Source organism: Saccopteryx leptura, chromosome 1, assembly GCF_036850995.1.
Source record: "Saccopteryx leptura isolate mSacLep1 chromosome 1, mSacLep1_pri_phased_curated, whole genome shotgun sequence".
In the NCBI taxonomy this organism is placed as follows: Eukaryota; Metazoa; Chordata; class Mammalia; order Chiroptera; family Emballonuridae; genus Saccopteryx; species Saccopteryx leptura.
This window is the reverse complement of record NC_089503.1, coordinates 304,116,172-304,187,082: the sequence shown is the minus strand read 5'-3', so window position 1 is coordinate 304,187,082 and position 70,911 is coordinate 304,116,172. Positions and strand designations below refer to the sequence as shown.

At 42.7% G+C, this 70,911-nt stretch overlaps 2 protein-coding genes, 2 non-coding genes and 3 pseudogenes across 4 annotated transcripts; 3 read left to right on the top strand and 4 right to left on the bottom strand.

Moving 5' to 3' along the window:
• Nucleotides 1–29,299: 29,299 nt before the first annotated feature.
• LOC136390088 (5S ribosomal RNA) lies at nt 29,300–29,417 on the bottom strand (annotated as a pseudogene).
• Nucleotides 29,418–32,324: 2,907 nt separating this feature from the next.
• Nucleotides 32,325–36,271, bottom strand: DPPA3 (developmental pluripotency associated 3). The gene is made up of 4 exons (XM_066361236.1): nt 36,199–36,271; nt 33,814–34,085; nt 33,186–33,218; nt 32,325–32,435 (listed from the first exon to the last, which is right to left on the bottom strand). Exons 1-4 carry the CDS (start codon nt 36,266–36,268, stop codon nt 32,325–32,327), a joined length of 486 nt encoding a protein of 161 aa, XP_066217333.1. The 5' UTR covers nt 36,269–36,271.
• Nucleotides 35,640–35,772, bottom strand: LOC136389816 (small nucleolar RNA SNORA5). The gene has a single exon (XR_010748384.1). It is a non-coding gene; the product is annotated as a small nucleolar RNA SNORA5 (small nucleolar RNA).
• Nucleotides 36,272–36,694: 423 nt separating the features above from the next.
• LOC136390266 (U6 spliceosomal RNA) lies at nt 36,695–36,801 on the top strand. Its single transcript, XR_010748693.1, has one exon. It is a non-coding gene; the product is annotated as a U6 spliceosomal RNA (small nuclear RNA).
• A 15,006-nt stretch (nt 36,802–51,807) lies between these two features.
• On the top strand, nt 51,808–63,810 carry GDF3 (growth differentiation factor 3). Its single transcript, XM_066361235.1, has 2 exons — nt 51,808–52,075; nt 62,931–63,810. The coding sequence occupies exons 1-2, from the start codon at nt 51,808–51,810 to the stop codon at nt 63,758–63,760; spliced, it is 1,098 nt and encodes a 365-aa protein (XP_066217332.1). The 3' UTR covers nt 63,761–63,810.
• On the bottom strand, nt 57,022–57,479 carry LOC136389426 (small ribosomal subunit protein eS12-like; annotated as a pseudogene).
• Nucleotides 61,760–61,872, top strand: LOC136390267 (U6 spliceosomal RNA; annotated as a pseudogene).
• Nucleotides 63,811–70,911: the final 7,101 nt, after the last annotated feature.

Below are 70,911 nucleotides of genomic sequence, written 5' to 3'. Positions count from 1 at the left end.
TCTATCCCTCTCTCTGACTCACTCTCCGTCTCTGTAAAAAAATAAATAAAAAAAAAAAACAAAACAAAACAAAAAAAAAACAGCCTGACCTGTGGTGGCACAATGGGATAAAGCCGTCGACCTGGAACACTGAGGTTGCCGGTTCGAAACCTTGGGCTTGCCTGGTCAAGGCACATATGGGAGTCGATGCTTCCTGCTCCTCCCCCTTCTCTCTCTCTCCCCTCTAAAAATCAATAAATAAAATATTAAAAATAAAAAATAAAAAATAAAACAAAAACAAACCAGCAAAAAAAAAAAAAATTAGGCCCTGGCCAAGTAGCTCCAGATAGGTCAAGATGTTGGGTTTGATCCCCTCTCAGGGCACATACATGAATCAACAAATGAATGCATAAATAAGTGGAAAACAAATGAATGTTTTTCTCTCTCGCTCCTTTCCTCTCTCTAAAGTCAATAAATAAGAATTAAAAAATTAAAATACATTAAAAATATTCATTTTTGATATTATTTAATCAATGGTAGCAAACATATTTAGCAAACAACCAATATTCTAGGTACATTTTATTTATTGGTAATTTAAAAAACTATTTTAAAATAGTTTAAGGTTTACAGAAAAATTGGAAAGATAATAAACAAAGTTCTTATATACTCCATACTAGCTCCCCCTATTATTAATATCTTGCATTAGTATGGTACAACTTTCACAATTAATGAACAAATATTGATATACTGCTATTAACTATTCATATTTTTTAAGTTTTTGTCATTTTAAAAAATTTTAAACTATTTTTATTATAAATATAATACAAAGAAACACTGAAACAGTGAAGAAGACAAAAACATCTATTCACTACCTTGAAAATGTTCCCCAGTACATCTCTTATAATACTCTAGCTGTGATATAACAAGGATGGTGGTAATACGAGTGAAGGAAGGCCCAGTACTCTCATAGGTAACAGTTTTCTGTTCCCTATTAACCTAGACATGTAAGTTCACACTGTGTATAAGCCTATTTTTTATACTATTTTTTATAATTTAGAAATTAAATTTAATGGGTAACATTGATCAATAAGAGTACATATGTTTCAGGTAAACATTTCTATAGTGTTTGAACTGTTATGTTGTGTGCCCATCACTCAAAGTCCAATCATTTTCTGTCACCATATATTTGTCTCTCTTTACTTCCCTCCCCCTGGTAACCAATTCACTTTTATCTATGTTCATGAGTTTCATTTTTATATCCCACCTATGTGTGAAATAATATAGTTCTTAGCCTTTTCTGGTTTACTTATTTCACTTAGCATAATGTTCTCAAGGTCCATCCATGTTGTCGTAAATGGCAACATCATAATTTCTTATGGCTGAGTAGTATCCCATTGTATATATGATATATGTGCACCACATCTTATTTAACCAGTCCTCTATTGAGGGACACATTGGTTGTTTCCATGTCTTGGCCACTGAGAATAATGTTGTGATGAACATGGTAGAGCATATGTCTTTGTATACCAATGTTTTTGAGGGTGGTTTTTTTTTGGTATATACGCAGTAGAGGAATTGCTGGTCATATGGTATTTCTATTTTTAATTTTTTGAGGAACCACTACACTTTCTTCCATAATGGCTGTACCAGTTTACATCCCCCACCAGCAGTGAATGAGGGTTCCTTCTTCTTTATAGTGTCTCCAACACTTGTTATTACCTATCTTGTTGATAACAGCCAATCTAACAGGTATGAGGTGGTATCTCAAAAAAAAAAAAAAGAAAAAGAAAAGAAAAAGCCTGACCAGGCGGTGGCGCAGTGGATAGAGCGTCGGACTGGGATGCAGAGGACTCAGGTTCGAGACCCCGAGGTCGCCAGCTTGAGTGCCGGCTCATCTGGTTTGAGCAAAAAGCCCACCAGCTTGAACCCAAGGTCCCTGGCTCCAGCAAAGGGTTACTTGGTCTGCTGAAGGCCCGCGGTAAAGGCACATATGAGAAAGCAATCAATGAACAACTAAGGTGTTGCAACGCACAATGAAAAACTAATGATTGATGCTTCTCATCTCTCTCCGTTCCTGTCTGTCCCTGTCTATCCCTCTCTCTGACTCTCTGTCTCTGTAAAATAAATAAATAAATATATATATATTTAAAAACTTATTTTATTTATTGATTTTAGAGAGAGAAAGGAGAGAATGAGAGAAACATTGATTTGTTGTTCCACTTATCTATGCCATCATTGGCTGACCTCTGTACGTACCCTGAGGATGAACCCACAACCCTAGCAAATTGGGAGGTTGCTCCAACCAACTGAGCCTACCTGGCCAGGGCCTGGATGACCAAAATTTTTAGTTTTGATTTAGAGTCAGCCAAAAAGAGATGAAACAGTAATTGCAACATGAAAACCAATAGAGAGAAAACCTTTAATTTTTACTGGGGATGAAACAGACTCAAACTCTACAAGTGTCAAAGTGTATAAGCCATTCCAGGGTAGTTCTAGTGGCAAAACCCCCCAAAGAGGGCTGAGTTTGGGGAAAGAGTTGGTGGTCTTAACAGTGAGCTAGCAGAGGCAGCAACGAACAAAGAGGCAGCTGTGAGTGTGGGTTGGTAGAAGAAACATATGCATTCCACCCCTCTGAATATATCCTAGGCATAAACTAGTACAAGACTGTAATTAAACTGTCTCCAGATGAAAACGTTCTAGATCAACTACCCAATATTTCTGAATAACAACAAAAATTCTATATGGGAAAGTTTTATTTTGCAGAAAGAAAACATGGAATAGGCTCTCTGAGATAAAAGATGAAGCTGTCTGATGGGTCTCAAATACAATTTTGTGTGAATAAAGTAAGCATCATTAAGTATAGGTGTCATTATCTAAGGGAAATGTTCTGTTGTACAGCTGAGGGAAGCTTTGTTGGGTGTGGGCACCTTCTTCTGTCTCAGTACTGACAAGGCAAATGAGCTGGAGTCCTGGTAATCCCACACAGTTTACTTCATGCCAGTTTATTCTCCAAAGGGTTCAGTTCAGGTAAACCAAGAATGCTATATAAACTTGGGTGGCATCTCCTACACCTAATTCTATCATTTCTAAAATACGTAGGGTGGTTGCCCCTCCTGGCATCCTCAGGGCCCAAGAATGAGCGCCACCATTTCGGCAAATTCCTCTTTCACACCGCAGCAGCCGAGCTAGACTCAGAAAGGAAAGATCCGCTACACCAGGAGGCGTGCCCCGCCAGTGGTGCGCCACGAACTATGCCCGTATTGGTGCACTGCGAATTGCGCCCGGCCAGAAGCAGGGTCAAGCGCGTGTTTGAGTTCCGCATCCTGCCGTCTGCCGCCGCTGGGTAGGAGGTCTCACAACTCTTATTTTCTTTTTTTCTGTTTCCAAATCCCATCAAGGATACCACCATACATTTAGTCATTGAGTTTCATAAGGCTCCCCTTGGCTGTGAAATTTGTCTATTTATTTTAAGAACTTCTATTTCACCATGTCCTCATCTGTTACAGCATTCTGTCTCCCATTTCCCAGCTCTTTTCTTCTACTTGTATTTATTGCCTACTTCCTGAACACATAATTTGTCTCATACTCACTGATTTAAAAGGTATTATTATTTTTCCTTAAGATTTTTATCCTCATTTGAATGGCGACTGTTCTCCAAAATGTCAAAGGCTAAAAAAGATTCTATGGTCACAGTAGCTATCTAGAATTTTTTTAAAATTTTATTTATTCATTTTAGAGAGGAGAGGGAGAGAGAGAAATGAGAGACAGAGAGAGAGAAGGGGGGAAGAGCTGGAAGCATCAACTCCCATATGTGCCTTGACCAGGGAAGTCCAGGGTTTTGAACCGGGGACTGCAGCATTTCCAGGTCGACGCTTTATCCACTGCGCCACCACAGGCCAGGCACTATCTAGATTTTTTTTTTTTCCTCTGAAGCTGGAAACGGGCAGGCAGTCAGACAGACTCCCGCGCCGGACGGGGATCCACCCGGCACGCCCACCAGGGGCGACGCTCTGCCCACCAGGGGGCGATGCTCTGCCCCTCCCGGGCGTCGCTCTGCCGCGACCAGAGCCACTCTAGCGCCTGGGGCAGAGGCCGAGGAGCCATCCCCAGCGCCCGGGCCATCTTTTTGCTCCAATGGAGCCTCTGCTGCTGGAGGGGCAGAGAGAGACAGAGAGGAAGGAGACAGAGAGGAAGGAGAGGGGTTGTGGAGAAGCAGATGGGCGCTTCTCCTGTGTGCCCTGGCCGGGAATCGAACCCGGGACTCCTGCATGCCAGGCCGACTCTCTACCACTGAGCCAACCGGCCAGGACCTATCTAGAATTTTTAAGATTCTGTTTTCCTCTTGCAAATTTTTTTCAGATTAATCTCATTCTTTCACCCTTACTCCTAAAAACTTAGGTAGTGTGGTATGGTTTTTGGTGACTTGGAAAAGCAGGTGTTAGCTTTGAAGCTAGTCAGACCTGGGTTTGTATTGGAAATCACTGTCTACAGTCATACCGCCCCAAAGGTGCCTGATCTCGTCTGATATCGGAAGCTAAGCAGGGTCGGGCCTGGTTAGTACAGTACTTAGATGAGAGATATACTATTATTTCAGCTATTTAGATTTTGGGTAAGTTAATTTGACCTGTCTGATTTTCTAGTTCCATTGTCTGTAAAACAGCTGCAGGAAAGGCAAAACTTGACTTTTACCCTTTTAGGGTCTCTGGCTGGACCTACAAGTTAGGTTGAGATAAAACAGATTAACAAGAGAAAAGCATGTTATTTTATTTAATATTTTTATACCTGGCATTCTTCACAAGAAAATGAAGACCCCCCAAAAGTGGTTAGTATACAGTGCTTATAAATGAGGTGGAAAAGGGAGTAGTAATTTTGAAAAAGTGACTAAAATATATGGGAGACTAAGGGATGACAAAGATTATTATTATTATTATTATTTGTATTTTTCTGAAGTGAGAAGCAGGGAGGCAGAGAGACAGACTCCTGCATGCTCCCGACCGGGATCCACCCGGTAAAGCCCACTTGGGGCGATGCTCTGCCCATTTGGGCCATTGTTCCCTTGCAACCAGAACCATTCTTGCACCTGAGGCAGAGGCCATGGAGCCATCCTCAGCGCCGGGGCCAACCTTGTTCTCATGGAGCCTTGGCTGCGGGAGAGGAAGAGAGAGACAGAGAGAAAGGAGAGGGGGAAGTGTGGAGAAGCAGATGGGTGCTTCTCCTGTGTGATCTGTCTGGGAATCAAACCCGAGACTTCCGAGACTTCCACATGCTGGGCCAATGTTCTACTGCTGAGCCAGCTGGCCAGGGCCTGACAAGGATTATCTTTTTTTTTTTTTTTTTTAAATAAACATTTTATTTTTAATTTATTTTTAATTTTTTAATTTTTATTTTATTTATTCATTTTTAGAGAGGAGAGAGACAGAGAGAGAGAAGGGGGGAGGAGCTGGAAGCATCAACTCCCATATGTGCCTTGACCAGGCAAGCCCAGGGTTTCGAACCGGCGACCTCAGCATTTCCAGGTCGACGCTTTATCCACTGTACCACCACAGGTCGACAAGGATTATCTTAACAAGGTTTACTTATACAGATTTCTTTGGGCCTCAACTTCCCATCTCTGGTGATACAAATAATATTCTTTTTCTCCAAGAATAAGGAGAACAACTTTCACATGGGAGCTTTATCTCTAATCTACAGGAAGAAAAGTGGAGGTCAAAGCACTTTTCTTGCATCTGCTGTTTTTCTTTTGTCTTCTTTCTTACTTTTCCTTCCTTCCTCCCTTCCTTCCTTCCTTCCTCCCTCCCTTCCTCCCTCCCTCCCTCCCTCCCTCCCTCCCTCCCTCCCTCCCTCCCTCCCTCCCTCCCTCCCTCCCTTCCTTCCTTCCTTCTTCCTGCCTTCCTGCCTTCTTTTCCACTTTACTTATTGAGAAGCAGGGAGGCAGAGAAACTCCTTCATGAGCCTGACTAGGATCCACCCGGCATGCCCACTAGGGGGCGATGCTCTGCCCATCTGGGACCTTTGCTCAATTGCAACCGGAGTTATTTTAGTGCCTGAGATGGAGGCCATGGAGCCATCCTCAGTGCCTGGGCCAACTTTGCTCCAATGGAGCCTTGGCTGCAAGAGGGGAAGAGACAGAGAAAGGAGAGAGGGAAGGGTGGAGAAGCAGATGGGCACTTCTCTTGTTTGCCCTGGCCAGGAATTGAACTCAGATCATCCAAACGCTGGGCTGATGCTCTACCACTGAGCCAATCGGCCAGGGCCAAGCTCAGGGTTTTAAATGGGCAACCATAGCATTCCAGGTTAATGCTTTATCCACTGCTCTACCACAGGTCAAGCTTTTTTTTTTTTTTCCAAATGACTTTAACTTAATCCTATGTGAAAGTGGCATATTTTGGGGTGACATATTCTGCTACCCTTAACAGAGACATTAGTGCTTCACAGAGTTGATATAATGTTTAAATGAAATAATATATTATGGGCCCTGGTTGGTTGACTCAGTGGTTGAGCATCAGCCCGGCATATAGATGTCCTGGGTTTGATTCCCGGTCAAGGCACACAGGAGAAGTGCCCATCCGCTTCTCCACCCCTTCCCCTCTTTCTTCTCTCTCTCTCTCTCTCTCTCTCTCTCTCCCCTTCCTGCAGCCATGGCTTGATTAGAGTAAGTTGGCCCCAGGTGCTGAGGATAGCTCCATGGCCTCCACCTCAGGCACTAAGAAGAGCTTAGTTGCTGAGCAAAAAAGCAATGCCCCAAATGGGCAGAGCATTGCCCTCTAGTGGGCTTTCCAGGTGGATCCTGCTTGGAGGCACATGCAGGAGACTGTCTTTGCTTCCCCTACTCTCACTGAATTAAAAAAAAATAGGCTCAGGCCGGTTGGCTCAGTGGTAGAGCGTCGGCCTGGATTGCAGGAGTCCCAGGTTCAATTCCCAACCAGGGCACACAGGAGAAGCGCCCATCTGCTTCTCCACCCCTTTCCCTCTCCTTCCTCTCTGTCTCTCTCTTCCCCTCCCACAGCCAAGGCTTCATTGGAGCAAAGTTGGCCCAGGCACAGAGGATGGCTCCATGGTCCCTGCCTCAGACGCTAGAATGGCTCTGTTTGCAACAGAGCAACGCCCGGATGGGCAGAGCATCGCTCCCTGGTGGGCATGCCGGGTGGATCCCGGTTGGGTGCTTGCAGAAGTCTGTCTGACTGCCTCCCCGTTTCCAACTTCAGAAAAATACAAAAAAAAAAATATATAAATATATATATATATAGCGAAACTTTTAATATACTAACATTTATTTAGCATATTTAGCTTTTTTTCTCTCTGTCTCTTGTTATTACTCAACATTGAGCCTGGCCTGTGGTAGTGCAGTGAGTAGAGCATTTGACCTGGAATGCTGAGGTTGCTGGTTTGAAATCCTGGGCTTGCTAAGTCAAGGCACATACTACAAGCAATCAATGAACAACTAAAGTGAAGCAACTATGAGTTGATACTTCTTGCTTCCCTTCTCCCCCCTGTAAAATAAATAAATAAAATCTTTAAAAATGATCTCCCTCCAGAAATATCTAAAATGGAATGTTATCCACAGTGCCAAGTAAATTCCTAAAACATCAAATGTCCTGAGTTCTAAACTTATTTTTCAAGCACACATCCTAATTTTTATTGATTGATTGATTTTGCAGAGAGAGAAGAAGAAGAAGAAGAAGAAAGAGAGAGAGAGAGAGAGAGAGAGAGAGAGAGGAGAATCATCAATTTGTTGTTCCACACCTGACCGGGCGGTGGCGCAGTGGATAGAGCGTCGGACTGAGATGTGGAAGACCCAGGTTCGAGACCCCGAGGTTGCCAGCTTGAGCAAGGGCTCATCTGGTTTGGGCAAAAGCTCACCAGCTTGAGCCCAAGGTCGCTTGCTCAAGCAGGGGGTTATTCGGTCTGCCGAAGGCCCGTGGTCAAGGCACATATGAGAAGGCAATCAATGAACAATTAAGATGTTGCAATGCGCAACGAAAAACTAATGATTGATGCTTCTCATCTCTCCGTTCCTGTCTGTCTGTCCCTGTCTATCCCTCTCTCTGATTCTCTCTTTCTGTCTCTGTAAAAAAAAAAAAAAAAAAAAAATTTGTTGTTCCACTTATTTATGTATTCATTGGTTGATTCTTAATGCCCTGACCAGGGATCAAACCTTCAACTTTGGCACATAGGGATGATGCTCCAACCAATTAAGCTACCAGGCCAGGGCAAATGAATTCTAATCTTTGTTTATTCATATTACTGGGATTCGGAAGGTATTGAAGAGATTGATTTTTTTTTCTGTTTTAATATCCATATTAATATCCATTTTATTTGGGAAAGATATTTAATGATATTTTAATTTTCTTCTGGTAAAATGTTAGCAAGAGTAATAATACATACCTGCAAAACATACATTGTCATTTCAAAATATAGCTTTAAAATATGGCTTCTATTAAATTAACATAGGAAATATATATTAATCCCCCAATCATTACTATGAGCTAGGAAGAGAAAAAGGAGACAAATAAGTAAATTGATTTGGCCATACTAAAAATGAGCTTTGAAAACATAGATTGCTAATGCAATTATGGCATCTGATTATGACCAGAATGAAAGGATAAATAATAATAACCTAGAATAACTTGAGAAGAAACTCGCCAAATAATTGACATCAACTATTCCCTATAGCAGTGATTTTCAATCTTTTTTTGAGCCACGGCATATTTTTTACATTTACAAAATCCTGGGGCACACCACCTACCAAAATGACACAAAATGACACTCTAACACAGTACATATTGTACATATAGTTAATAATATAGTTTCTAAATGTATTTATACTCACTTAGTGTGAAACCTGGGCCTGTTTCAATGAACACAAAAGGGATATATTGGCAGGAATGGTAGAAAGACACACACGAAGCTCTTCCTCAACAGTTCTCAGTCTCTCTCTGTTTTTAGTTTTTATCACAGTCAAGCTTGAGAAGCTCAGCTCACATAGATATGTGGTTGAAAATGGGAGCAATGTCAAAATAGCTTTGTTGGCCAGAATGGGGAACTCCTTGGCCACAGATAACCAAAAACTGTCCAAAGGAAGATCAGCAAACTTTAGCTTTAAAGTTAGATAACATTTGATGCATTGTATATCACCCTCTGCGGGGGCCTCTTTTAAAAAGAAAAAGGTCGCCTGACCTGTGGTGGCACAGTGGATAAAGCGTCAACCTGGAAACACTGAGGTCGCTGGTTCAAAACCCTGGCTTGCCTGGTCAAGGCACATATGGGAGTTGATGCTTCCTGCTCCTCCCCCTTCTCTCTCTCTCTCTCTCTCTCTCTCTCTCTCTCTCTCTCCCTAAAATGAATAAATAAAAAATAAAAATAAGAAAAAGGTCAAATATCTATATACACCATCAGGATAGACATAACCAGCTGAGGATGAGGCTTCATCTAGTAGTGGCAACATTTACCTCCAGTCCTGACCAGGATTAGAAATCGGGACCATGAGGAGGAGTAGCAGCTTTAACTACTCGTCATGGCCACACAATGACAAGTGCGCGGCAGCCCGAGTGGGGACCTTCTTGGGTGTGGATGAGAGGTGGCCTACTATTGGTTCATCGCTAGTGGTTGGGATGAATCCTAGAAGGTGATTGGTCAGTGAGCTATCCCTGTGCCTCCACTCTTCCTGTCACTGATAGCTGGAGGGATTGTGAGGGGAATGTTTATGTTGGGATAGAGGCGGCTGGCGGTGGGATGGATAAATAGCCTCTGCAGGCTGTACCTGGCACGCAGGGCGTAGTTTGGGGACCCATGTTTAATTTCCCCACTGCAGACCATGTCTCATGGCACACTGGTTGAAAAACACTGCCCTACAGAATTTTCAGTTATGCCTGATGTGTGGTGGCGCAGTGGATAAAGCACTGACCTGGAATGCTGAGGTCGACAGTTCAAAAACCTGGACTTGCCTATTCAAGGTACATACAGGAAGCAACTACTACAAGTTGATGCTTCTGCTTCTCCATTCTTTTTTTCTCTCTCCCCTCTCTCTAGAAAGCAATAAATAAAATAAAAAAAATTAATATAAAAAAGAATTTTTGGTAATGAGTAATCCACAATAGGAAGATTTTTGTTTATTTTACTCATTAGCACTTAGAATTGTGACTATTGTATAGAAAGATGCTCAATAAATGTATTAATAAGTGGTAAATGAATAAAAAATATATTTTTTATTCAGTGAGAGGAGGGGAGGCAGAGAGAGAGAGAGACTCCCACAGTGCCCCTACCAGGATCCACCTGACAAGCCCACTAGGGTGTGAAGCTCTGTCCATGTGGGACATTGCTCTGTTGCTCAGCAGCCGAGCTCTTCTTAGAACTTGAGGCAGAGGCCATGGAGCCATCCTCAGTGCTCAAAGCCAACATGCTCCAATCAAGCCATGGCTGCAGGAGGGGGAGAGAGAGAGAAAGAGAGAGAGAGAGAGAGAGAGAGAGAAGGAAGAGGGGGAAGGGTGGAGAAGCAGATGGGCGCTTCTGTGTGCCCTGACCAGGGATCGAACCTGGGACATCCATGTGCTGGGGTGATGCTTTACCACTGAGCCAACTAGCCAGGTGAATAAAAATATTTTTAATGAACAATTGGACATGAGGAGCCATATACTACATAATATTGCAAGTTGAAAAGCATCAACTCGTAGCTGGGGCACTTTAATTGTACACTGATTGCTTTTCATACATGCCTTGATGGAGGTGGAGGTGGGGGTGGGGGCTCCAGCCAAACCAGTAACCTTGGGCTTTAAGCCAGGAATCTCTGAACTCAAGCTAGCAACCATGGGATCATGTTGATAATCCCGCACTCAAACTGGCAATCTCAGGCTGGCAACCTGGAATGCTGAGGTTCAAAGCCCTAAGCTTGCGCCTGACCAGGTGGTGGCGCAGTGGATAGAGCGTCGAACTGGGATGCAGAGGACCCAGGTTTGAGACCCTGAGGTCACCAGCTTGAGCATGGGCTCTTCTGGTTTGAGCAAAAGCTCACCAGCTTGGACCCAAGGTCACTGGCTCAAGCAAGGGATTACTTGGTCTGCTGAAGGCCTGCGGTCAAGTAACATGAGAAAGCAATCAATGAACAACTAAGGCGTCGCAATGAGCAATGAAAAACTAATGATTGATGCTTCTCATCTCTCCATTCCTGTCTGTCTGTCCCTCTCTCTGTAAAAAAAAAAAAAAGCCCTAGGCTTGCCCAATCAAGGCACATATGATGACAATCCATGGTCAATTAAAGTAAAACAACTATGAGTTAAATCTTCTTGCTCTCTCGCCCCTCCCTCTCCCCTCTCTGTAAAATCAATAGATTAAAGTCTTAAGGAGAAAAAAACAAAAACAGGGTGTCAGGAGCCAATGAGAAGGCCCTTCTGACACAACTTTGCCTCTTACTGTAGTAGAGCATGTGGTAAATGTGGGCTTTCACTTGCTTCTGTTCAAAGGAGCCAGACACCTTTGCTATCTGATCTTGTACCACAGAAAACTACATGTAATGTTGTGACTTATAATAAGACATATGTATTCAGTTTGTATTCCATTCCTGGCCTAGAGTTCCTAAAATCCCTGGAATTTCCAAAGTAATGAAAGTGTTAAAGGTAAGTTCTGTCCGTTTCTATCACAACAAGTTTCGACACATAAGCACATGTTTATTTGGTGCATATGTGCCTCTCTATTTTTATCACTTAATGTATACATAATGACATAGCAAATTAACTAAAACAAAGTTGATTCACGTTAGTCTTATGTGTGAAGTGATAGTGTACCCATGGCTACTGATAAAGTTCATTTACGCCACTGTAATTTTTACGAATTTCAACAAGGAAGAAATGCTACAGAAGCATGTCTGTCACATCCACCATATTCCCCGGACTTAGCACCCTCCGACCATCACTTGTTTTTGTCCTTACAAAATTTTTTGAAGGGCAAAAAATTAAAAAATGAAGAAGATATCAAACAAGCACTGATTCAATTTTTCGCATCAAAAGATAAAACATTTTTCAAAAATGGGATATACAAATTGCCCTCATGCTGGCAAGAAATCATTAATAATAATGGCAATCACATTACTTAATAAAGTTTATTGATGGTAAGAAAAATTTGTATTTTGTTTTATTCTAAAAATGGACAGAACTTTTTGGTAGACCATATCTATCTATCTATCTATCTATCTATCTATCTATCTATCTATCTATCTATCTATCTATTTTTTTTCAGAAGTGAGAAGTGAGGAGGCAGAGAGACAGACTTCTGCAAGTGTCCAACCGGGATCCACTCGGCATGCCCATCAGGGGGTGATGCTCTCCCCATCTGGGGTGTTGCTCCATTGCAACTGAAGCCATCCTAGCGCCTGAGGTGGAGGCCATGGAGCCATCTTCAGTGCCTGGGCCAACTTTACTCTAATGGAGCCTTGGCTGCAGGAGAGGAAGAGAGAGACAAAGAGAAAGGAGAGGGGGAAGGGTGGAGAAGCAGATGGGTGCTTCTGCTGTGCGCCCTGGCCAGGAATCAAATCCGGGATTTCAAACCCAAAGGCATAATTTTTTAAAATTTTTTAAATTTTTTATTTTTTTGCATAATTTTTATGTGAATGGGGGGACTGGAATGTCCCTAGGTAATCTGAAGGTGGGCTGGTTGCCAAGGAAACCAACCATGTGATTAGAGGGTTGGAACTTTCCATCCCTCCCCCTGACTGACTTCTGAAAGGGGAAAGGGCCTGAAGATGAAGTTCATCTCCTGACCTGTGAATAGAGCATTGACCTGGAATGCTGACATCTCCAATTCAAAACCCCGGGCTTGGCCCTGGCTGGTTGGCTCAGTGGTAGAGTGTCGGCCTGGTGTGCAGGAGTCCTGGGTTCAATTCCCGGCTGGGGCACACAGAAGAAGCGCCCATCTGCTTCTCCACCCCTCCCCCTCTCCTTCCTCTCTGTCTCTCTCTTCCCCTCCCACAGCCAAGGCTCCATTGGAGCAAAGTTGGCCCGGGCGCTGAGGATGGCTCTGTGGCCTCTGCCTCAGGCGCTAGAATGGCCCTGGTTGCAACAGAGCAACGCCCCGGATGGGCAGAGCATTGCCCCTTGGTGGGCATGCCGGGTGGATCCCAGTCGGGTGCACATGGGAGTCTGCTGTCTGACTGCCTCCCCGTTTCCAACTTCAGAAAAATACAAAAAAAAAAAAAAAAAAAAAAAAGAAGAAAGCAAAACCCCGGGCTTGCCTAGTTAAGGCAATATGAGAAGCAACTATGAGATTATGCTCTCTGCTCCTTTCCCCCTTTCTCTCTCTCTCCTCTCTCTAAAAATTAATAAGTTCAATCACTAATAGCCAGTGATTTAATCAATTGATGTGATTGATGCCTCCATAAAAATGCAAAAATCCCAGGTTAGGGAACCAGAATGTATCCATGTGCCACTGTGCAGGGCTTAAACTCCACAGGAACAGAAACTCCTTTATTCTGGGCCTACCCCTCTGTATTTCATCGGCTGTTGACTCATATTCTTTAATATCTTTGTAATAAATTAGTAACCTAGTAAGAAAACTGATCTCCTGAGTTCTGTGAGCCACTCTTAGCAAAATTTTTGAGCCTAAGAAGGGAGTGAAGAGGACCTCTGATTTGTATCTGGTTCATCAGAAGCACATGTAACAACCTGGATTTTATTGGTACCTGAATGGTCAGTGTTGTAGAAACTGGCCCTTACCTTGTGGAATCTGATGTTATTTCTGGGTTGAGAGTGTTAGAATTGAGTTGAATTTTAGGACACTCAGCTGATGTCAGAGAATTTTGATGAGGGGGGAAAAACCACATGTTGGAATTGGTGTCAGAATTGTTCTATGTATGCATTTTTAACATTTAATGTTAATTCTATTTACTCATTTGTACACATGTAATTAGAGGGAATTCAAACCTGTAGAATGTGGAGCAAATTTTGTGAGAACATTTTCAGGTGGCAAGTTTAAAGGTGTAATCCTAAATATGTTGTAATCAAATGCAAATTTAACTTTTATATTTGTTTTGGAGTTTTTTCAGAGGCCTTCAAAACTCTGAACAGGAGGGGATTGATGCTCTTTGGAAGGACATGTCAAGAGATTATGAAACAGGTTTTGTTATTATTAGCTTGTCACCGACCTGAAGTGTCTATAAAAGGCAAGGAGTGTAATCAAGAAAGGTAATAGAATTTGTTTAAAGAGAGGTTGGTGGTGGGCTCTGTTCTTTTTCCCTGTTGCGCACACCAGCCTCACTCTGGTGGAGGGAAGGGTTCTCACTTTGTCAATCTCAGCCAAGTGCAGAGTTTCTCAGAATCACTCATAGAGTGTGACCTTAGCGTTTGGGAATACTCAGAGACTGGCACCTGTCTCAAGCTTGACGATAGCGAACGAGGGAGACAACTGGGAGCTGTCCATGGTAGTCACGTGTTGCCAGAAGGTCTTACTGATAGTGGCTTCACTAGCAAGTTGATCAGGGTAGGTAAACCAGATGCATCATCATTTAAGAGGAGCTGGATTTGATCTATCATGACAGGATTGCCACTTATGGTTTTCCAGATTATCCATTTTAAAAGTTTTTCTTGAAAGAGACACTGACTACCAGAAGACTGGAACTGAGGAAGAAGTCCCACAGGGCGGGTGCAAGAGGTATAGATCTTATAAAGAAAATTCATAGAAAAGGCACCTATGGGGGAGATATCTTAACAACCAACAGAAAATGCCATGGGAACCCTGACCAGTTAGCTCAGTTGGTTATAACATTGTCCCACAACAACAAAGTTGTGGGTTCCATCCCAGGTCAGGGCACAAACAGGAAGTGACCAGTTAACACACAACTAAGTGGAACAACGAATGCTTTTCTCTCTTGCTTTCTCTTCCTTTCTTTGTCTCTTTAAAATCAATAACTTTATTTTGGACATCTAGCCTCTAGAACTGTGAGAGAATAAATTTCAGTTTTTTTGAGTCACCAGTATGTGGTACTTTGTTATAGCAGCCCTAGGAAACTAATGTACTCCTATTATGGTACTTATCATACTATACTCTATTATTGTATATTGGCTGGACATTTTTGCTTGTCTTCTTTCTTCCTAATTAAAAGGTGATGTTGAGTCTTACACATCTCTGAAAAAAAAATCAATAACTTTAGAAGAAAAAAGAAAATGCCATGGGAAAATAATCTAGAACCCGGTTTCTGCTATGTCCAGAAAGTATTCTTGGCAGAGTTATAATCATGCCAGTAAAGTCAGACCTTTTTCTTTTTTTTTTTTGTTGTCCTTTTTCTTTAAAAATTTTTTTATTTATTGATTTTAGAGAAAAAGTGGGGAGAGAAATGGGAAGCATCAACTCATAGTAGTTGCTTCTCCTATGTACCTTGACCAAGCAAGCCCAGAGTTTTGAACCAGCGACCACCACAGGTCTTTAATCTGTCTATCATGTCCCTAAGTCACACCCTGTCAGGATGAGGAGGTACCAGTGCTCTCATAATTTTTTAATGCTTTTTTTGTGATATTTTAAAAATTACTCTGATGCCTGACCAGGTGGTGGCACAGTGGATAGAGCATTGGACTGGGATGTGAAGGATCCAGGTTTGAGACCCTGAGGTCACCAGCTTGAGTGCAGGCTCATCTGGTTTGAGCAAGGCTCACCAGCTTGAGCCCAAGGTCGCTGGCTTGAGCAAGGAGTCACTCGGTCTGCTGAAGGCCCGCGGTCAAGGCACATATGAGAAGGCAATCAATGAACAACTAAGGTGTTGCAACACGCAATGAAACACTAATAATTGATGCTTCTCATCTCTCTGTTCCTGTCTGTCTGTCCCTGTCTATCTCTCTCTCTGTCTCTGAAAAAAAAAAAAAAAAAGATTAAGGAATCAACTAAGTTCACTCATTTTATCCTTAGTTAATTAAGCTATTTATTATTATTTTTACAGAGACAGAGAGAGAGTCAGAGAGAGGGATAGATAGGGACAGACAGAAATGGAGAGAGATGAGAAGCATCAATTATCAGTTTCTCGTTGTGGCACCTTAGTTGTTCATTGATTGCCTTCTCATATGTGCCTTGACTGATGGGGCTATAGCAGACTGAGTAACCCCTTGCTCAAGCCAGCGACCTTGGGTCTAAGCTGGTGAGCTTTGCCCAAACCAGATGAGCCTGCGTTCAAGCTGGCGACCTCGGGGTCTGGAACCTGGGTCCTCCTCATCCCAGTCCGACACTCTTTCCACTGCGCCACCGCCTGGTCAGGCCTCCCCTTTCTTTCTTGAAACAGATTATAAATCCTTGTGTGAGAGATGTTGTTCCTATACCTGGAGGCAAGGAACATGCTCATCTCTGAAGACAGGGGTGCTGGAAAGAATGCAAACAAGCAGGCTTAGCTCAGTTCCCCCAGTTAACTACAATTACTCCATACTTCTTAACCCATGATATTCCTCCATGACTGTTCTCTCTTCCTCGAACCTGGCTTAAAAATACACTAATCTGTTTCTTTGGGTCTTCATTTACTTATGAAAGTTCCTGTGTCACATAAAATTTATGTTAAATAAACTGATATGCTTTTCTCCAGTTAATCTGTCTTTGCCAGTTTAATTTTCAGAGCCATCCAGGGACCCTGAGGAAACCTTTCTCCTTCCTTACACTCAGACTCCAAACTGCTTCTCTAAATCTGATTGGTCTTTGGTCTATGTGCAATGGAGTAAAGGCCTAAGTGATAGTCCAGGTAAGTTATAAAAAGACGAGTTGCCTAACTTGTGAAGGTGCAGTGGATAAAACCTCGACCTGGATTGCTGAGGTTGCTGATTTGAAACCCTGGGCTTGCCCGGTCAAGGCACATATGGGAAGCAACTACTACAAGTTGATACTTCCCACTTCTCCCACCTCTTTCTCTCTCTCTAAAAACCCAAAATCTATGAATTGCGTGTTTCTGGACAGTCAGTACCAGAGAGCTATGACTACTACCCATGGCCATCACTTTGTGCTTAACTTTAATCAGCGTGAGTGTTGGCGAGTGTTCCTATAATCACGTACCACTATTCTGTTCATAATGAATGAAGTGACAAAAACGATACATCAAAAAGGAAAAGTAGGCCTGACCTGTGGTGGCGCAGTGGATAAAGCATCGACCTGGAAATGCTGAGGTCACCAGTTCGAAACCCTGGGCTTGCCTGGTCAAGGCACATATGGGAGTTGATGCTTCCAGCTCCTCCCCCTTCTCTCTCTCTCTGTCTCTCTCTCCTCTCTCTCCCTCTCCGTCTCTCTCTCCTTTCCTGTCTGTCTGTCTCTATCTATCCCTCTCTCTGACTCTGTCACTGTAAACAAAACAAAACAAAGAAACCAAAAAAACCCTGAATATTTCCTTTAGATGCACATACAAGGGGTGGGCAAAAGTAGATGGTTTACAGTTGTAATACAAATAAATAATACAATAATTAATAAATAATAATACAAGAATAAACTGTTTTGTGTATTCACAACTGTAAACCTATTTTTCCCATCCCATATTTGAATTCTTACCTAACTCAAATGCAGGTGTTTTGATCAGAAGATGATCTACCTTCACCATGAGTGGTTTGCAGCACTGGTGGAGGGAGTGGTGGGAACATTTCTCTTTAGTTAAAATATTTTTTCTGTTGGCTATTTGAGTCTCTTAAAAATTTTTTTTTAATTTATTAATTTTAGAGAGAGAAAAGGCAGGGGGAGGAGCAGGAAACATCAACTCCCAGTAGTTGCTTCTCACATGTGCCTTGACCCGGCAAGCCCCAAGGTTTCAGACCTCAGCATTCATTCCAGGTCGATGCTTTATCCACTGCTCCACCACAGGTCAGGCTCTGCAGATTCTTTATGTTTCTCCTGTATAGAAACGGAAGATGGTCTCTAGTCACAGATGTCACAGGCAGAAAGAAAGCTTCACTTTTAAGTTTACTCTGGGTTCTGAAACGTAAATGCAATTCCCGCTTCTTCATGTTATGTTCAAGCTACTCTAGCTTTCGTTTTCCTCAGAGCTCCACCTACCGGGATTTAAGATTTTTACCAGGTTATATTCATTAGAGTCAGGAACTTTGCCAATTTCTATCATGAAGGGCCCCTTGAATTGGTCTTTTAAATCAATGATAGAAGAATCTCCAGATGCATTTTTTTCTCTAGTAAGTCATACGTGTTCTAATGGCTCCATCTGCTGTCATAAAGAGGAACAACACTCTGTTCTTCACATTTTCGTAAAACAGAGCAGTAGGTAACAATAGGCCTCGCCCTGGTGGGATAGCTCCGTTGGTTAGAGCAGGTTGCTGGTACCATCCCCAGTCAGGGCGCATAAAGGAACAGCTGGATGTTCTTTCTCTCTCTCTTCCCTCTTCCTCTTTCGCTGAAATCAAGAAATAAAAATTAAGAAAAAAACACCTTCCCAAAACAGTTGACCTTCTGCTACTGTTTAATCAGAATTCTCCTGGTTTGAGGACTGAGCGAGTAGCGTTTGTGGCTCAGTGTTTGTTTATATTTTAAGTGTGCGGCTGCTATTATATTAATAATACTCTAGCTTATTTTTTTCTCCGGAGACAAGATTTTATTTAGAGTCATTTAAAAAATACAATATAACTCTTCAGGTTTTTCCCTTCTTCAGACATTATTGGTATGTTCTGATTTTCTAGGAATTTTTTCATTTTTATGTTTTTAAAGTTATAGGGGTAAGAATTTACATAATATATTCCTTTTAATCAGCTTTATTGAGATATAATTGACATTACATTGTGTAAGTTTAAAGGATACAGTGTGATGATTTGATACATGTATACATTGCAAATGTTTACCACAATAAGGTCCTTTACTTCACATAATTACCATTTTGTTGTTGTTATGAGAATAGTAAAGTTCTACTCTTAGCAACTTTTAAATATACAATACAGCCTGACCGGGTGGTGGCGCAGTGGATAGAGTGTTGGACTGGGATGTGGAGGACCCAGGTTCGAGACCCCGAGGTCGCCAGCTTGAGCGCAGGCTCATCTGGCTTGAGCAAAAAGCTCACCAGCTTGGACCCAAGGTCGCTGGCTTGAGCAAGGGGTTACTCAGTCTGCTGAAGGCCCAGGGTCAAGGCATATATGAGAAAGCAATCAATGAACAACTAAGGTGTCACCACGAAAAACTGATGATTGATGCTTCCCATCTCTCCGTTCTTGTCTGACTGTCCCTGTCTATCCCTCTTTCTGACTCTCTGTCCCTGGAAAAATAAAAAATAAATCTTAACCTTAAAAAAAAAAATATATATATATATATATATACAATACAGTATTGTTAACTATAGTAACCATGTTGTACTGGAAATCCCCAGAATTTATTTACCTTACAAATGAAAGTTTGTACCCTTTGACCAAAAACTCACCATTTCTCCCGCCCTCCAGTCCCTGGCAATCATCATTCTTCTCTGTTTCTCTGAGTTCTGTGTTGTTAGATTTCACATACAAGTGAGATCATACAGCCTTTGTCTTTCTCTATTTCTTTTTTTACAGTGACAAAGAGAAAGTCAGAGAGAGGGATAGATAGGGACAGACAGACAAGAACGGAGAGAGATAAGCATCAATCATTAGTTTTTCATTGTGACACCTTAGTTGTTCATTGATTGCTTTCTCATATGTGCCTTGACCGTGGGCCTTCAACAGACTGAGTAACCCCTTGCTCGAGCCAGCAACCTTGGGCTCAAGCTGGTGAGCTTTTTGCTCAAGCCAGATGAGCCTGCACTCAAGCTGATGACCTTGGGGTTTCGAACCTGGGTCCTCCGCATCCCAGTTCGATGCTCTAGCCACTGCTCTACTGCCTGGTCAGGCTGTCTTTCTCTATTTTACTTAACATAATGCTCTCAAAGTTCATGCATCTTGTTGTGAACAGCAGAATTTTATTTTTTATTAATGAATAATATTCATATCTATCTATCTAACATTTACTTCCTTTTTTGAATACTTATTTATTGATTTTAGAGAGAGGAAGGAAGAAAAACATTGATTTGTTGTTCCACTTATTTATTCATTTACTGTTCTTTTTTTTTTTAAAAAGACTATTTATTGATTGTTTAGAGAAAGGAGAGGAAGGAGAGAGAGAGAAAGAGGAGGAGGAGTGGAAAGCAGCAGTTTATAGTAATTGCTTCTTTACATGGTGCCTCGATTGGGCAAACCTAGGGTTTTGAACCAGTGACCTCAGCATTCTAGGTCAGCATTCTATCCATTGTGCCACCAGGTCAGATAATAAAATAAAATAAAAAATCCAGAAAAAAAAATCCAGTTAAGATGGAATATCCTGACCAGGCGGTGGTGCAGTGGATAGAGTGTTGGGCTGGGATGTGGAGGACCCAGGTTTGAGACCTCAAGGTTGCCAGCTTGAGCGCAAGCTCATCTGGTTTGAGCAAGGCTCACCAGCTTGGACCCAAGGTCACTGGCTCGAGTAAGGTGTCACTTGGTCTGTTGGAGGCCCCCGGTCAAGGCACAAATGAGAAAGTAATCAATGAACAACTAAGTAGCTGCAATGAAGAACTAATGCTTCTCATCTCTCTCCCTTTCTGTCTGTCTGTTCCTATCTGTCCCTCTCTGTCTCTGCTACACACACACACACACACACACACACACACAAAAGATGGAAGACAAAATGGAAGGGACAAAGGAGAAACCATGGAAACTCAATAAATAGAAGATAGGAAGTAGGATAAGATAAAATTTAAGTGGAAACAATGAAAGGATTAGAGAATAAGAAATGTAAAGACAAGCAAAAACAATTTCAAATACAGATTAGACATCCCCCCCAAAAACAAACATAATGGACCAAAACAATTCTGAAAATTCCATTCAAGAGAAATTATAATATGAAACTGAAAGACGGGGGGAAGGGAGTAAAGAAGGACAAATATACAATGACAGAAAATAATTTGACTTTGGGTGATGGGTACACAACATAATCGACAGTTCAAATGCTGTAAACATGTTTACCTGAAACCTATGTACTCTTACTGATCAATGTCACCCCATTAAATTTAATTTTCTAAATAAAATTATTTTTAAAAAAAGGGAAAGATGACCTGTGGTGGCGCAGTAGATAAAGCGTCGACCTGGAAACACTGAGGTTGCCGGTTCGAAACCCTGGGCTTGCCTGGTCAAGGCGCATATGGGAGTTGATGCTTCCTGCTCATCCCCCCCCCTTCTCTCTCTCTCTCTCTCCTCTCTATAATGAATAAATAAAATCTAAAAACAAATAAAAAAGGGAAAGAGCTGCCTGACCAGGTGGTGGCACAGTGGATAGAGCGTCAGACTGGGACACGGAGGACCCAGGTTCGAGACCCGGAGGTTGCCAGCTTGAGCGCGAGCTCATCTGGTTTGAGCAAAAGCTCACCAGCTTAGACCCAAGGTTGCTGGCTCGAGCAAGGGGTTACTCAGTCTGCTGTGGTCCCACGGTGAAGGCACATATGAGAAAGCAATCAATGAACAACTAAGGTGTCGCAATGAAAAACTAATGATTGGCCTGACCTGTGGTGGCGTAGTGGATAAAACGTCGACCTGGAAATGCTGAGGTCGCCGATTCGAAACCCTGGGCTTGCCTGGTCAAGGCACATATGGGAGTTGATGCTTCCAGCTCCTCCCCCCCTTCTCTCTGTCTCTGTCTCTCTCTCCTCTCTAAAAAATGAATAAAAAAAAAAGAAAAACTAATGATTGATACTTCTCATCTCTCTCCATTCCTGTCTGTCTGTCCCTATGTATTCCTCTCTCTGACTCTGTCTCTGTCACTAAATAAATAAATAAATAAATAAATTAATTAATTAATAAGGGGGAAAGCGCCTGACCAGGCGGTGGTGCAGTGGATGGAGCGTCAGACTGGGATGCGGAGGACGCAGGTTTGAACCCCGAGGTTGCTGGCTTAAGCATGGGCTCATCTGGTTTGAGCATGGCTCACCAGCTTGAGCCCAAGGTCACTGACTTGAGCAAGGGGTCACTCAGTCTGCTGTAGCCCCTTGGTCACAGCACATATGAGAAAACATTCAAGAACAACTAAGGTGCTGCAACAAAGATGCTTCTCATGTCTCTCCCTTCCTGTCTGTATCTCTCTCCCTTCCTGTCTGTCCTGCTTTCTGACACACACACACACACACACACACACACACACACACACACACACACACACACTAAACTAAAAGAATACTCCATGTTTCAGAATGGTCAAAACAAAGAGCTAGCCTGACCAGGTGGTGGCGCAGTGGATAGAGCGTCAGACTGGGATGCAGAGGACCCAGGTTCGAGACCCCCGAGGTCGCCAGCTTGAGTGCGGGCTCATCTGGTTTGAGCAAAGCTCACCAGCTTGGACTCAAGGTCTCTGGCTTGAGCAAGGGGTTACTCGGTCTGCTGTAGCCCCACGATCAAGGCACATATGAGAAAGCAATCAATGAACAACTAAGATGTCACAACAAAAAAACTAATGATTGATGCTTCTCATTTCTCTCTGTTCCTGTCTGTCTGTCCCTATCTATCCCTCTCTCTGACTCTCTGTCTCTGGAAAACACACACACACACACACACAGAGCTATTCTACCAAACTTAATGGTCTTTAAAGATAAAGATGTTTTTGAACAGTCAGGCAAAATAACAGACACTTAAGGGGGGTGTGGGCAAGCTGGTTTCAGATCTCATTAACATTAAACATTTACAGCATTAGAACAGTGTTTACCATGTCCTTGAGGAAAAGAAGTGAGATGAGCAGTCAGTCAAGGAAAAAGAGATCAAAGACTATACTTTCCAGGATAATTTCTATACAGTGGTACCTTGAGATACGAGCAGACCAACATATGAATTATTTTAAGATACAAGCTGCAACTCAGTCCGTATTTTTGTTCAAGATCCGAGTGAAATTCTGAGATACGAGTCGTGATTGGGGAAGCTGCCGCTAGTTGGTGCGTTGGCGCACGGGTCCAGTATCGGCAGTACAACACCAGCATCTCGTACTTTCTCACGTGTTACCCACAGAATCAAGTCAAATCTTGTGCACTGTACTTGTTCTTGCATAATTTTTGCATTTTTTACTAACTCTTTTTGTGTGCTATCTTGGGGCTGAAGAAATGACAGTGGTGAGAAGAAGAGAATGATGTTGATAGAAGTAAAGAAATAATAGAAAAACATGAGCGTGGTGTATGAGTGATTGAACTGGCAAGGCTGTATGACCGCAATACATCTACAATTTGTACCATCCTTAAATGAAAGGATGCCCTCAAAAGTGCAAATCCAGCAAAAGGAACTACGATTCTGTCCCAATTTAGGATAAATATCCATGAAGAAATGGAGAAGCTTTTGCTGGTGTGGGTGAAAGAGAAAGAGCTGACAGGAGATACAGTGACGGAGACTGTAATATGCAAAAAGGGATGTATTACTTACGGTGATTTGAAGCAGAACCATCAACCTCAAAAGAGGCAGCAGAAGATACGTTTAAGGCAAGTCACAGCTAGTTTGAAAATTTCAAGAACATCTGTCATCTACTTGGTGGTGAGGCATGATGAAGCTGCGAGTGCTGACGTTAAGGCAGCTGAGGAGTACATCGCACGTTTTGCTGCACTTATCTCAAAGGAAGGCTACATCCCCCAATAAGTGTTCAACTGTGACAAAACAGGATTGTTTTGGAAAAAAATACCCCGGAGGACTTTCATCACAGCAGAGGAGAAGAAGCTGCCAGGCCATAAACCCATGAAGGACCATCTGACCCTTGCATTGTGTGCAAATGCTAGCAGTGACTGTAAAGTAAAGCCACTGCTAGTGTATCATTCCGAAAATCCTTGAGCCTTTAAGACTCACAAGATTCTTAAAGAAAAACTGCAGGTTATGTGGTGTGCTAATGCTAGGGCATGGGTTACGTGGCAGTTTTTTATTGAATGGATAAATCTTGTCTTTGGTTCTGCAATGAAAAAATATCTTCAAAAAAATAAACTCCCCATGAAAGCATTACTAATCCTTGAAAATGCTCCAGCCCACCCATCTGGTCTTGAAGATGACATTCTCGATAAGTTCAAATTCATGCAAGTCCTCTACCTCCCACCCAACATGACTTCAATCTTGCAACCTATGGATCAGCATGTCATTTTCAACTTTAAAAAGCTTTACACAAAGCACTTGTTCTACCACTGCTTTGAAGTATCTGAGAATACAATTCTAACCTTTCAAGAGTTTTGGAAAGATCACTACAACATCATGATATGTTTACGCATTATTGATTTGGCATGGCAAGAGGTTACAGGAAGAGCCTTGAACTCAGTGTGGAAAAAGTTATGGTCTGATGTTGTTGCAGACAGGGACTTTGAAGGATTTGAACCAGAGACCGAGACCAAGGTAGAAGTGTTGGAGGAGATTGTGTCCCTTGGAAAGTCGATGGGTCTGGAGGTAGATGAGGGTGACATAAATGAGCTCGTCGAGGAACATGAGGAGGAACTCTCAACTGAGGAGTTGAAAGAGCTACAGATGATGCAACATACGGAGCTTCTGAAAGAGATTAGTAGTGAGGAGGAGGTAGAGTTGGAGGAAGTGATTTCTACAAGTGAAATTAAAGACATGCTGGCAATGTGGGAGAAGCTTTCAAGTTTCATTGAAAAGAAACCCCCAGAAAAAGTTTCAAGTGGTCGTGCTTCAGCACTTTTTAATGACACTTGTTTACCTCATTTCCATAACATTTAAAAGGCAGATGAAAGCAAACCCCTTTGGATAGATTTTTATTCAAAAGTCCTGCAAGTGAAAGTGCCAAAAGTGCAGCCCAAAAGGCAAAAATAGGTGATGATTAAGTGAAAAATACATAATGTTAAGCTTAGGTTAAGTTTAAAGTTAAGAAAGTGGCCTGGCCAGGCGGTGGCGCAGTGGATAGAGCGTCAGACTGGGATGTGGAAGACCCAGGTTCGAGACCCCAAGGTCGCCAGCTTGAGCGTGGGCTCATCTGGTTTGAAAAAAAAAAAATAGCTCACCAGCTTGCACCCAAGGTCAATGGCTCGAGCAAGAGGTTATTCGGTCTGCTGTAGCCCCACGGTCAAGGCACATATGAGAAAGCAGTCAATGAACAACTAAAGTGCCACAACGGAAAAACTGAGGATTGATGCTTCTCATCTCTCTTCGTTCCTCTCTGTCTGTCCCTCTCTGACTCTCTCTGTAAAAAAAAGAAATAAAATAATAATAATAAAAAAAAGAAAGTGGCCTGACCAGGCGGTGGCGCAGTGGATAGAGCATCGGACTGGGATGCAGAGGACCCAGGTTCGAGACCCCGAGGTTGCCAGCTTGAGCACGGGCTCATCTGGTTTGAGCAAAAGCCCACCAGCTTGAACCCAAGGTCACTGGTTCTAGCAAGGGGCTACTCAGTCTGCTGAAGACCCGCGGTCAAGGCACATATGAGAAAGCAATCAATGAACAACTAAGGTGTTGCAATGCGCAATGAAAAAACTAATGATTGGCCTGACCTGCGGTGGCGTGGTAGATAAGCATCGACCTGGAACACTGAGGTTGCTGGTTCAAAACCCTGGGCTTGCCCGGTCAAGGCACATATGGGAGTTGATGCTTCCTGCTCCTCCACCCTTCTCTCTCTCTCTCTCTCTCTTCTCTAAAATGAATTAAAAAAAAATTTAAAAAAAGAAAGAAAAACATGATTGATGGTTCTCATCTCTCTCCATTTCTGTCTGTCTGTCCCTGTCTATCCCTCTCTCTGACTCACTCTCTGTCTCTGTAAAAAAAAAAAAAAGTTAAAAAAGTGCATTTTTTTTACAATTAAGTTTTTGTGGTTTCATTTTAAGTAAAGAAAGTGCAGTTTTAGTTTTGTTTAAAGTAAAGAAAATGCAGTTTTAGTTTACATTTAGGGTTAAGAAAGTGCAGTTTTAGTTTTGTTTAAAGAAAATGCAGTTTTAGTTTACATTTAGGGTTAAGAAAGTGCAGTTTCAGTTTACGTGTCTACAGTGCCTGCATCCCTTTCTCGCTCCCTCCTCCTCCACCATTCACCTCTGTTAGCTGCACTCATCTGTCTCCAAGGTAAGAATACAGTACTAAATAACACTTTTTTCTTTTATTTCATATATTTTATTATGCATTGGTAAAGTATACATGTGTATTTCTTTTTTTTTTTTCTGAAGCTGGAAACGGGGAGACAGACAGACTCCCGCATGCGCCCGACTGGGATCCACCCGGCACACCCACCAGGGGGCGATGCTCTGACCCTCCGGGGTGTCGCTCTGCCGCGACCAGAGCCACTCTAGCGCCTGGGGCAGAGGCCAAGGAGCCATCCCCAGTGCCCGGGCCATCTTTGCTCCAATGGAGCCTTGGCTGCGGGAGGGGAAGAGAGAGACAGAGAGGAAGGAGGGGGGGGGGTGGAGAAGCAGATGGGCGCTTCTCCTATGTGCCCTGGCCGGGAATCGAACCTGGGTCCCCCGCACGCCAGGCCGACGCTCTACCGCTGAGCCAACCGGCCAGGGCTACATGTGTATTTCTTAATTAAAAATGTGTCTTTTTTCATAATTTAGGATGGCTCACAGGGCTGGAACGGATTAAGTCTATTTCAGTTATTTTAAATGGGAGAAATTTGTTTGATATACGAGTTGACTGACTTATGAGCTCGATTACAGAACGAATTAAACTTGTATCTTAAGGTACCACTGTAGTTCATTTCTAGCGAGGTTTCTCTGACCACGTGGAACACTCACAACCACCAGGAGGAGGCGCAGTGTCCTCTCCTAACACCACCAACAAAAAGAACAGTTGGACATGAAAGAACTCGGGGGATACTGAGTCCTTTCTGAAGAAAGTGATAGAGCCTGACCTGTGGTGGCACAGTGGATAAAGTGTTGACCTGGAACAATGAGGTCACCGGTTTGAAACCCTGGGCTTGCCTGGTCAAGGCATATATGGGAGTTGATGCTTCCTGCTCCTCCCCCCTTTCTCTCTCTCTCTCTCTTTCTCTCTCTCTCATTCTAACTCTCTCTCTTCTCTAAAATGAATAAATAAAAATTAAAAAAAAAAAAAGAAAGTGATAGAGAACAAACACACCAACCAAGAAGTAACTGAGATTAACTACAGCTAAAGGGATGGCAATGAGCATTAAACATATTTACGTAACTGTAGGTAAAAAAAAGACTTTTCAAGTATGCATATAGTAACAGAGCAAAGAGTGTTGTTAATCTAATAATGTGGAGATGACAACTAAAAAATTGAGAGGAAAAAGGGATGAGATGATATAGGAGTTCGAACATGTTGTTTCATGTATGGTTGGGGTATAACTGATATAATTCAAACCTGTCAATTACAGTCAAACTTCAGGTTAGCCCTACAAAGCTGAACACTGAGAGGTCATTTAATGACTAAATGGTAGAGACTGAAGGGTAAGGGAAGAGGGGAAAACAATTATTGTTCACATTAGGAAAACAGGTACAAAAGAAAATAAAGATAAGCCTGGTGGAATAGCTCAGTTGGTTGGAGCATCGTCCTGATACAACAAAGTTGCAGGTTTGATCCCCAGTGAGGGCACATACAAGAATCAACCAGTGAATGCGTAAATAAATGGAACAACAAATTAATGCTTCCCTCTCTCTCCTTTTCTCTCTCTCGCTAAAATCAATAAATAAAAGTGTTTTTAAATAAAAAAAAAGTATTATAAGGTTTAAATTATAAAGATAACCACTAGGAAGAAAATGTGAATCTTCCTAACTTCTGGAAGAACTACACACAGGAACAGTTGATGTGATGAGACAAGATAAAAAAACACCCCTTAAAAGCAAATATTTTCACTGACCAGGTGGTGGCGCAGTGGATAAAGCATTGGACTGGGCCTGACCTGTGGTGGCACAGGGGATAAAGTGTCGACCTGGAAATAAATGCTGAGATTGCCGGTTCAAAACCCTGGGCTTGCCTGGTCAAGGCACATATGGGAGTTGATGCTTCCTGCTCCTCCCCCTTCTCTCTCTCTCTCTCTCTTCTCTCTCTCTCTCTCCCTCTCTCTCTCCTTTCTAAAATGAATAAAATAAATAAATAAAGCATTGGACTGGAATGCAGAGGACGCAGGTTCGAAACCCCGAGGTTGCCAGCTTGAGCGCAAGCTCATCTGGTTTAAGCAAGGCTCAACAGCTTGAGTCCAAGGTTGCTGGCCTGAGCAAGAGGTCACTCACTCTGCTGTACCCCGCCCCCATCAAGGAACCTATGAGAAAGCAATCAATGAACAACTAAGGTGCCACAATGAAGAATTGATGCTTCTAATCTCGCCCCCTTCCTGTCTGTCCCTCTCTCTGTCTCTCTGTTAAAAAAAAAAAAAAAATCTTTGGGAAAAAAAGCAAATATTTTCAGATTGTATCACACAACAAAACTCAATCAGTCTTTGCTATGAGTCACACATAGTGATTCAGAAAGGTTGAATATAAATAGGCAAAGGTATACAATTTCTTTATACATTTATTGAAATTGATCCTTCTGTCATTATGTAAGAGAGTATTCTAAGATATAAACAAGTATTTGGGAATGAAGGTTTATAATACCTGAAATTTACTCTCAACTATTTAAGTTAAAAAAGTTAAAGTACACAGCAGCCAGTGGGGTGGGTTGCAGCCACATTAAGAATGCCCTGCCCAGGCCTGACCTGTGGTGGCGCAGTGGATAAAGCGTCAACCTGGAACACCGAGGTTGCCAGTTCAAAACCCTGGGCTTGCCTGGTCAAGGCACATATGGGAGTTGATGCTTCCTGCTCCTCCCCCCTTCTCTCTCTCACTCTCTCTCCCCTCACTATAATGAATAAATAAAAAAAATAAAAAAAAAGAAAAAAGAAAAAAAAAAAGAATGCCCTGCCCAGCCAGGACTCAAGAGTTTTAGTACCCTGCCCCATGCTCTAAAGATTGTTGGGACAGCAGAACTTTCACCTTTCATTGTGTTTATCGCACCTACTGCCCAGGCACTCAGACAGAAGCCCTGCTGCAACTGTGGAAGGATTCAGAGGCCATCCGCAGACAATAGGGTTAGGCTGAAAGTACTGACTTGACTCAGTCAATTTTCATCTCACATAAGCTGCTTATTGTGTAGCCTTGAAAACCTTGTTTTGAACTTTATCTTTTGCTTGTTTTCTCCAAAATGGGGATACTAAAAGTAGCATGCTTCATATACTTGTTTTGAGAATTAAATGAGCTAATGCATATAAAATACTTAGAACAATGCCTAGCACTTTTTAAATTTTTATTTATTTTTAAAGAGAGAGGGGAGAGAGAGAAGAGGGGGAGGAGCAGGAAGCATCAACTCTCATTGTGCTTTGACCAGGCAAGCCCAGGGTTTCAAATCAGCAAGCTCATCATTTCAGGTTGATGCTTTATCCATTGTGCCCCCACAGGTTAGGTCAAAGCCTACAGCACCGGTATTCGTACGAGGTCTCCCATCCAAGTAGTAATCAGGCCCGACTCTGCTTAGCTTTGGAGATCAGATGAGATCCCGCGTGTTCAGGGTGGTGTGGCCTTAGACCCTAGCACTCTACAAAGAAAAAAATTTAATGAATGGCACTAAAGAACATAAAGAATTCTGTTCATCCACATTCTTGGATTATTAAATCTCATCAGTTTGTATCTATATTTAACATGATTGCAATAAACATAAGTTGGCTTTTTGTGTGTGACAGAGTCAGAGAGACAGAGAGAGGGACAGATAGGGAACACAGGCAGGGAGAGAGATGAGATCTTTGTTGCAGCACCTTAGTTGTTCGTTGATTGCTTTTTCATATATAGCCCCCTTGTGCCTTGACAAGGGGGCTATAGCAGAGCGAGTGTCCCATTGCTCAAGCCAGTGACCTTGGGCTCAAGCTGGTGAGCCTTGCTCAAACCAAATGAGCCCACGCTCAAACCAGCAACCTCGGGGTTTCGAACCTGGGTCCTCTGCGTTCTAGTCCAACACTATCCACTGTGCTACCACCTTAATGGCTTTTTTTAGTATATGTGCTGCCGAAGCGAGCACCTTAATGGCTTTTTAAAAAAAATGTCTGCCCTGCCCGGTGGGTCAGTTGGTTGGTGTTGTCCCAACATGCCAAGGTTGCAGGTTCAATCCCTGGTCAGGGCATGAAAAAAACTAGTCTGATTTTCTAATTCATATAGAATAGTCAAGATGACTGTGCTACTAAGACCTTGCAATTTTAACAACAGAAGACTACCCTGTGTTTATCCGTGCTAGTAGATTCGTGTTTAAGTAGCTAAGTAGAATGACTTCAAAGACCTAACTAGGCAGTGTATGTTAACATCCTTTTATAACACATCACTGTCCTACTTCTTTGCCATTTCTGTCGCAACCAATCCCCCAGGTCTGGGCTGTTTCCTTTTCCACTCCATTCTGCGTACTGACAGGTTGTTCTTACCTACCTACATTACCAGCATGGCATTTATCCCCCCTGCCCCCATATCTCGCTGCTTTTCTTTGAGAAAAAAATCAAAGAATTGGGTATCTAAGTAAACAAAACACTTCAAACACATTGGCAATGGGAGGGTAGATGACAAATTTCATCTTTTGTATCCCAAAGAAATTCAGGTCTGTGTAGTGACAAGTCATGAAAAAGAAAATAACCCATGTGAAATACTGTTAGATGGCATCTTCCCTTACTATTCTATACCATCATGTTTAATTTCCTCCTTTCAAGACCTTTACTTCTCTTCTACTTCCCTGTTTTTTGCTATCTCTTCCAGGAAATTGATATGTACAAAATATCTATCCCATTGTTTTTTAATCTTATCCAAATGTGTAAGGTTTCCTCCCAGTAGGAAAACACAAAATATTACAATGTCAGGTATTACTCGGCCGGTTAGCTGTTGGTTAGTCATTCCCCATACACGAAGGTTGCAGATTTGGTCCCTGGTCAGGGACCATACAACAACCAATCAATGAATGCATAAATAAGTGAACAACAAATTGATGTTTCTCTCTCTCTTTCTCTCTCTAAAATTAATTTAAACAAAGTAACATCTCCCTGTTAAACTAAGAACAAGGGCTGTGAATACACAATACAATATACAGATGATATATGGAACACCTGTATACAGGTACAGAATTGCACACCTGAAACCTATAATTTTATTAATCAACATCACCCTAATAGATTCAATAAAGGAACAAGAACAAAAAACAATTTTTTTCATTTTTAAAAATTTTATTGCCTGACCTGTGGTGGCACAGTGGATAAAGTGTCAACATGGAATGCCGAGGTGCTGGTTCAAAACCCCAGGCTTGCCCTGGCCGGTTGGCTCAGCGGTAGAGCGTCGGCCTGCATGCAGGAGTCCCGGGTTCAATTCCTGGCCAGGGCACACAGGAGAAGCGCCCATCTGCTTCTCCACCCCTCCCCCTCTCCTTCCTCTCTGTCTCTCTCTTCCCCTCCCGCAGCCGAGGCTCCATTGGAGCAAAGATGGCTCAGGCACTCACTGAGGATGGCTCTGTGGCCTCTGCCTCAGGTGCTAGAATGGCTCTGGATGCAACAGAGCGACGCCCCAGAGGGGCAGAGCATCGCCCCCTGGTGGGTGTGCTGGGTGGATCCTGGTCGGACACATGCGGGAGTCTGTCTGACTGCCTCCCCGTTTCCAGCTTCGGAAAAATAAAACAAAACAAAACAAAAACAACCCCAGGCTTGCCCGATCAAGGCACATATGGGAGTTGATGCTTCCTGCTCCTCCTCCTTCTCTTTCCTCTCTCCCTCTCTCCAATAAAAATGAATAAAATCTAAAAAAAAAATAAAAATCCTAACTAAAAAAAAAGTAATTTATTGATTTTTAGGGGTGGGGAGAAGTGGGAAGCAACTTGTTGCTTCTCGTGTGTCTTAACCAGGCAAGCCCAGGGTCTCGAACTCGTGACCGGTGACCTCAGCATTCTGAGTTGATGCTTTTTGAATAAAGAACAATTTTTAAAAAGTTTTTTTTAAAAAGCTTTATTGATTTATGAGAAAGAGGAAGGGAGGAAGAGAGAGGCAGAGAGAGAGTCAGACTCAGGAACATTTATCTGTTCCTGTATGTACCCTGACCAGGGATTGAACCAGCAACCTCTGTGTCAATTGAGCTATCTGGCCAGGGCATAAAGAACAATTTTTAAAAAGTCTCAAATTGGCCTCAGATTTTAAATAAGATTCTCTATACACACATTTGCTACTAAAAAAAAAAAAAAAAAAAAAAAAAAAAAAAAAGGAACCGAAGCTATTCAAATGTAAATTATATAGATTCCTTATAAGTTATTGACATCAAGTTAGACAAGAAAAAGATGCAAGAAAAAGATATCACAGAACTTCTATCATAGGTTATCAACATATTGGCATACAGTCTATCTGAGCAGAGTAGCTCTCAAGCTGCTGCATGTTACCTTAAAGCTACTGGCAAGGAAAACAAAAAGTACAAGAAAGAATAATGGCTAAATCAACTCCATGTCAGAATTATTTTCCATGTTGATATTATCAGAAATATCTCCATGATATAGGCAATAACGGCAGCTACATCTGAATCTTCTGAATCTTGATTCAATCTGAAAAAAATAATGGATTAGTTGGGTTAATAGAAATAATGAAATGATTTCTTGTACCCTCAAATCTAATGTTGTTAGAGCAGCCTTGGGAATATGGCATAGGCTGGGCCACTCTGGTATGGGATACTGATGGAGGAGGCTGTGAGTCTGTGGGCTCAGGAGGTACATGGGAACTCTCTGTACTCTGCTCAATTTTGCTGTGACCCTAAATCTGCTCTAAAAAAAAAAAAAGACTTTTTAAGAACAAACTTACTGCCTGACCAGGTGGTGGCGCAGTGGATAGAGCGTCGAACTGGGATGCAGAGGACCCGGGTTCGAGACCCCAAGGTCGCTAGCTTGAGTGCAGACTCATCTGGTTTGAGGAAAAGCCCACCAGCTTGAACCCAAGGTTGCTGGATCCAGCAAGGGGTTACTCGGTCTGCTAAAGGCCCGCGGTCAAGGCACATATGAGAAAGCAATCAATGAACAACTAAGGTGTTGCAACGCGCAATGAAAAACTAATGATTGATGCTTCTCATCTCTCTCCGTTCCTGTCTGTCTGTCCCTGTCTATCCCTCTCTCTGACTCATTCTCTGGCTCTGTAAAAAAAATTTTAAAAAAGATTAAAAAAAAAAAAAAAGAACAAACTTATTTTTTTTCTTAGTTCCTGGTGATTCAGAGTCTAAGCCAATTAATTCCCCTTTCCCTCTCCACAAAACAAAACACAAACAAAACACCAAAAACTATGTATAGTAAGGAAATTCCTATTACCTCCAGTTTCCTCTCCTCTGGGGTTTTTTGAAGCTTCATGGAAAGAAAAAACAATGTATTAAAACCTATTAAAAAATTAAAACTATCAAGAAAATGTTAGTGTTAATGTTAAACATCTGCACCCTGGCTGGTTAGCTGAGTTAGTTAGAGCGTCATCCCAACAGGCTATGGTTGCAAGTTCGATCCCCAGTCAGGGCACATACAAGAAGCAACAAATGAACGCATAAATAAGAGGAACACTTTGATGTTTCCCTCTCGTCTCTAAAATTAACTAATAAAAATTAAAGGCCATGGCCAGGTGGTTCACTAGATAGAGCATCATCCCAGTCCTAGGTTTGATCCCTGGCCAGGGCATGTGTGTGAAGCAATCAATGAGTATACAACTAAATGAAACAACTAAATAGAAGAATGAGCTGATGCTTCTCGTTCTATCCCTTCCCCCTCAAATCAATGAAAAAAAAATTTTTAATTAGAAAAATATGTTAAACATTTGCCATAAGAAGGAAGTTGGAGAAACATGTTATTCATACCCTGCACTCAGGAGTGTAGATGATGACTTACTGACAGTCATCACTATTGCCCTACCCTCCCAGATGGGCAGAGCTGTCTGCCTAGATCACAAACTCACCAGGGATATGGTGCGGTATCTAATAATTTGTAACATCCTTTGCATCCTTTCTTTCCGAGCAGTTGCCAAAGTTCTCACTCCGCGTCTCCTCCTGTAGATCGTGCCTTCACCCAGCCCCAGTCCAAGCCCCTTTACGTTTTTTGCTCTGTCCTGTTGTTGGGCTTCTGGTCGAAGGGGGGCTTCTGGTAGAAGTGAAGGGACCTTGGTGCTGGGGTTGAGAGTCAAGTTACTGAGGTTCTTTGCTAGTACCTCTGACTCAGCTTGAGTGCCAGCTGAAAGAAAAGAGAAATCTAAGATCCGGTAGGGTTAACTTCATTATCCCAAAGTCAGTAGTTTCAGGTTTAAATTAGGTCTGCTCTTAAACAGGTGAACATGGATGATGGAATGTTCCCCAGGATGAAGGATCACATATACCCCCTGCATAGCTTAGCACGCTGCACACTTGGGGGTATATATTAAAAAATGTATGTAAGAATCTATTATTATGGGAACCATTTTATTCTAAAAAACAAAAAACAAAAACAAGAAAAAACAAAGCCCTCTCTTTTCCTGTTATTGATAGTTCTAAATGTTATATTTTTTTCATGAGGTCAAAAGTAGCTAAGTATAGCCCTGGCCAGATGGCTGGTTGGTTGGAGTGTCATTCCCATATGCAAGAGTTGCCGGTTCCATCCTTGGTTGGAGAACATGCAGAAATAGATCAATGTTTTTCTCTCTCTCATCAATAAATAAGAATTTTTTAAAAAGTAGCTAAGTATATAATTTCAAGTGAAAAAATATGGGACAGAAACCAGGCATTGGCAGGTATTCCATTTTCATTTGTTTGTGAATTTTTAATATAAATGAAGAGAGGTAAAGCATTATTACAAGTCAGAATGTTTCAGTGAACAAATTTCAGCAGCTCCACTTTATAAAAATGATAAAGCCTGACTTGTGGTGGTGCAGTGGATAAAGCCTCGACCTGGAACGCTGAGGTTGCCCAGTCAAGGCACATATGGAAGTTGATGCTTCCTGCTCCTCCCCCTCCTCTCTCTCCCCCCTTCTCTAAAGTGAATAAATAAAATCTTTAAAAAAAAATGATAGGCCCTGACCGGTTGGCTCAGCGGTAGAGCGTCAGCCTGGCGTGCGGGGGACCCGGGTTCGATTCCCGGCCAGGGCACATAGAAGTGCCTATTTGCTTCTCCACCACCCCCCCCCTCCTTCCTCTCTGTCTCTCTCTTCCCCTCCCGCAGCCAAGGCTCCATTGGAGCAAAGATGGCCTGGGCGCTGGGGATGGCTCCTTGGCCTCTGCCCCAGGCGCTAGAGTGGCTCTGGTCGTGGCAGAGCGACGCCCCGGAGGGGCAGAGCATCGCCCCCTGGTGGGCGTGCCGGGTGGATCCCGGTCGAGTGCATGCGGGAGTCTGTCTGACTGTCTCTCCCCGTTTCCAGCTTCAGAAAAAAAAAAAAATGATAAAGAAACCTGAAAAAAGAACTACACTTGTGGAACAGCCGAAGAAACCCCAGTTACAACAGTTTCCCCCATCCTTAAGTAGCCTAGAGTTTGAAATGGCCATTACCTCTCCAGTTATACCCAGCTTTTTCATGGTAGTAAGTCTTTCTACCCAAACCTAATTAGGTCCCCACCTTCCTGGTTCTGTCAGTGGCCACACTGACTCGCTCCTCTGAAACCAGATTATCCTGACTAATGGCTGCCTGGGCAGTGTAGGTGGTGGAGCTGGAGAGCCTGGAGCACATTCGCTTGCTTCTATGAACCCACCCTTTCCTTCTATTTCCTGAAAAGCTACTTTCCTGTTTATAACGTTCCTAAAGGGTAGATTTTTTTTTTTCCAAGTCCACAGCTAAACTTATCCCCAGAGCCCAGGGCAGGAACCCAGAGCCCATGAGCGGTGGAGCTTGCTGTAGCAGCCATCTGGGCCAGCCCAGATGGGGGGAGCAGGGACTGAATTTGACTTGGCTGCGGTTAAAGGGTTTTAGCTAGTAAGTAAGCCAATCCCGAAAATGTTGGTGAGACTAAGAAAACCTGTAGGTTAAATGGAAGTTTAGGTTTCTTGTATTTTGTTCCTTTTTGTCGTTCCTGACGTGTATTGCCGATGGAAATACTGTACGCAAGACGCTAGGAGCCACGTACGAGCAGAATTTCGGTTGCCTTTCCCCAGAAACTGCACTTACAGATTGAAGTGTTCCTGAGTATAGATAGATAGTAAGCAAGCAACACAGTTGAATACCCTTCCCCCGCTTTCGTCTTTGCCCTCCGTGGTTTTTTTCCACTGGAGGGACCCAATGGAAAACCGTACTCTTTAAAGCACTGAGGTTAATAGAAGAAAGGAAGGCAGACTCTTGACTTCCCCAACCCCTTGTGGCCAAGAAGGGCACTATCTGGCTTACCGGAATCTTCTTCATGGGGCATCTCAGACGACTCCGGGGTCGAGGTTGGGCTAACCTTTGGTGAGTCCATTGGAAGTCTAGCCAGAGCCTGAAGCTCCTCCTAGATCCCCACGAAGGGCTGGGGCAAAAGGGGAGCTCGAAACTCTCAACTTGCCACAAAGTAGTCCGGAGAGTTCCGTATAGCCCAGAAATAGCGAAAAAAAAAAAAAAATCCAAATTCAAACAAAACGTGGTGAAAGGAACAGCTAACGGCCTAAAAATCTAGGTCCGGTTTCTTCTTAAGAACTACAGGTAAGCCAATCAGCCAGCCCATTTAAATGCAAATGGTGATGATTAAGGGATTAAGGTGAGTGGGAATAGTCCTACTGGTGGACTAATAGATGACTTTCATCTGCTCTGCATTAAGGTAATCATGCCCTCTGTCAAAGAGGATGGAAAACTTATCAAGAGCGTCTGTGGTTGTGTCTCCCTAAGGTTGCCATAAAATTTAGCTGTTGTGCTCACTTTGGCAGCACATACACTAAAATTGGAATAATACCGAGAATATTAGCGTGGCCCCTGTGTAAGGATGATGCACAAATTCATGAAATGTTTCATATAAAAAAAAAATTAGCTTTATTTTTTTCTTTTTTCAAATTCTGCTTCTGGAGGCCTGACCTGTGGTGGCGCAGTGGATAAAGTGTCAACCTGGAAACACTGAGGTCGCCGGTTCAAAACCCTGGGCTTGCCTGGTCAAGGCACATATGGGAGTTGATGCTTCCTGCTCCTCCTTTCTGTCTGTCTGTCTCTCTCTCTCTCCTCTCTAAAATGAATAAATAAAAAATATTAAAAAAAAATTCTGCTTCTGGAGATGTCTGCTGGTTTTGTGAACTGGACTTCAAGGGAGCAGAAAAGAGCAGTTTCCCCTTCGTTTCGAATTAACTCCTGATCAAGTTAACAAAGTTTTCTTACCTGACTCATCTTATTTATTTTTATTAATTTCTTATTTTTTAACTGAATTTGTTGGGATGGGAAGTCTGCTAGTGAGGGAAAGTAGAGGAGAAATAAGTGTCTTATAAACAGCTTATTAGCTTGGTATTTTATTTATTCTTTTATTTTGTTTTTTTTCTCCTAGCTTGGTATTTTAGATCTGTAATTTTAATTTGTTTAATAAGCTATATATTTAAGTATGGTTAACATTTGTAAGCAGCTGAAATGAATTAAATTTATAAATTGCTGCTCCTTCTCCCAAATATGAGGACTGAATTCTAGCACAGAGCACTGTCATTAACTGCTGATTTTCTTTGCTTTTTTAGATTTTATTTATTCTTTTTTTAGAGGGGGGGAGGAGCAGGAAGCATCAACTCCCATATGTGCCTTGAGTGGGCAAGCCCCGGGTTTCGAACTGGTGACCTCAGCATCCCAGGTTGACACTTCATCCACTGCACCACCACAGGTCAGCAACTGCTGATTTTCTACAGGAGGTAGAAAAAGTCTCCCGGGGCCTTGTTCTTCTTTTTCCCATCTCCTAGTCAATGTGCAACCTCACCAGTTCCCTGTTAAGCTGGAAACTATGAGAAAATACTCAAAAGCAATCTTGTTTGTTTTTAGTAAAAAGTAAAAGTTAAAATTATGATCAAGAAATATTTTTGTCCCTGGCTGGGTAGCACATTAGATTGTTGACTCTGCGATCCAGTCAGGGCAAGTAGGAGAAGCAATCAGTTAGTGCACAACTAAATGGGACAAGTTGATGCTTCTCTTTCTTCCTCCCTTTCTTCCTTTCTGTCTCTCTCAAATCAATGGAAAAATTTAATTAATATAAATATTTTTGTAGGGGGTGAGGAGTAGCCATAAACATGTTATGTCACAGACTTTATTCAAGTGATTTTCAGGTGTGGCCTCCAGACAAGCAGCATCAACAGCACCTAGTAACTTGTTAGATATGATTACATGAACTAGCCTGACCTGTGGCGGTGGTGCTTGCTGGACCAAGGCAGATACAAGAAGCAACTACAAATTCATGCTTCCCACTCCTTCCCCTCACCATTCTCTTTCTCTTTCCTCTTTCTAAAATCAATAAATAAAATCTTTAAAAAAAATTATCGAGTTCCAACCTGTACCTACTGAATCAAAGACCGGGACTCCTAATCACTGTGTTAACACTGGTGATTTTGATGTGTGCTAAAGTTTAAGAAGCACGGCTCTAAGGCTTTTTTAACTTTCTACACCTGTGTTTCATCTCTCAGCTGTTCTCCCTTTGCCCTGGGACACTCTCCTACAACAGTCTCTGAGAAGAGAGGGCAAAAATCAGATTTCAGATGAAGAGGTGAGACAGTGAAAAGGATGGACATATAGTCTCCCTCAAGAAATCCAGGTTTAAAAGGTGAGAAAAAACATAGCTCTAGGAAGGTGTGCGATGTAGATGGTAAAGTTTCAGTTTACTTAAACATGACAGAAACAGCCAAAAGCAATGGAAGCTAAAACTACTGAGAGGATAGTTCAGAAACAATCTCTAAATAAGCTTAATATGACTGCATTAAACAAATCTTAAAAATTTATAACATCTTTCTAGTTAACGTGCTTTTTCCTTTCTAGTTCAAAAGATGAGATAAAAGCCAAACAGGAAAAAGCAAACTGGAAAAAATAAAAAGCAGACTATGAAAGAATATGTCAAGGAAGCTATTCTCAAGAGATTAAAAAAAATAAACAGATTGGCCTGACCAGGCAGTGGCTCAGTGGATAGAGCGTTGGAGTGCGACGCGGAGGTTTGAAACCCTGAGGTCATCAGATTTAGTGCGGGGTCACTGGCTTGAGCATGAGGTCATAGACACGACCCCATGGTCGCTGGCTTGAGCCCAAAGGTCGCTGGCTTGAGCAAGGGGTCACTGGCTTGACTTGAGCTCTCCAGTTAAGGCACATATGAGAAGCAATCAATGAACAACTAACGTGCTGCAACTAGAGATGCTTCTCATCTCTTTCCCTTCTCTCACTTAAAAACAAACAAACAAAAAACCAGAAAAAACAAAGTGAAAAGAATGAGGTAAGCAAACAGATATAAAATGCTAAAAACAAAACAACAGAAAAAGAAAGACAACAGGCCCCGAATGGAATTGCTTATGCTAAGCCCCACCTCACCAAACCTACACTTACAGTTTCAGCTCTCTCAGAAATTGACTTTTAAATTAGTCAGTCAGAAATGTCCTGATCAGCACTAGTTAGATAACCTGCCTGACTGACTCCAGCCATGCCATAAAGTAACCTGAAATAAACAACCTGCTTAAAAAAAAAAAATCTAGTACAACTTCTTTATATCTGCTCCCTTTTGCCTGTGAAATCTTTTCCTTATATAGCTCTTCGAAGCTCCTTTCTATTTGCTAAACTGGATGCTGCCCAATGCATGAATCACTGAATAAAGACAATAAGAAGTTTTAAATTTTGTCTGTTGAATTTTGTGGGGGTTTTTTTGTTTTTGTTTTGTTTTGTTACAGAGACAGAGTCAGAGAGACGGATAGACAGGGACAGACAGACAGGAACGGAGAGATGAGAAGCATCAATCATTAGTTTTTTGTTGTGCGTTGCGACTTCTTAGTTGTTCATTGATTGCTTTCTCATATGTGCCTTGATCGCGGGCCTTCAGCAGACTGAGTAACCCCTTGCTGGAGCCAGCGACCCTGGGTCCAAGCTGGTGAGCTTTTTGCTCAAGCCAGATGAGCCTGCGCTCAAGCTGGCGACCTCGGGGTCTGGGTCCTTCCACATCCCAGTCCGATGCTCTATCCACTGCGCCACCGCCTGGTCAGGCGAATTTTGTTTTTAAAGAATAGGAAACAAGCCCTGGCCAGAAGGCTCAGTTGGTTGGAGCATCATTGGGAAGCTCAGAAGTTGCCGGTTTGATCTGGTCAGAGCACACAAAAGACTCAATCAACGATGTCATGAATAAGTGGAACAAAATCAATGGTTCTCTCTCTGCGTCTCTACCTTTCTCTCTTTCTCAAAATCAATTAAAAAAAAAAAAAAAAAAAAAAGGAAACAAGCTAGGTGGAAGGATCTTCCCAAGTTAAGGGATAAATTGATAGGGTTCAAGACATGCTACCCATAAAATATGGTACCTTGGCACAAGTGAATATTTTAACCTGAGGGCTTTTGAGAAAACAGCTGAAGCAGGAAAATCTATCTGATCTTTCTAGTTCATAAAATCTTCATGTAAGAGGCCCTCCCGTATCTGAAGAAGAGAAACATCCTTATCTTCAAGACAGAGACACTGAATCAGCAGGCCTTGCTAAGTTTCCTTTTTTTTTTTTTTTTTTTTTAATTCAGTGACAGGAGAGGAGGCAGAGACAGACTCCCACATATGCCCCAACTGGATCCACCTGGCAAGCCCACTAGGGGTGATGCTATGCGCATCTGTGGCGTTGCTCTGTTGCTCAGCAACCAAGCTCTTAGCACCTGATGGAGGCCATGGAGCCATTGGCAGTGCCCAGGGCCAACTCCCTCCAACTGAGCCATGGCTGCAGGAGGGGAAGAGAGAGAGAAAGAGGCTTCTCCTATATACCCTGACCAGGAATTGAACCTGGGACATCCACACGTGGGCCAATGCTCTACCACTGAGCCAACTGGCCAGCTGGTTTCCATTTTCTATACTTAGTGCATACTCCTTGACCTTCCATATTTTCCCACGACTTTCCATTCTTTACACCTAGCATAAAAACACTCAGGTGGCCCTGGCCGGTTGGCTCAGTGGTAGAGCATCAGCCTGGCGTGCAGGAGTCCCAGGTTCGATTCCCGGCCAGGGCACACAGGAGAAGTGCCCATCTGCTTCTCCACCCCTTCCCCTCTCCTTTCTCTCTGTCGTTTAACCATTTCTTTCAAGTCTTCATTTCCTTATGAAGACTCCCATGCCATGTAAAACTTACATTAAATAAATTTATGTTTTTCTCCTGCTAATCCATCTTTGTCAGTTAAATTCTCAGACCTAGCCAGGGACCTTAATAGGGTTAAGGAAACTGTTTTTCTTACCTACACAGTGTTCCTATGTCCTGTCTCTTGCTGCTTCATCCTTCCTCAGTGGTGGGGTAGTTATGAAAACCAAAACTGGTTTGAAAAAGGGTCCCCAGACAGAAAGTGTAAAGTACCAATGACACACTGATTCTGCCAGTGAAACAGGCCTGGTTTTAGCTATAGTTTGCCAACTGGCCTGGTGAACAGCCATAAATTGTATGTGCATTTCTAGGGCAGAGCACGTGGGCCCAGAATGGGATAATAGTGAATGTCACTAATGGGTGACTGATTTAGAGGTGAGAGTTGTCAGTCCACAGGAGGTATGATCATGACTTTTAATTTTAATTCAATTTATTTTATTTAAACATTTTTTAAAAATTTATTTATTGATTTTAGAGAGAGAGGAAGGGAGAGACAGGAACATCAGTCTGTTCCTGTATGTGCCCTGACTGTGGATCAAACCAGCTACCTCTGTGCTTGGGAACAATGCTCTAACCAACTGAACCTTCTAGCCAGGACTATTTAAACATTTTTTACTGAATTGTTTTGGTGACATTGGTTAATAAAATTATATAGGTTTCAGGAGCACAATTCTACAGTATCTCATGACTTGTTCTTTCCATCCTTTTCTTTTTGTACTAATGACTGTTTTCTCTCTTATAGGTTACTGTTTTACTTACTGTATAGACACATGTTGTGAATCCTGCTTGTGTCTCATTTGTTCTTGTTTACTCAATATCCATACTTCTATGAGTTTGGCTTCTGTCTTATTTTATTTATTTATTTATTTTTAGTTTATTCATTTTAGGGGGGGTGAGAAAAAGAGAGAGAGAGAAGGGGCAGGTGCAGGAAGCATCATTTCCAATATGTGCCTTGACCAGGCAAGCCTGGGGTTTTGAACCAGTGACCTTAGCGTTCCAGCTCAGTTGATGCCTTATCCACTGTGCCACCACAGGTCAGGCTTGCCTCTGTTTTATAAGCTACAAGTTTATTGTCTGTGCTTAACATTTCTTTTCTTCTTCTTCTTCTTCTTCTTCCTCTACCTCCTTTTATTTTCCTTCTTCTTCCCTCTTCCTGCTCTTTCTTCTTTTTTTTGCTTAATACTTTTTAAGAGTTTCATTCATCCCAGTCCTCTTTTCCCTTTATTGCAGAGTTCAATGTGCCCAAAACACTGCAAATGCATATTACACCCTTTACCAGGAATGTTTGATCTACCTAAAATGAAAATAACCAAATGAGAAGGATGACGGGATTGGAAAAATGTGAGTAGGTGATAAGTAGAGAAAAACGCGAAATCTCTGCTTTGGAAGTCAATAATAAGGCCTAAAATAAAAGATAAATAAGTAAAAATTAAAAAGTGTCATTGTAAACTTGCTGTTTTGAAATGCGCAGCAAGTACTGCTGGAAGACAGGAGATGGAGAGGGCAGCCAAGACAGCAGCGGGGACCGCGCTTGTCTCCACAAGTCTAGAACTATTTGGCACTTCATAGACACAAATCACTTACATTCTTTTATTAATTTATTTTAGAGGTAGAGGTAGGGGTAAAAGAGAGAGAGAGAGAGAGAAATATGGATTTGTTCCTGTATGTGCCCCTGACTGGGGATTGAACCCAATTGGAACAACACTCGGCCCAAGCGTGCTATCCAGCCAGGGCCGTTCCTTTATTTTCTAAGCGAGCTGGCAGATAGATTTATTTGATAGGCTGGAAACTGGAAAAAAGTGAAGTTTGTGTTGCCTGTCACTAATTCACCCAAAAATGTAGAGACAGGAATTAAATCTTTATGAGTGTTTTATTCAGATGGCTGGCAATCTGGGGAGACAGAGGTTACAGTCCCAAATCATCCCAACCCCCTATCCCAGCCAACCTTCTTATAAAGGGAAGAAAAGGGCAGGTAAGGGTTTTGGAATTTCTAGGAAGAGCTAATCAGATCATAGTGAAAGTTAATTGGATCACAGCAGGAGAATGAGAGCATTCTGTTCTTGGAGTACAAAGGCTTTGCTTGCAGTCCCCTGGGGCACAAAGGTGGGCTGCTTGCAGATCTTGGGAAGTCCTATATGCCTGACAAAGGTGGATCTCTCACAGGTCTGTTAAGCCAGGTAGGCCTGTTCAGGTATCCCAGTTCCTGGAACAAAGCTTTTAGTTTCAGTAACCATTATGCTCACTGACCATAACCAAAACCACCATTACTCAAGCTAAAATTTAATCTCTTCAGTTTTCCCTATCAGGCTATGTTGGTCAAATAAGTTTGTAAATAATTGATATATTTGTTTACTCACTTATAGTTTGCATTTGGTGTGGGGGATAGGCTATAAACCGGCAGGGTGGTTATAGCCTAAGGCTTAGTTTTAAGACTAAGGTTTTCCCCACACCCTTGACTGTTACATGATGTGGGGTGGTGCACTCTCATGAGGAATCCCATTATGCCTCAGATAAGTGACTGTATCAGAGACTTCTTTGTTTGTATATTGGATTAAAGGTTTGGATTTCTACACTATAAAGTGGGGCAGACCGGGGGAGCTTGTTCTCTCGGTTCCTGAGATTAGGGAGGAGAGCAGAGTAAGGCCACGTGGAGGAGGCCAGGAGAAGCCAGTTTGTGCAGAGAGATGAGGAAAAGAGGTGAAAAGACTGGTGAGGTTAGAAACATTTGATTCTAGGAAACTCAGATAAGTCAGTGGCTTTGGGAGCCCTGAATGAAAAGGGAAGTGTTTTCCCACTGTATGTATTTCTTACCCGCCGGGTGAAAGCTAGGATTAAAGCTAATGGCCCACCAGTTCTTGGCTCCGTTGTTTCATTACCATCTGTCTGAATCCGATGTGAACCTGCATGGGCCAGGCGGCTTTGATAGTGGCCGCCGCAACTGGCTTCATAGGTAGTCAATCTGTGAAGATCTATGGTATCAAAGGTATCAAATCTACCTTTGATAGTTTCTGACAAAACAGAAAGGGAAAGAGAAAAATCTGTAAGTGAAAACTGTCAACTATGCACAGAACTGTGGAGGCCCCGGGCTCATTTCTGGGATGGGTAGTGTTGGGCAGATAAAATATATTATGCTCACTTATATTATGCTCACGTGCAGGCCCGTTGCCCAGGTGATATTAATGTGTGTTGGGGGCGGGCTGTGGGCAGGCAGGATCCTTGTAGCCTGGGGCTTGGTTTTAGGACTAAGCCTTTCTCACCCTTTTTGATGTGGGGTAGTACAATCCCATCATGCCTCAGATAAGTGACTTTGTATTAGAGACTTCCCTATTTTGTATATAGCATTAAAGGTTTTAATTTCTACAACTATAAAATGGGAGCAGAATGGGAGCTTGCTCTCTCCATTCCTGAGATTAGCATTAGAGGAGAGAGCAGAGAGGAGAGCAGAGAGATCCATGTGGAGGAGGCCAGGAGAAGCAGCCAAGATGGTGGAGTGCTAAAGGAGAAGCCAGTTAGTGCAGAGTTTGTGCAGGGAGAAGGAAGGAGATGGGGAACAGAGGTGAATAAGTCTGGTGAGCTAGAAACCTTTGATTTTAGGAAACTCGGATAAGTCAGTAGCTTTGTGAGCACTGAATGAGTGGGTTTTGGAGCCCAGTGTGTGTTTTTACTTGCCTGCCGGGTACAAACTAGGATTAAAGATGATGGCCCACCAGTTCTTGGCTCTGTTGTTTCATTACCATCTGTCTGAATCCAATGTGAACCTGCATGGGCCAGGCGGCTTTGATAGTGGCCGCCGCAACTGGCTTCATAGGTAGTCAATCCATGTGGGAGGCACTACGCTAGGAGCTTGACCTGGCTTTCCATCAGCCTTTTCCCAACAGAAAAGTGTTAGGGAAGGGAGCAAAGAACAAAATACAACGAAGTTTGAAAACTTAAATTGAAGCTAGACGCCTTAATTTTTCACTTACTTCTGTGAGATTGACTTTCTAGGCAAATTTACCCTTAAGGATTGTTAAACAGTGAAATGGCTTAATCTGCTTGAGGCTGAAGGTGGGTTACAGAAAGGCTTTAAATTCCAGTAAATATACTTTTAAAAATCTAATCTGCCCCAGAGATGTGTAACCTGATGACCTCAGGAATCTTGACTCCACTTTCTCTCTTATCTGCCGACCCCACCTTTCCCTCCAGGCGCCTTCTGATGATCACAAATCTTTTCACTCCACTGAACCTGGCTGGCTTCAGGTCAGGTGGAGAGAGCCGCAGGCAGGCAAAGATCAAAGTTTTCATTTCAAGGAGCATACATTCTGGTGGGAACAGACAACAACAAGTCATCAATCCAAAATACAGGGTTTGGTAGTGAAAAGGATTACAAAGAAAGGTGAAGCCTAGTACAGGAGACGGGAGGGCGGCTGTTTTGGAACATTCTCCCAGACGCTGGGTTAATGAATCACTTTAAGTCTCCTTGACAGCGTCTGGCGGGGCGGTCCTCCCGGGGTCTTGGGTCTCTCCACCCCTGCGGCCCCCCATCCCCCGCACCCGGGTCCCCCCACCTCCACCCCTGCGGCCCCCCATCCCCCGCACCTGGGTCCCCCCACCTCCACCCCTGCGGCCCCCCATCCCCCGCACCTGGGTCCTCCCACCTCCACCCCTGGGTGCCCTTGGAGAGCACTGTATGCCGCGCCTGGTGCTGTTCCAGTAGAACGTTTTCCCCAGGCTTTCCCAGGCCATCAGCCCTGAATGTAGGACGAGGAAACCCAGGCAGGGTGGGGCGAGCAGCAGGGTGCGGTGTCTGGGAGCAGGGTGGGGCCAGAGTTGTCGAAGACTTACGCCACTATCTGCAGGACCACTCCTCACTTAGCAAAGCCCTCCGCCACAGTTGACATCATTTCTGGGGATCCACCCTGGTTCTTGGAATTCCACAACGAAGAGTCAGTACTCCAAAGGGTATAATCCTATCTCTATTATGAATTACTTAATAACTTAGTGAAAAACACTTAACGAGGACTTTACAATAGGGCAGCCCACTGGACAGCAGCTGCTGGACAGAATTCTGATGGGAAGAGGGAAGTGTAGGTGACTGTTTTCCAAAGTTGGGGTTTGAATAAAAGTGGATGGAGCCATACAGGAGCTGGTTGACTAGTAATTAGGTTTATCAGAACAGAGTAGCAAATACTGTCAGCATTCCATGGTTGGCTTAAGGATGAGGTTTCAGGAAAGACTTGTTTCTTCATTTATTTATAGGCTCCATAGAAGGAACAGTAATGGTGTTGGGGCTCTGCGGAAGTGGCTCTGGGAATCCAGCCCAGGGACCAAAGGAAAGCTATGTGCCTTTATGCCTGTTGTTATTCTCACTTACTGCCTTGGCTTTTCTCTAGAGAGGAAGCCGCAGTTCAGCCAGTTGATGAAAAAAGGGGTAATCATAAATTCCTAACTGGGCATGTCATGGTGGATAGTCATGAACTCACATATAACTTCTTTAGTAAAAGGTTTTAAGCCAGCCCTTCTATTATTCTTGTGCATCTAAGTTAAGACACCTCTGAAATACCAAAAGTCATGCCCTCTCGAGAGCACACAGTCTTGTTAAGGATGCTGTAATCCAGTCCCCACCTTGCCTTCCCCCACCTCCATGTCATCTTCCTTATGTTCCCGCCTTAACTTCAAAGGGATTAAAGAAGCTGCAGAACTGTTATTCTCTAGAGCGCTGCGCTAGAGAGCTTGCTTTCTGGCCTGTGTTGTCAGTTTGGCTCAAATAAATTTCTTTTTAATTTTTTCTTTTACCATTTTGAATTAATTTATTAGAAAATTTTAAATTACAGCCTGAAAATGGTTGGTGTAGTGGATACAGCATTGACCTGGGATGCTGGGTTCCAAGTTCAAAACCCTGAGGTTGCTGGCTTGAGTGCAGGCTCTTCAGTCGATGCACAGGTGCACAGGGTCACTGGCTTGAGTGTAGGATCATTGATATGATCCCAAGGTCACTGGCTTGAGCCCCTTGGTCAAAGTACATATGAGGAGCAATCAATGAACAACTAAAGTGGTGCAAGAATGAGTTGATGCTTCTCATCTCTTTCTCAAAACCATCTTTTTAAAAAATTACAGCTTACTTTCGGTATTATTTTGTATTGGTTTCAAATGTACAGCACAGTGACTAGACAATCATATACTTTACAAAGTGTTCTCCCAATATATCCAGTACCTACCTGGCCCCCCTAATTGTTTATTACAATATTAATGACTATATTCCCTATACTGTACTTTACACCAAATAACTCTTTTATTTTAATTTTTTGATTTAGAGAGTGAGGAAGGAGGAGAGAGAGAGAGACAGGAACATAAATCTGATCCTGTATATGCCCTGACTAGGGATCGAACTGGCAACCTCTGTGCTATGGTACAAGGCTCTAACCAACCAACTACCTGGCCAGGGCACATCAAATAAATTTTTTTTTTTTTTTTTACAGAGACAGAGAGAGAGTCAGAGAGAGGGACAGATAGGGACAGACAGAGAGGAATGGAGAGAGATGAGAAGCATTAATTATCAGTTTTTCGTTGCGACACCTTAGTTGTTCATTGATTGCTCTCTCCTATGTGCCTTGACCGTGGGGCTACAGCAGACCAAGTAACCCCTTGCTCACCCCAGTGACCTTGGGTCCAAGCTGGTGAGCTTTGCTCAAACCAGGTGAGCCGCGCTCAAGCTGGTGACCTCGGGGTCTCAAACCTGGGTCCTCCACATCCCAGTCCGATGCTCTATCCACTGCGCCACCGCCTGGTCAGGCGCACATCAAATAAATTCTTAAAAAAAAACTCCTTTGGTTTGGATGTTTCTTACATTGACAAGCTCACTGTTCACTTCTTAGAGAGGGAATCTGGTTTGAGAGGGGCAGGTGATGTCCACGTGGTGCAGTTCACCCTAAACAGTTCTTATTTACTTTGCCTCTTTCAGCAGCCTCTGTGCTCCTCAGAAATGCTGACAGGGCCTCAGCCCCGGTATCAACCTCCAATCCCTTCTGCCAGGACAACAGGGCAGGATAATGCTTAACTGCCCCAGAATATGGTTTCCATTATCCCAGTTGTCTTTGTCTCTCCAAATCTCTGTCTTTCGCCTGACCTGTGGTGGCACAGTGAATAAAGCGTCAACCTGGAAATGCTGAGGTCACCGGTTCGAAACCCTGGGCTTGCCTGGTCAAGGCACATATGGGAGTTGATGCTTCCAGTTCCTCCCCCCTGTCTCTCTCTCCTCTCTCTCCCTCTCTCTCTCCTCTCTAAAATGAATAAATAAAATAAAAAAAAATAAAACAAATCTCTGTCTTTCGTCTTTCATTATCGTCATTTTATAAATTAACTATATAATTGAAATGTCTTTCTGATTTCAGTTAGCTTTTATTTTATTTATTGGCTCCAAGAAACAGTCCTCAATCTCATGGAATGAAAGTGTTGTAGAATTCTAATGTCAAAAATTGAGATAAAATATTAAGAATTTGAAACAAAAGATTGAAAAGGGGACGTGAAAGTACAGCCTGGAGGTATACTGCACTGTGTAATAACTGAGACATCAGCTCATGAGGTCTCAAAGTCAGCTCCAAACACCTGGCTATAGATCAGAGTGGTGCCATGTGCCCCTGTACAGCTTGTTCAGTAGATTTTCTGCCGCAGCCTGTTTATTTTATTTATTTTTTAAAAATTATTTTTATTTATTCTTTTTAGAGGAGAGAGAGAGAGAGAGAGAGAGAGAGAGAGAAAGGGGGGAGGAGCAGGAAGCATCAACTCCCATATGTGCCTTGACCAGGCAAGCCCAGGGTTTTGAACTGGTGACCTCAGCGTTCCAAGTCGATGCTTTACCCACTGCGCCACCACAGGTCAGGCTATTTTATTTTTTTGACTGATTGATTTTAAAGAGAGAGAGAGAGAGAGGAAAAGAGGGAGATAGAGAAAGAAAGAAGCATTTACTTGTTCTACTTAATTGTGCATTTATTGGTTGCTTCCCATATGTGCCCTGACTGGATCAAACTCACAACCTTGTATTTTCTGATGATGCTCTGACTGAGCTAATTGGCCAGGGACCTCAGACTTTTTTTTTTTTTTTTAGAGAGTCAGAGAGAGGGATAGATAGGGACAGACAGACAGGAACGGAGAGAGATTAGAAGCATCAATCGTCAGTTTTTCGTTGCGACACCTTAGTTGTTCATTGATTGCTTTCTCATATGTGCCTTGACTGCGGGCCTTCAGCAGACCAAGTAACCCCTTGCTCGAGCCAGAGACCTCGGGTCCAAGCTGGTGAGCTTTTGTTTGAACCAGATGAGCCCGCGCTCAAACTGGCAACCTTGGGGTCTCGAACCTGGGTCCTCGGCATCCCAGTCTGATGCTCTATCCACTGCACCACTGTCTGGTCTGGCTCAGACTGTTTTTTAGGGGGAAAAATTCAGGGACCAAACATTGTTTTTCCTTTGATCTACTCCCCACTCAAAAAAGCCTATGCACACAACCCAAGAATAAAAAGACATAAAATAACCCAATTAAAAAAGTTATGGCCCTGGCCAGGTAGCTTAATTGGTTAGAACATTGTCTCAATCCACCAAAGTTGCTGGTTTGATTCCCAGGGAGGGCACATATAGGAATCAACCAAAGAGTGCATAAATAAGTGAAATAACAGGCCGATGTTTCTCTCTCTCTTTTCTTCTCTCTCTAAAATCAATCAATCAATCAATCAATAAATTTTTAGTCTGACTGGTGGTTGCGCAGTGAATAGAGCATCAACCTGGGATGCTGAGGACCTGTAAAGCCAGAAGCCGGGGCTACCAACACAGCAGCCCGGCCCATGCAGGTTCACATTGGATTTGGACAGTCGGTAAAGAAACAATGGAGCCAAAAACTGATAGGCCATTTTCTTTAATTCTAGCTTGCACCCGGCAGGCAAGTAAAAACACACACTGGGCTCCAAAACCCACTCACATTCAGTGCTCTCAAAGCCACTGACTTATCCGAGTTTCCTAGAATCAAAGGTTTCTAGCTTACCAGCCTTATTCACCTCTGATCCCCATCTCCTTCCTTATCCCAGATACAAACTCTGCACAAACTGGCATCTCACTAAGCACTCCGCCATCTTGGCTGCTTCTCCTGGCCACATGACCTCTTTCTGCTCTCTGCTCTGCTCCCTCTGCTCTCTCATGCTAATCATCCCAGGAACCAAGAGCAAGCTCCCGTTCTGCCCCTATTTTATTTTATTTTATTTTTTATTTTTTTATTTTTTCTACCTTTCTGAAGCTGGAAACGGGGAGAGACAGTCAGACAGACTCCTGCATGCGCCCGACCGGGATCCACCCGGCACGCCCACCAGGGGTGATGCTCTGCCCCTCCCGGGCGTCTCTCTGCCTAGACCAGAGCCACTCCAGCGCCTGGGGCAGAGGCCAAGGAGCCATCCCCAACGCCCAGGCCATCCCTGCTCCAATTGAGCCCTGGCTGCGGGAGGGGAAGAGAGAGACAGAGAGGAAGGGGGGGGGGTGGAGAAGCAAATGGGCGCTTCTCCTATGTGCCCTGGCCGGGAATCGAACCCGGGTCTCCTGAACGCCAGGCCGACGCTCCACCGCTGAGCCAACCAGCCAGGGCCTCTGCCCCTATTTTATAGTGTAGAAATCCAAACCTTTAATCCAATATACAAAATAGGGAAGTCTCTAATACAAAGTCACTTCTCTGAGGCATGATTGGATTGTACCGCCCCACATCAAAAAGGGTGGGAAAGGCTTAATCCCAAAACCAAGCCCCAGGCTACAACGATCCTGCCTGCCCCCAACACACATTAATATCACCTGGGCAACGGTCTCTACGTGGGCAGCGTCATCTTTAACAAAGTGAGCATAATACATTTTATTTGCCCAACAGGACCCAAGTTCAAAACCCTGAGGTTATTGGTTTGAGCAGTAGTTTACCAGCTGGAATGTGGAGTTGCCAGTTTGAGTGTGAGATCATCGGAATGATCCCATAGCTGCTGATTTGAGCCCAAAGGTTGCTGGCTTGAAGCCCAAGGTCACTGACTTGAGCTTGGTATTACTGGCTCAGCCTCAGCCCCAGGTCGAGGCACGTATGAGAAGCAATCAATGAACAACTAAAGTGATGCAACTGTGAGTTGATGCTTCTCATCTCTCTCTGACTTTTAATCACAAAAGGCAAAGTTAGATAAAGAAAATTCAGCCCCTCTTAGAGCTGACAAATGACAAGAGTGTAGACCAACTTCATTGTAAGGATTTCTCATTCCCTGGTTTAATTTCCCACATTGCTATGGAGATAGGCTAATAGAAATCTACCTATGTATATGTCTGATTAGACTATGAATGACAAGACTTTGAATACTTATGACTGTGTTCCTAGCACCTATCTCAGCACCTTGCACATAATAGATGCTTAATAAATGTTTGTTAAATGAATAAATGCATGTCTCTGTTCTACTGTGTCTACTGCTGACAAACCTCAGACTGTTGTAGAGTTAAGCCCACGCACTGGTAATCTTTGCTTTGTGAATCTTTTCTTTTCTGGAACAGTAGAGCTAGGGAAGGGAAAAGAAATTCTGTCTTTTCACATCCAATTGCCTTTGAGGAGCTGGGAAGAGAGCAATTCACACTTGATTATCTTACATCAGATAAATGAGCAGCACCTGAAACGCCGGGCAGTCAGGAGCTGGAGCTACTGCAGCCTGAGGAGTCCGCTTTGTCTCAGCTCAGAGGCCATGCTTCCTTCCCTGCCAGTTTTGGCTCTCAGCCTTTTGTTAACTCGGGCTTTGGGCCAGGCATTCCAATTTCAAGAGCGTGTCTTTCTCCAATCTCTGGGGTTAGACAAAGTGCCATCACCCCAGAAATTCCAGCCTGTGCCTTCTATCTTGAAGAAAATTTTCCATAGTCAAGAGGCAGCAGCCACCACTGGGGTCTCACAAGACTTATGCCACGTAAAGGAGCTGGGAGTCCGGGGGAACATACTTCGACTTCTCCCAGATCAAGGTAAGGATATTGGAGTGTGTCCTAGAGAAAAAGCTGGTATTAGATGGTGTGAAAAAAGGAAAGAAGAGAAAGTAACGGTTACCGTGGGGTTCATAGAAGGCCTTGTGCTGGTATTTTATGTTTTTTATCTTACAATTTATGTACAATTTACGCATCTTGATGCCTTTAGTATAGCAAGCATTGGCCAAAATTTTGAGCTGAGTTTGCCAATGAGTCTGGCCTCTCTTCTCCATCCCTCCCCACTACTTTTGTTGGGTGGAAAAGACTATTCTTGGTTTATGAGTACAGGGCAATAACAAATGCCTTGTCTCTTTACATGAGGATCTGAGTGAGTGCCATGTAATAATTTGCCGAACTAACCTCCCACAAAAATGGCCCAGGTCAACTGTTAAAAGTTGATTCTCCTGCCCAATTCCTGCCCTTCATTCTCCTGCCCCCGACCCCAATTCTTATTCAAAGTAAGAGATGAGTGTTGTAATCTGCATTTCTATACGACCTCCCAAGTGGTTCAGAGGAAGCATTGAGAGTTTTACAGAAACCGGAGATAGAAATTTGAATATTTATTTGATCAAGAAGCATTTGTTTGATACTTACTCTGTGCTGGGAATAGTGTATAGCCAGGAGAATACAGACATTAAAAATAAAATCTGCTCTTTATGAGTTTATAGAAAGGAGGCAGACAAATGACTTCTGTACATACACTGTACTAAATACCACATTAGAGGCTTAGGGCCTTAGGGGTGTGGGTTGGGGGAAAATTTCTGGAGAGTTACGAGGTAGTGGAGCTAGATCAAGGGGTTTTCATGGAGAGTGTAGAAAACAGCTGACATTCCTTTCTTCCACAATGGAAAAAAACCTTTAACTTTTGTGATAATAATTCTATCAAATAATGGTGGGGGAGAACATAATCTCACCATCATCCCTCCCTAATTCTCCCACTGGTGAAAACTACCATTAGCAGTTGTATATTCTTCCAGATGTATTTTTTGCATATTGTATGGCCAAGAGGCAAGGCCACCATCACAGCCGCCTGGCCCATGCAGGTTCTCATTTGATTTGGACAGACGGTAATGAAACAACAGAGCCAAGAACTGGTCGGCCATTAACTTTAATCCTAGCTTGCACCCGGAAGGCAAGTAAAAACACACAGTGGGAAAACACTTCCCTTTCCATTCAGGGCTCCCAAAGCCAGGGACTTATCCCCGTTTTCTAGAATCAAAGATTTCTACCTCACCAGTCTTATTCACCTTTGTTCCCCATCTCCTCTCTGTACAAACAGGCTTCTCCCTCAGCACTCCGCCATCTTGGCTGCTTCTCCTCTCCTCCATGTGGCCTTTTTCTGCTCTCCTTTCTCTGAGCTCTCCTCTAATGCTAATCGCAGGAACTGAGAGAGAGCAAGCTCCCAGTCTGCCCCATTTTATAGTGTAGACATCAAAACCTTTAATCCAGTATACAAACAAGGAAGTCTCTGATACAAAATCACTTAGGGTGAGAAAGTCTTAGTCTTAAAACTAAGCCTTAGGGTATAACAACCCCGCCTGCTTACAGCCTGTCCCCCACACCCAGAGCAAACTATAAGCGAGCAAACCTATATATCATATTTACAAACTTATTTGACCAACAACATCCATATTTTTTTTTGTGTGTGTGTGCACTTTTTCTATTATTTCCCTAGGATAAATTCTTAGAATGGGATTGTTGGATCAAAAAACAGGTACATTTATACTTTCAATACAGAGCAAACGTTCCCCCAAATTTATAGCCCACTATGAGTATAAGAGAATTCTCACTTCCCCAAAATTGATAGCAATCTTTTTTAAAAAAGGACCTTATTGTGGTATAACATCCATTCAGAAAAGTGGTTTAACCATAGAGACTAGCTCAATGAATTTTCACAGAAAACCTGCACCCAGATCAAGAAATAGAATATGGCCTGACCTGTGGTGGCGCAGTGGATAAAGCGTCGACCTGGAACGCTGAGGTTGTCGGTTCAAAAAAACCCTGGGCTTGCCTGGTCAAGGCATATATGGGAGTTGATGCTTCCTGCTCCTCCCTCCCCCTTCTCTCTCTCTCTCTCTCTCTCTCTCTCTCTCACTCACTCTCCTCTATAGAAAAATTAATAAAATAAAAAAAATTTGCCTGACCTGTGGTGGTGCAGTGGATAAAGCGTCAACCTGGAAATGCTGAGGTCGCCGGTTCGAAACCCTGGGCTTGCCTGGTCAAGGCACATATGGGAGTTGATGCTTCCAGCTCCTCCCCACCTTCTCTCTCTGTCTCTCTCTCCTCTCTCTTTCCCTCTCTGTCTCTCTCTCTCCCTTTCTCTCTCCTCTCTAAAATGAATAAAATTTAAAAAAAATTAAAAAAAAAAAAGAAAAGAATATGACTAGCACACCAGAGGACCCTTCATGGTCCCTTCTGGTTAATCACTACTCCTCTACAAGGGTAACTTCTATCCAGACATCTAACATCACATTTTAGTTTTGCCTGTTTTTGAATTTCATTTAAATGGAAATGTGGACTGTATCTTTTTTTGTGTCTAGTTTCTTTCACTCAACATTGTATTTGCAGTTCATTCTCATTGCTGTGTAGTATTTCATTCTTTTTTTTTTTTTTTTTTTAGAGAGAGAGGCGGGGAGGGGGGGAAGGATAGACAGGGACAGGCAGACAGGAGGGGAGAGAGATGAGAGGCTTCAATTCTTTGTTGTGGCACCTTAGTTGCTCACTGATTGCTTTCTCATGTGTACTTTGACCAGGGGTGGGGGGCTCCAGCAGAGCGAGTGACCCCTTGTTTAAGCCAGTGGCCTTGGACTTTAGCCAGTGACTATGGGGTCATGTCTGTGATCCCACACTCAAGCTGGCAACCCTGTGCTCAAGTTGGTGAGCCTGCGCTCAAGCCAGATGAGCTTGTATTCAAGCTGGTGACCTCAGGGTTTTGAATCTGGGTACTCAGCATATCAGGCTGATGCTCTATCTACTGCACCACTGCTTGGTCAGGCTATACTATTTCATTCTAATAGATGAAAATGTACTTATCTATGCTACACTAAATGCCCACTAGGTAACACTTTTAGCTTTTAATTTTTGTTAACTTAAGAGTAAAACATAATTTTTTATTTTTATCAAAAAATTGTTTTGTGTGACAGAGACAGAGTCAGAGAGAGGGACAGATAGGGACAGGCAGGAAGGGAGAGAGATGAGAAGCATTAATTCTTCATTGCGGCACCTTAGTTGTTCACTGATTGCTTTCTCATATGTGCCTTGACCTGGGAGCTACAGCATAGCGAGTGACCCCTTGCTCAAACCAGATGAGCCCATGCTCAAGGTGGTGACCTTGGGATTTTGAACCTGGGTCCTCTGCATCCCAGTCTGACGTTCTATCCACTGCACCACCACCTGGTCAGGCATTAAATTTAAAAAAGAATTATGCCTGACCTGTAGTGGCGCAGTGGATAAAGCGTCGACCTGGAATGCTGAGGTCGCCGGTTCAAAACCCTGGGCTTGCCTGGTCAAGGCACATATGGGAGTTGATGCTTCCTGCTCCTCCCTCTGTTCTCTCTCTCTCTCTATCTCTCTCTCTCTAATAAAAAGAATTATTAAGTTTTTTTGGAGAAAAAGAAGGAGGGAGAGAGAGATCAATTGTTCCACTTTTTATGCACTCATTGGTTGATTCTTGTATGTTCCCTTACCAGGGATTAAACCTGCAACCGTGGCATATTGGGATGATGCTCTAACCAACTGAGCTGTTTAGCCAAGGCAAATGATACTTTTTGCAATGAATAATGAATAATTTACTTTTATTTTTTTCAATAGTTGCCTATATAGAAATTAAGATCCTTTTCCTATTGAGGATTCTTTTTTTTTTTTTTTTTTTGAGGATTCTTTATGAAAATATTTTTTTTCTTTCCTTTTTAAAAATCAAGTGAATGGCAGGGAGGCAGAGAGACATGTGCCCCAACTGGGATCCACCTGGCAACATCTGTCTGGAGCTGATGCTCTGCCCATCTGTGGCCGTTACTCCGTTGCTCAGCAACCGAGCTATTTTAGTACCTGAGGTGAACCCATAGAGCCATCCTCAGCACCCAGGGACAATTTGCTCATTCGAGCCATGGCTGCAAGAGGGAATGAGAAAAAGAGAGAGAGAGAGAGAGAAGGGGAGGGGAGGTGGAGAAGCAGATGATTGTTTCTCCTGTGTGCCTTGACTGGGAATCAAACCAGGTCTTCCACACACTGGGCTGATGCCCTACCACTGAGCAAACAGGTCAGGACCTCTTTTTATTTTTTTTAAAGGAGATTCTTTAAAAAAATTTTTTTTCAGATTTTTAAAATTAATTTTTAGGGAGAGAAAGAGAGAGAGAAAGAGAGAGAGAGAAGGGAGGAAGGAGCAGGACGCATCAACTCCCATATGTACCTTGATCAGGCAAGCCCGAGGTTTTGAACTGGTGACCTCAGTGTTCCAGGTTGACACTTTCTCCACTGTGCCACCACAGGTCAGGCATCATTTTTTTTTTTTTGGAGAAACAAAACCCAAGTTTATTTGTTCATTTCTTTCTTTAAAAAAAAAAAATTTTTTTTTTTTAATTTTTTATTTATTCATTTTAGAGAGGAGAGAAAGAGACAGAGAGAGAGAAGGGGGGGGGAGGAGCTGGAAGCATCAACTCCCATATGTGCCTTGACCAGGCAAGCCCAGGGTTTTGACCTGGCGACCTCAGCATTTCCAGGTCGACGCTTTATCCACTGTGCCACCACAGGTCAGGCAAAAAAAATTTTTTTTTATTAACTCATTTTTAGAGAAAGAGTAGAGAGAAAGAGAGAGAAGAAGGGGAGGAGCAGGAAGCATCAACTTCCATATGTGCCTTGACCAGGCAAGCCCAGGGTTTCAAACCAGGAACCTCAGCATTTCAGGTTAATGCTTTATCCACTGCGCCACCACAGTTCAGGCTATTTGTTCATTTCTTGCATTTGAAGTACTCTTCGATGACATCTTTGCCTGAGATTCTTTGCCATAGTCCTTAACTACCACACAACTGCAACCAACCACTTTACCGGGTTTTCCCTCTCTGTGGATTTTACAGAGGCCTACCCATTCCACTAGTTTCTTGTCCTTAACCTTAATTAGGTTGATCTGGTGTCCAGCACAAAGGGCCTCCACCAACTTGACATACATAGGCTCATCACAGTTGGATGCAAGTACACAAAGGTGGGCTTGGTGCTTGTCTAAGGCTTTGGCAGCTTCATGAATTCCGCGGGCTAGGCCATCGTGAATGAGGGCGGTCTTCAGCACCTCTTGTAAAGCAGTATAAACGCCCATTACACTTCCAGCAGCAATGCCTTCCTGGGCCATGGCGGTGGGTTATGAGTAGAGCCGAATCTTGAAAGCACCCAAGCCTCTGCCTCCGTGCAGCTCCGCAGCGTCAGGGAAAGAGACCCATTTTTCTTAATGACTTGCAAGTCTCTCTCTCTCTCTCTCTCTCTCTCTTTCAGATAGGGACAGAGAGAGACAGAGAGAGGGATAGACAGGAACAGAGAGAGATGAGAAGCATCAATTATCAGTTTTTCATTGCGACACCTTAGTTGTTCATTGATTGCTTTCTCATATGTGCCTTGACGGTGGGCCTTCAGCAGACCAAGTAACCCCTTGCTCAAGCCAGCGACCTTGGGTCCAAGCTGGTGAGCTTTGCTCAAACCAGATGAGCCTGTGCTCAAGCTGGCAACCTTGGGGTCTCGAACCTGGTTCCTCTGCATCCCAGTCCGACACTCTATCCACTGCACCACCGCCTGGTCAGGCTACTATGAGTATTCTTGTTTGTTCTCTGTGTTACTAATTTTATTAATGGTGTCTTGAATATGTAAGTTTTTCTTTTTATCTTTTTAACTACGTCTACCTTTTTCATCTGGCTGTTGGGTTTTTTTTTTCATGCCTAAGGAATGTGATTTAGTGATATGAGTAAAAAGAGAGACCAATATGTGAGAACTAGAGCCATAACTGTTCAGAGAGGTTGAAAAGGACAAGTATTGTGTAAACATCCTGGCATCTGACAGTTAACCTTTAAGGAAGATGTTCAGTGGAGTAGTTAAGGGTAAAAGAGTTGGAAGAAAGCAGAAGGAAATGAGTGAGAAGTAGAGACAGCAAACATACACGGATCTTTTTATTTTAAAAATTATTTTTATTTTTTTATTCATTTTAGAGAAGAGAGACAGATAGAGAGAAGGGGGGGGGGGAGAAGCAGGAAGCATCAACTCCCACATGTGCCTTGACCTGGCAAGCCCAGGGTTTTGACCTGGTGACCTCAGAGTTCCAGGTCAACGCTTGATCCACTGCGCCACCACAGGTCAGGCTAGACTGATCCTTTTAAAAGATAGTCAATGAAAAACAATGGTCAATGAACAAAAATAGCCAATGGAAACAAAAGTGATGGTCAATGAAAAGAAAGGGAGAGTTGATATGTTGAAATTTAGGAGAAAATTGGATAATTTTAAATGCTTTTTAATTTTTTTTTAAGTGAGGGGAGGGGAGATAGACAGACTCCCACATATGCCCCTACTGGGATCCACCTGGCAACCCTCTTCTAGGTCCAATGCTTGGACCAACGGAACTATCCTCAGTGCCTGGGGCCTACACTTGAACCAACTGAGCCACTGGCTGCAAGAGGGGATGAGAGAGAGGAGGGGAAAAGAGGGGGAGAGAAGCAGATGGTCGCTTCTCATGTGTCCCCTGACTGGGGGTGGAACCCAGGAAGTCTACAAGCCAGGCTGACACTCTATCCATCGAGCCAACCGGCCAGGGACAATTTTACTTTTAAATGAGACTGGAGAGTGAAGAGGCATTGTGGTGGGATGGTTAGAATGTTTGGCTATCTGTTGTAATTTTTCCACAAAAACTGAATGACCTTAGAAAATCCTTACTTAAGGTAGAGCCACTCAACCAAATAAAATGGTGGCATCAGGCCAAAAATGTTATTTGTGAAGGAGAAATAGATGATGCAAAAAAGAAAAAAAAAAGTAATACAGGTTGCTTGTTGTAAGTGTCTTGACTGGGCAAGCCAAGGGTTTTTTGTTTGTTTTTAAATTTTATTTATTCATTTTAAAGAGGTTTGAGGAGAGAGAGAGTGTGTAAGCGAGAGAAACTGACAAGGGCAGGGGAGGAGCAGGAAGCATCAACTCTCATATATACCTTGATCAGGTAAGCCCAAGGTTTGAACCGGCGACCTCAGCATTCCAGGTCAATGCTTTATCAACTGCACCACCACAGGTCAGGCAAACCAAGGGCTTTGAAATGGTGACCTTAGCATTCCAGGTCGACGATCTATCTACTGTGCCACCACAGGCCAGGCGCGGCCTAGGGGATTCTTAAACATTTTTTTTGCCATGGGTCCCTTTGGCAGTTCTGTTGAAACCAGTGGATCCCCTTCTCAGAATAATGGTTTACATGCCTCAAATAAAGTATTTAGAATTTCTAATTTTTTTTTTTTTTTTTTTTTTTTTTTTACAGAGACAGAGTCAGAGAGAGGGATAGGCAAGAACAGACAGACAGGAATGGAGAGATGAGAAGCATCAATCATTAGTTTTTCATTGTGCATTGCGACACCTTAGTTGTTCATTGATTGCTTTCTCATATGTGCCTTGACCGCGGGCCTTCAGCAGACCGAGTAACCCCTTGCTTGAGCCAGCGACCTTGGGCCCAAGCTGGTGAGCTTTTGCTCAAACCAGATGAGCCCGTGCTTAAGCTGGCGACCTCGGGGTCTCGAACCTGGGTCCTCCGCATCCCAGTCTGATGCTCTACCACTGTGTCACCGCCTGGTCAGGCTGTATTTAGAATTTCAAAAGAGATCAATTAAATATTGAAATATATTTATAAAAATATTTATTAATTGAACTTATTGGGGTGACATTGGTTAATAAAATTACATAGATTTCAGGTGTATAATTCTATAATACATCATTAGTATACTGTATTGTGTGTTCACCATCTCAATATAAAAATTTATTTATTTATTTTTGTGACAGAGACAGAGAGAGGGACTGATAGGGACAGACAGATAAGGAGGAAATAACTGAGAAGCATCAGTTCTTCTTTGTGGCACCTTTGTTGTTCATTGTTTGCTTTCTCACATGTGCCTTGATGGGGGGCAAAAGCAGAGAGAATGACCCCTTGCTCAAGCCAGTGACCTTTCAGCTCAAGCCAGAGACCTTTGGGCTTAAGCCAGCAACCATGGGGTTTTGAACCTGGCTCCTCTGCATCCCAGTTTGATGCTCTATCCACTGTGCCATCGCCTGGTCAGGCTAAAAAAAAATTTTTTTTTTTTTTTTTACAGAGTCAGAGAGAGTCAGAGAGAGGGATAGATAGGGGCAGACAGAAACGGAGAGAGATGAGAAGCATTGATCATTAGTTTCTCATTGCACCACCTTAGTTGTTCATTGATTTCTTTCTCATATGTGCCTTGACTGTGGACCTTCAGCAGACCTAGTAACCCCTTGCTCGAGCCAGCAACCTTGAGTCCAAGCCGGTGAGCTTTTTGCTCAAGCCAGATGAGCCCACGCTCAAGCTGGCGACCTCGGGGTCTTGAACCTGGGTCCTCCACATCCCAGTCCAATGCTCTATCCACTGCACCACCACCTGGTCAGGCTAAAAATATTTTTAACACAAATGTGTATATACCATATTTCCCCATGTATAAGACTTACCTTTTTCCAAAAAATTTGGTGTCTAAAAACTGGGTGTGTCTTATACAGTGTTTGTAGATTTTTTTACTTGTATTTCCCACTTTTTCGCGCTTGTTTTTGCGCCCATTGTTGAAGACAGTGATTTGTCATCTGACACAGATGAGGACAAGCTAATGGATGGGAGTTTTGACAGTGATGAGGAGTTGTATGAATTTTATGATGAATAAAACTTTTTTTTTTTTTATTTACAGGAACAGAGAGAGAGTCAGATAGAGGGATAGATAGAAACAGACAGACATGAACAAAGAGAGATGAGAACCATCAATCATCAGTTTTTTGTTGCGACACCGTAGTTGTTCATTGATTGCTTTCTCATATGTGCCTTGACCACGGGCCTTCAGCAGACTGAGTAACCCCCCGCTTGAGCCAGTGACCTTGGGTCCATGCTAGTGAGCTTTTTGCTCAAGCCAGATGAGCCCATGCTCAAGCTGGCAGCCCCAGGGTCTCGAACCTGGGTCCTTCTGCATCCCAGTCCAGTGCTCTATTCACTATGCCACCACCTGGTCAGGCATGATGAATAAAACTAGAGTTCAATAACTTTATGTAATATATATTTTTTCAAATTTTGGGCCCAAAATTAAGGTGCATCTTATACATGGGAGCGTCTTATACCTGGGAGAAATACTGTAATAACATATATGATGGTTTATTAAAGTAACAAATAATAGGACCTACAGAAGGGACTCTACCATAACTTCAAAGTAGTATGTATGTATTATTTTAAGATATTTGCAACAACTTAATGTCTAAACATATCTATGTTTTCTATTGGTAATAGTGTCATAGCCCTGGTAATATTTGGGGAATTTGAGGACTATTGTCAAAATTGAAAGAAATGCTAAATTTTATTTATTTTAGTAAAAATGAAGATATAATTCTTTTTTTCCATCCATTATCATGAACCGTACAGGACCCCATGGGGATTTTTTGCACATGTGAGGATAAGAACCTCTGGCCTTGTGCTTGCTTTATTAGCATGTATACTAAAAATTGGAATGATACAGAGAAGATTAGCATGGCCCCTCTGCAAGAATGACATGTAAATTTGTGAAGCATGCCATTAAAAAAAAATTTTTTTTTTGCATGCCATGTTTTTAAGGGGATTAAGAAATACAAAATGCCAGTTATAGAATTAGTCCTGGGAACCTGACCTGTGGTGGCGCAATGATGGTGGTTTGAAACCTCGGGCTTATCTAGACAAGGCACATATAAGAAGCAACTTGAGTTGATGCTTTCTGCTCTTTCCTTTGGCTTTTTTTTCTCTAAAATCAATACAAAAAATCTTAAAAAAAAATTAGTCCTGGGAATGTAATGTACAGCATAAGGAATATAGTCAATAATATAAAATAATAAGTATGTATGATGCCAGATGGGTCTAGACTTATAGTGATCATTTCATAAGGTATAAATGTCTAATCATTATATTGTACACCTGAAACTAATATATTTTATGTCAACTATAGTTAAAAAATGTATTAGGCCCTAGCTGGTTAGCTCAATTAGTTGGACCATTGTCCCAACCTGCCCTGTCAGAGCACATACAAGAGTCAACCAATGAATGTATGAATTGGTGGAGCAATAAATTTTATTTATTGTATTTTTCTGAAGTTGGAAATGGAGGGGCAGTCAGACAGACTCCCGCATGCGCTGGACCGGGATCCACCGGCATGCCTACCAGGGGGCAATGCTCTGCCCATCTGGGGCGTTGCTCTGTTGCGACCAGAGCCATTCTTGCGCCTGAGGCAGAGGCCATGGAGCCATCCTCAGCACCCGGGCCAACTTTGCTCCAATGGAGCCTCGGCTGTGGGAGGGAAAGAGAGAGACAGAGAGAGGAAGGAGAGGGGGAGGGGTGGAGAAGCAGATGGGCGCTTCTCCTGTGTGCCCTGGTCGGGAATCGTACCTGGGACTTCTACACGCCAGGCCGACGCTCTACCACTGAGCCAACCGGCCAGGGCCAAATTTTATTTATTATATGAAAGAAATAAATCTTCCCCTAAGGTCATTTGAGTGTGACTGATTATTTTCTGTCCTTACTTTATATATGTGATATACATATAACATTTGACATTTATATTATAGGTGGATATACAGTAAAATATATGATGGTGACTCTTAACATCTCTGTTCCATCTAGGTTTTTTTCTTTACTCCAAGAACCCTCCCCAAGCCTCCTCTTGCCTACAGAAGCTCCTCTACTTCAACCTTTCTGCAGTTAAAGACAAGGAGGAGTTAACAATGGCCCAGCTGGGTCTAGAACTGGGGCCCAACACTTACTATAAGCTGGGACCAGAACTGGAATTGGCCCTGTCCCTGGTGCATGAGCCTCAGGTGTGGGGCCAGTCCATTCCTAAGCCAGGTAAAATGTTTGTATTGCAGTCAGTACCATGGCCTCAAGGTGTCCTTTACTTCAACCTGCTGGATGTGGTAAAGGAGTGGAATAATAACCCTCAGAAGAACTTAGGTTTGCTCCTAGAGATACTGGTCAAAGGACACAGAGACGCTGGGGTGAGCTTTCAGCTTAAGGACACCTGTGCCAGACTGAGATGTTCTTTTCATGCTTACCTGCTGGTAGTGACCCTCAACCCTGAGCAGTGCCACCGTTCTTCCCGAAAAAGAAGGGCAGCCATCTCTGCCTCTAATGCTTCTTGCAAGAACCTCTGCCATCGTCACCAGCTATTCATCAACTTCAGGGACCTGGGCTGGCACAAATGGATCATCGCCCCAAAGGGGTTCATGGCAAATTACTGCCATGGAGATTGTCCTTTCTCACTGACCACTTCCCTCAACAGCTCCAATTATGCTTTCATGCAAGCACTGATGCATGCAGCTGACCCAGCGACCCCCCAGGCTGTCTGTATTCCCACCAAGCTGTCCCCTATTTCCATGCTGTACCAGGACAATGACGACAATGTCGTTCTGCGACATTATGAAGACATGGTAGTTGATGAATGTGGGTGTGGGTAGGCTGTCAGAAATAGGAATTGGAGTGTTCTTAGGGTAATTCTTTTTTTTTTTTTTTTAATTTTCAAGGGGGTAATTCTTTTAATAAAACTACCTATCTGGTTTATGACCTGTTGGATCTGAAATATCAATATGTTTATATTTACAACTTGTCTTTCTGGAAAATCCATTGTGATTGATGATGTCCCACATTACATACACATACACACACACAGCCTTAATGATTAAAGAATTTTTTAAAATCACCAATATCTACATAGTTTATTTAATGGCTATATTACATATGATTATTTAGATATGTATTTTACTTAAGAAAATGTTTATCATTGGACAATGTGTTTAGAATTTTCATGGTGAAATACTGGTATGGCTTTGTTCATATCTTCTTAGAAACATTATAGACATGGAATTACAGAATTCAAAGTATAAATTGAACCCTGGCCAGGTAACTCAGTTGGTTAGAGCTCATCCCGATGTGCCAAGCGTGTGGGTTTTTTTTTATAAAATTTTTTATTTATTCATTTTAGAGAGGAGAGGGAGAGACAGAGGAGAGACAGAGAGAGAGAAGGGGGGAGGAGGAGCTGGAAGCATCAACTCCCATATGTGCCTTGACCAGGCAAGCCCAGGGTTTCGAACCAGTGACCTCAGCATTTCCAGGTCAACGCTTTATCCTCTGTGCCACCACAGGTCAGGCAAGCTTGTGGGTTTGATCCCAGGTCAGGGCACATACAAGAATCAACCAATGAGTGCATCAGTAAGTGGAACAACAAATTGATGTTTTTTTCTCTCTCTCTTCTCTCTAAAATCAATAAAAATAAAAAATAAAAAACTTATAAATTGTTTTTAAAAAGTATAAATAGACTCTTTTATAACTAATACAAACTATATTGATATTAAAGCAAACATGTTCCCTGGCCGGTTGGTTCAGTGGTAGAGCATCAGCCTGATGTGTGAATGTCCCAGGTTCAATTCCCAGCCAGGACACACAGGAGAAGTGCCCATCTGCTTCTTCATCCTCCCCCCCCCCTTTCTTTCTTTCTTTCTCTCTCTTCCCCTTCCACAGCCAAGGCTCCATGGGAGTAAAATTGGCCCTGGTGCTGAGGATGGCTCAATGGCCTCCACCTCAGGTGCTAGAATGGCTTTGGTTGCAATGGAGTGAATGGCCCAGATGGGCAGAGCATCGCCCCCTAGTGGGCTTGCTGGGTGGATCCTGGTTGGATGCATGCAGGAGTTTCTGTCTCCCTGCTTCTCACTTCAGAAAAAATACAAAAACCCCACAAAGAAACAACAACAAAATAAAAGAACAAACAAACATGCATGTATTATGGAGTAAAATGCAAAATTCATATGGACTTCAAATATAAAATTCTAGCCTGACCAGGCAGTGGCACATTGGATAGAACAGTGGCCTGGGACACAGAAGACACAGGTTCAAAACCCCAAGGTCGCTGGCTTGAGCGCAGGCTCACTAGCTTGAGCATGGGATCATAGACATGACCCCATGGTCATTGGCTTTGAGCCCAAAGGTCGCTGGCTTGGGCCCAAGGTCATTGGCTTGAGCAAGGGGTCACTGGCTCTGCTGGTGCCCCCTGATTAAGGCACATATGAGAAAGCAATCAATGAACAACTAAGGTCCTGCAACCTAGAATTGATGCTTCTCATCTCTCTCCCTTCCTGTCTATCTGTCTCTCTAAATAAATAAAATAAATAAATAAAAATAAAAAAATATAAAACTACACATAATAGGATATGTTAAGTTATTTCAGGAAGTATGCGGTTACTTACCTCTCTTGTTAGGAGAACTAAAGTGGGAAAGTTTGTGAATCACTGCTTTAATTTCTAATTCCAGTTCTCAATACCTTAAATCAGCGGTCCCCAAGCCCTGGGTCGTGGACCAGTACCTGTCCATGGGCCATTTGGTACCGGTCCGCAGAGAAAGAATAAATAACTTACATTATTTCCGTTTTATTTATATTTTAAGTCTGAACAATGTTTTATTTTATTTTATTTTTTTTTAAGATTTTTTTATTTATTCATTATAGAGAGGAGAGAGAGAGAGAGAGAGGGAGGGAGGGAGAGGAGAAGGGGGGGAGGAGCAGGAAGCATCAACTCCCATATGTGCCTTGACCAGGTAAGCCCAGGGTTTTGAACCGGCAACCTCAGCATTTCCAGGTTGAAGCTTTATCCACTGCGCCACCACAGGTCAGGCAATGTTTTATTTTTAAAAAATGACCAGATTCCCTCTGTTACATTCGTCTAAGACTCACTCTTGATGCTTGTCTCAGACACATGATACATTTATCCGTCCCACCCTAAAGGCCGGTCCGTGAAAATATTTTCTGACATTAAACTGGTCCGTGGCCCAAGAAAGGTTGAGGACCACTGCCTTAAATCAACCTCACCATTCTCCCTGGATTATTGTTATAACTTTTCACCTGATCTTTTGTTTTTTTTAAAGTGTAGATTATTACAATTACAAATACATGTGACAATGCCTGTATAATCCTCCAGTCTCTTTTTCCATCCTTCTAATGGACTCACCCTCCTGAGTTTGGTGTTCACTGTTCTCATTCATGTCTTTGTAATTTTACTACATGTGCTTGGATCCATGAACAGCATAAAGCATAACTTCATGAAAATGTAAACTTTATAGAAACCCTATTGGAGTTTATTTTTCTATCTTTTTCTCTCTCATTTTATTATTACAGAAATTATTGCAGGTCAATATAATTTATTTTATTTTATTTTTGTTTTGAGAGGATGTTTATTACAGCGGGGGACAGTGAAACAAAGATCTAGAATAGAAGAAGCAATGGGAGAGAGCTTAGGCGGGGCTGCTGGCTCTCTAGAGACAGTATAGGGAAGAAGTGAGCTGGGGCGGGGCTGCTGTCAGCCTACTGGAAAGTCAGAGGTAAGGGCAGCTTGGCACAAGTTTAGGGGGTTAGCCCTGGACAATCTGCCACCGCCCAGTGCTCCCTTGGTTGCAAGTCTCATGGGGCCCCTTAGAGTTTGGGAGAGAAAAATAAAGATGCATGCTTGAAAGGGAAGAAAGACATGGCTGTGCTCCAGAGAGAGTCTGCCTAATTGATTTTTTTCACTGCTGAGTAATCAATTCATTACAAGGATATTACACAATTCATTTATTCATTATGCTATTATTGAACACAGGACATTCAAATAAATTGTTAGAATCATTTCTATAGAATGAACACAGAATCTCTTAACAATCTATCTGTCTAGCTAGGGCAGCAGTGAATATGAACAATTTGTAAGGATAATGAATAGGCTATACTGTACTTCCTTGAACATGAACAAAATTGATCTTTAAAAAGCATTCTTAAGACTGACCAGGCAGTGGCTCAGTGGATAGAGCATTGGACTGGGACGCAGAGGACCCAGGCTAGAAACCCTGAGGTTGCGGCTTGAGTGTGTGATCACCTGGCTTGAGCGTGGGCTCACCAGCTTGAGTGGGAAGTTGCTGGCTTGAGCTTGGGATTATGGACATGACACCATGGTTGCTGGTTTGAGTCCAAGGTCGCTAGCTTGTGCAAGTGGTCACTTGCTCTGATACCCCCTCCTCCCCGGTTGGGGCACGTATGAGAGAGCAATCAATGAACAACTAAGGTGCTGCAACAAAGAATTGATGCTTCTCATCTCTCTCCCTTCCTGTTTGTCTGTTTCTATCTGACCCTCTTTCTGACTCTCTCTCTGTCTCTGTAAAAAAAAAACACAAAACAAAACAAAAAAACAAAAACAAAAAACAACAAAAAACATTCTCAAGACTATACTTTTTGGAATCATGTCTACCATTAATTAAAAAAGCCTTCACCCTGACAATGCATCAGTTGAGTCAGAAACACTGTTCTCTGATAGGTATCAGTGTGAGGCTAACTTCGGACAAATCATCATTTAGAACAAGTTAGTGGAACAATCAGGATGATGCCAACAATAGTAATCTATACCAATATGTTTACAAAGCATTTTCAGATTATATTTATTTTTTAATGTTTATTTTATTGATTTTAGAGAAAGGGAGAGAGACAGGAACATCGATCTGTTCTGTATGTGCCCTGACCAGGTATTGAACTGGCAACCTTTGCGCTTCAGAACGATGCTCTAATCAATCAAACTATCCAGCCAGAGACAGATTATATTTGTTAAAGAAAGAGCTAAGAAATTAATGTAACAGAAGATGGATGGTTGTTTTGGTAAAGGTAACAGGGCTTTGGTGGGGCTTATGCAGCCTCAGTTCTGTCCTCTGTTTTGTGGGCCCAGGACTCTTGGTGGTGCAGTCAGACTTGAACAAGGGTGTCTCATTAGCATAAAAAATTCATAAAATTTCATCTGTGAACCAGTGATCAATGTATGAGTTTACAGTAAGATGCCAAAGAAGAGTCAGCGAGCACAATGTGTTTGAAAGAAAATTACATGTGGAAACCTAGTAATCATCTAAATGTGTATTGGGAAATCAGAGGAAAAGAATTAGTTATAAGTGACAAGATTTTTTAATTTCTAAGTCCAGATACTAGATGAATTCTAGTCATTTCAGACCGTTCTGCTCCTATTAATATTCTTCAAGACTGATGAGGCAGTGGCGCAGGGATAGAATATTGGCCTGGGACACTGAGGACCCAGGTTCAAAACCTCAATGTCAGTGTCTTGAGTGAGGGCTCACCAGCTTGAGTGCAGGGTCTCTGGCTTGAGCATGGAATCATAGACATGATCCATGGTCGCTGGTTTGAGCCCAAAGGTTGCTGGTTTGAGCCCAAGGTCACTGGCTTAAACAAGGGGTCACTGGTTTGGCTGCAGTCCCCTGGTCAAGGGACATATGAGAAACCAATCAATAAACAGCTAAGGTGCAGCAAATATGAGTTGATGCTTCTCATCTCTCTCCCTTCCTGTCTTTCTCTCTCTTGCTGAATAAAAAAAAAAAATAAGTGAGGCATAAAAATCAGGACAAGGGTTATTTCCTCACCACTTTATTGCCTACTCAAAACAACATTAAAAAATATTTTATTTATTGATTTTACAGAGAGAGGAAGGCGTGGGTGGTAAGAAGTAGTTGCTTCACTCTAGCTGTGCCTTGACCTGGCAAGCCCAGCATTTTGAACCTGTGACCTCAGCGTTCCAGGTTGGCACTCTATCCACTGTGCCACCACAGGACAGGCTCTACTCAAAACCAATATTAAACACTTCAACTATTATCACTAAAGGTGAAAAAGGTGAAGGGATTAAGCAAAACAACAACAAAACCTCATAGACAGACAACATTATGGTGATTACCAGAGGGAAAGGGGGTGGAGGGAGGCAGTAGAGAGTAAAGGTGGGGGATAAATGGTGATGGAAGGGAACTTGGCTTGGGGTGGTGAACACACAATACTGTGTATTGATGATGTATTATAGAATTGTACCTCTGGAATCTATATAACTTTATTAATTACCATCACTCCAATAAATTCAATTAAAAAAAGTTTTCTGTGCTTTGCTTGTGAGTGAAATACTTGGAGCATGTGTTTAAGATCTGAATCTGCTTTAATAGGAAAGCGCAAGATCTGTTTCTTTTTCTTTTTTGGCAAGAGAGACAGGGAGTGAGACAGAGAGAGGGACAGATAGGAACAGACAGAAAGAGAGATGAGAAGCATCAGTTCTTTGTTGCAGCTCCTTAGTTGTTCATTGATTGCTTTCTCATATGTGCCTTGACCCAGGGGCTACAGCAGGGTGACCCCTTGCTCAAGCCAGAGACCTTGGGCTCAAACCAGCAACCTTGAGTTTCAAGGCAGCAAACTTTGGGCTCAAGCCAGAGACTATGGGGTCATGTCTATGGTCCCACACTCAAGCCAGTGACCCCACGCTTAAGCTGGTGAGCCCATGCTCAAGCCGGTGACCTTCAGGTTTTGCACCTGAGTCCTCTGTGTCCCAGTCCGACACTCTATCCACTGCACCACTGCCTGGTCAGGCCATAATTTATTATTTTTGTTCTTAACACCCTCCCCCACATGTAATCATAATTTTGCAGTGATTGATATGAGGGGCTTTAGGCTCCTAGAAGGGTAATTGCCCAAAGTCTCCTGGAACAATAATAATAGAATCAATAGCTATTTTGAAAGGAAAGATATAACTATCACAGGTATAAGCAGAATGCAAATGGAAAAATGACAGGGTGGAGTGACTCCATCTGAATTAAAGAAGGATGTGCCTATTCTGGAAATTTCTTACAAATGAAACTATACAATATGTGGTTTTTTATGACTGGGTTGTTTCACTGAAGATAATTTTTTCAAGCTTTATCTATGTTGTAGTATGCATTAGTACTCCATTCTTTTTTTTATCAGTGAATAATATCCTTTTTAAAAAATTTTATTATATTTTAATTTATTGGATGTACATAAATTCTAGTGTCCCCCTGAATAATATTCTTTTGTGTGAATATTTGACAACTTGTTTATCCATTCAGCAGTTGATGGACATTTGCATTGTTGCTACCTTTGGCTATTAGGAATAATGCTACTACAAATATTCATGTACAAGTTTTTGTGTGAATATATGTTTTCTTTTCTTTAAAATATTTTATTTATTTATTTTTTAGATTTTATTTATTCATTTTAGAGAGGAGAAGGGAAAGAGAGAGAGAGCGAGAAGGAGGGACAAGCAGGAAGAATCAACTCCCATAGGTGCCTTGACCGGGCAAGCCGAGGGTTTCAAACCAGTGACCTCAGCGTACCAGGTTGATGCTTTATCCACTGTGCCACCACAGGTCAGGCAAATATATGTTTTCAGTTCTCTTAGAATCACCAAATCATATGGTCTACTCTATGTTTAATGTAAGGAACTGTTTTCCAGAGTGACGGCACCATTTTCTATTACTACCAGCAATTCCATGCTAGTTCCATATCCTTATCAACATTGCCATTGTCATTTTTTTTTTATTATAGCTGTCTTAGTGGTCATGAAGTAGTAACTCATAGTGGTTTTGACTTATATTTCCTTAATGATTAGTAAAGTTGAGCATCTTTTCATACATACAATGGAATGTTATTCAGCCTTAAAAAGGAAGGAAATCTTGTCATACGCTACAACTTGAATGAACCTTGAAGACATTATATTAGGTGAAGTAAGCCAGTCACAAAAGACAAGTACTGTATTATTTGACTTAT

Excerpts from the sequence above, each read along its gene's own strand:
- DPPA3 (XM_066361236.1), bottom strand. The coding sequence starts at position 36,268 with ATGGACTCACCAAAGGTTAGCCCAACCTCGACCCCGGAGTCGTCTGAG. Across the intron at positions 34,086-36,198 it reads GCCCCATGAAGAAGATTCCG|CTGGCACTCAAGCTGAGTCA; the intron begins GTAAGCCAGATA and ends CTTTTCTTTCAG. Across the intron at positions 33,219-33,813 it reads GATACCGCACCATATCCCTG|CTTCAAAAAACCCCAGAGGA; the intron begins GTGAGTTTGTGA and ends CTTTCCATGAAG.
- GDF3 (XM_066361235.1), top strand. The coding sequence starts at position 51,808 with ATGCTTCCTTCCCTGCCAGTTTTGGCTCTCAGCCTTTTGTTAACTCGG. Across the intron at positions 52,076-62,930 it reads TCGACTTCTCCCAGATCAAG|GTTTTTTTCTTTACTCCAAG; the intron begins GTAAGGATATTG and ends TGTTCCATCTAG.